This window comes from Vulpes vulpes, chromosome 16, assembly GCF_048418805.1.
Source record: "Vulpes vulpes isolate BD-2025 chromosome 16, VulVul3, whole genome shotgun sequence".
NCBI classification, from domain to species: Eukaryota; Metazoa; Chordata; class Mammalia; order Carnivora; family Canidae; genus Vulpes; species Vulpes vulpes.
The window spans coordinates 30,636,890-30,708,822 of NC_132795.1; the positions used below are offsets into that span (position 1 = coordinate 30,636,890).

At 42.1% G+C, this 71,933-nt stretch overlaps 2 protein-coding genes across 5 annotated transcripts in view; both read left to right on the forward strand.

The window, feature by feature from the left end:
- The window catches only part of SLC40A1 (solute carrier family 40 member 1), a 20,243-nt gene extending 16,654 nt beyond the window's left edge, over positions 1-3,589 (forward strand). For both annotated transcript variants that reach the window (XM_072742551.1, XM_072742553.1), the window contains exons 7-8: positions 1-517; positions 2,138-3,589. The exon at positions 1-517 is cut by the window's left edge and continues 140 nt beyond it. In XM_072742551.1, the coding sequence (XP_072598652.1) occupies positions 1-517; positions 2,138-2,451 (831 nt within the window). In that variant the 3' untranslated portion in view covers positions 2,452-3,589. The remainder of the gene's footprint in view (positions 518-2,137) is intronic.
- A 5,475-nt stretch (positions 3,590-9,064) lies between these two features.
- On the forward strand, positions 9,065-52,024 carry LOC112922837 (A-kinase anchor protein 13-like). 3 transcript variants are annotated; one of them, XM_072742555.1, is made up of 3 exons: positions 9,065-9,178; positions 45,174-45,248; positions 49,302-52,024. In XM_072742555.1, exon 3 carries the CDS (start codon positions 50,737-50,739, stop codon positions 51,700-51,702), a length of 966 nt encoding a protein of 321 aa, XP_072598656.1. In that variant the 5' UTR covers positions 9,065-9,178; positions 45,174-45,248; positions 49,302-50,736; the 3' UTR covers positions 51,703-52,024. The 3 variants fall into 3 exon arrangements, with proteins under 3 accessions (XP_072598656.1, XP_072598657.1, XP_072598655.1); XM_072742556.1 differs by lacking the exon at positions 9,065-9,178 and adding an exon at positions 42,090-42,472; XM_072742554.1 differs by lacking the exon at positions 9,065-9,178 and adding an exon at positions 42,338-42,472.
- The last annotated feature ends 19,909 nt before the right edge of the window (positions 52,025-71,933 follow it).

A 71,933-nucleotide genomic window follows, 5' to 3' on the forward strand; every position in this document is an offset into this window, starting at 1 on the left:
TCCTATTACAACCAGTCAGTGTTTCTGGCCGGCATGGGTCTTGCTTTCCTCTATATGACTGTCCTGGGCTTTGACTGTATCACCACAGGGTACGCCTACACTCAGGGGCTGAGCGGGTCCATCCTCAGTATTTTGATGGGAGCATCAGCCATAACTGGAATAATGGGAACCGTGGCTTTTACTTGGCTCCGGAGAAAATGCGGCCTGGTTCGGACTGGTATGATCTCAGGATTTGCACAGCTTTCCTGTTTGATCTTGTGCGTGATCTCCGTGTTCATGCCTGGAAGCCCCTTGGACTTGTCTGTTTCTCCTTTTGAAGATATCCGTTCTAGGTTCATTCAAGCAGAGCCACTGTCCACAATGACACCTACAAAAGTACCTGAAATCATCTTTACAACTGAAATGCACGTGTCCAACGGGTCTGACCCTGCTGGTATTTTCCCAGAGATGACTCCCAAATCTGTGCCCATAATCTCTGTCAGTCTGCTGTTCGCAGGCGTCATTGCTGCTAGAATCGGTAAGTCTTTTTTTCTCTGTGTTGATGAACTAGAGTGTCTCTTTGCAATGTAGGTTCAGAAAACTCAATGATAAATAAATGACCTGAAATATTCTCTGAGTGTGAATTTAAGCAAAATCCATTATTTATTTTTATGTACGTTCCCGTCTTTAATTATGAAATTTTTTTTTAAACATTTTTTTTAATCTTTATTTATTTATGATAGTCACAGAGAGAGACAAAGAGGCAGAGACATAGGCAGAGGGAGAAGCAGGCTCCATGCACCGGGAGCCCGATGTGGGATTCGATCCCGGGTCTCCAGGATCGCGCCCTGGGCCAAAGGCAGGCGCCAAACCGCTGCGCCACCCAGGGATCCCTGAAATTTTTATTTTATAGTTTAAAATGCAGTGTGTATATATGTACATATACTGTCTTAAAACATGATTAGGGCTTGAAATTTTTTTATAGATGAACATTTTAAGTATTACTCCCGATGTAGCTTAATTTTCAAAAAGATACGAGCTTTAATAATCATAATGCCATTTAGTAATTTAGAATCTTTATATTGGTATAACTCTACCAAAAGGACTATAATTTAAAGGATATTTGTATAGGACAAAGTAAAAAAGATAATGTTTTTGGTCTCAAAAAATTAAAAAAAAAAAGACATGTGGTAGCTGGAAAAAAAATCCTTCAAAAGTTTGTCTAGCTTTTGTGTATACTTTGCCAAACAAATGGATTTCATAACTCTGGAAGGAAACACTGTGTAAAGACTTCTTACAAGGCAAAATTTAAGTAATTATTAATAGAGTACTGGTGAATTATCTCTGCCTGAATTCGTTCTTGAAATGAAACCGTATTTATCTTGTGATAGAATGCAATTCATTAATTTATCAAAGACAATTAATATTCAAGGAAGACAGCTTTATTGTAGGGGCTTTAGAACCCAGGCAGTAAATGTAATAAACTTTAACCATAAGGATATGTTAGTACATTCACTTTGAACCTTTAAAATACTCTTACTTATAGTAAGATTTATTGTCTCTGATTTCAGAGTTTTGCTTTTGTAGTATAAATAGTCACAGAAAAATTGAATTAAGAAGTTTGTAGGGGATCCCTGGGGGGCTCAGTGGTTTAGTGCCGCCTTCAGCCCAGGGGTGATCCTGGGGTCCCGGGATTGAGTCCCACGTCGAGCTCCCTGCATGGGGCCTGCTTCTCCCTCTGCCTGTGTCTCTGCCTCTCTCTGTGTCTCTCATAAATAAATAGAATTTTTTTTTAAAGTTTGTAGGTTGGACTTATTACTGTACGGTGGCTATAAAAATCATTTCTTGAAGCCACTAGTAACCTAGTATTTTCTATTTTATTTTTCAAGTTTTTATTTAAATTCCAGTTAACATACAGTGTAATATTCCTTCCAGTTATAGAATTTAGTGATTCAACACTTCCTTAAAACACCAGTATTTTTTAATGAAAAAGAATTCTCAAAGGCAAGGGTATGATGAATATATATACTTGGTGACTTTAAGGTAAAGGGGCCAATGTGTATTTTGCACGTGTCACCATTTTTAAACTGTAAATCATTTGAAATGTAAAAGCTATAAATTAAAATTCAGTCTTTGTAACAAATACCTTTTATTATAGGTCTTTGGTCCTTTGATTTAACTGTGACACAGTTGCTGCAGGAAAATGTAATTGAATCTGAACGAGGCATTATTAATGGTGTTCAGAACTCCATGAACTATCTCCTTGATCTTCTGCATTTCATCATGGTCATCCTGGCTCCGAATCCCGAAGCTTTTGGCTTGCTTGTGTTGATTTCAGTCTCCTTTGTGGCAATGGGCCACATCATGTATTTTCGATTTGCCCAGAAAACTCTGGGCAGCAAGCTTTTTGCCTGTGGTGCCGACGATGAGGAAGTCACGAACGAAAATCAAGCGAATACGTCTGTCGTGTGAGACGAGTTAACTGCTGCTGCCCTTGCTACTAGGTTCTGTAGAGCACACGTGCTTAGCTTGGACTTCAGCATCCCCCCCAATGGCTAGGTGTTTCTCTCTGGTTTGACCCCGGTCGTACTGTGAGGGCTAAAAGCTAGTTCAGAGGCTTAGGTCAAAGGCAATGAGCTGGTTAATTTTCCTTACATTTAAGGATGGGGAAAAAATAGGAAAAGAAAAACTCAGTTTAAGCGTAGAGAATAAAATGGTAACACTGATTTTTCCTATTTCTCGTGAGCAGACCAAACTTTACAGGAAGAGCGGTTAGTCATGTGATTGAAGTCGTTCTTTGGCAGATATTTGTTATCTGTGCAAGAGTTCAGAGGTCCCCCCCCCCCCCCGACTCATTCGTATCCACGTCTAGCTAATGCACTTTCTTTTAGCATCTTAGTCACGTTATAGAAAACATGTTCTGCTTCAGGTGTGAAGATGGGAGTTTGATGAGCAGTATTGTTCTCCGTGATCCTGCTGATTGTGGCGGTTTGCATGCATGTGGGAATGCGGCCCCCGGCCTCGCTGTGCCCCTGGGCCCTTGTTACCCTGCGGGGCCGCTGTGCCGTGCGCCCCAGCCCGTGGGGCCCTAACCCGGGCTCAGGGCCTGGCCAGGTCACACGCAAGGGCATGCTCCCGGGGCTGGCACCATGTCGCTCAGGACAGCCGTCCCGCCACCTGACGGATGGAGCTTTCCAACAGCAGATGAAATGTAGAAAGCAGGCTCACGCTTGGGAAGCTTTTGTTTTAAAATCATTTGATTTACTTTAACACATGCTTGGGCAGAGCGTCTTTACTTTCACTGTTTTGTACCAAGGAGTCATTTTTACCCAGTTGTAGCTGAGACTGTTCATAAATGTGTCCCTTTCAAATGCCTGTGAGGAGAATGGAGGGAGAGAAACACGTTTCATGGAGTTCTAGAAGACTGCTTACAGAACTGCTTTGGGTCCTCGAGCCCTCGTGACCTGCGGGCCCCGGCCGCCCGCGTGCACTTTCCAGGAGGCCCCCTCCGGCCGCCAGGGCCAACCTTTTCCCTGTCGGATGATGTACTGATTCCTGTTGTAAAATCTTTGTAAACTATTTCTATATAAAAACATTTTAAAAATCTTGATTCTTCTTTCCTGAGTTGCGTTCCTCAATTATTTGACATTGTTTTCACTACAGCACATCTGCCTAGGACACAGAGCATTGTCCCCCTGCTGGGTCCGCGGCTTCACACCCTAATATTTAGGGTCGCTCTACTCTGCGTGTGGGGGGTTACGGCGGCCCCCATAAGCATGGTCACGATGAGGCCCAAGCGTTCTCCCCTGACCTGGCGGAAGTCATGAGCCCTCGGAGTTCAGGTTTTCCTTCTGCAAAGTGGGGAGGCCGCCCTGACGCCTGCCCTGCCCACACCCCAGCTCCCCTGCTCCGGTCAACCAAGCGCGGTCCCTCGAGGCCCTGCGGACCCCCGATGGGGCGGCGCTGGCACTAGGGGCCGGACCCAGCAGAGCCGCTTGCAGAGGCTGCCCGGCCTCCCTGCCTCCCTGCCTCCCGGGGCCACATCCTGAATTCAGTGGATTTTTACTGAACACTTGATCTGGCTGAGGCATCCGGGATGCAGCTTTGACTCACGCAGCGTTGATCAGAGGCCCCTTTTCTTCCCCCTCCAATTAAGAAGTTGGACACTTGGGTCATCACCCTGAGGCTCTGGATCTGCTCGAGGCCTTTGCACAGACAGTTGAGGGGTCTGAGCTTTGGCTGCTCTTCTGGAAGAGGGCCTCTGTTCCCTCCCCTGGGAGTCGAGCTGGGGTTGGGCTTTCTGGCCTGAGTGTTTGCAGCTGTAACTCAATGCCTGTGACCTTGTAAAATGGATAGAATCCTGTTAGCAAAGGAAGGTTGAAGTTCTTAATGTGGAAATTTTGCCAAATTATGGGTCTGGGGAGGGAGAGAGAGGCTGTGTAGGAGGAAGGAGCTTGGAGTTGGAGACCTGAGAGGAATTTTTACAGCTGCCTCTCTTATCTTTGCAGAGTATTCAGAGCAGGAGGGGTGGGCGGGGGGAGGAGTATCGCTGCTGGCCTGGGGCCCTGCTGTTTACCCCGTCAGGCACCGGAGTAGGCGGTGGGGTGGGGAGGTGACCTGGGCCTGTGTCCGGGCCTGTTTCTAAACCAGGGTACAACCTCAAACACCTGCAGGGTCACGTAGGTAACGATGAACCAAGTGGATCAGATACAGGAAAGTGGCCTTTCATTTAACTTGTAATTACATTTCACAGAAGAATCACTTATTTTGTTCCCAGTCAAACGCAAATTATTACGTGCTTGTCGTGCTTCATTCCATGGGGGCTTCTTGTGCTGTTTGTCCCAAAGTCCGTTCTCTCAACATAGGCATTCTCTGCCTACTGAACGCAGAAAGCCATCTTCCTTCCCATAAGGAAATAGGCCTTCTTCCATTTTTTCTTGAATCATCTGGTTTGCTTGATATTCCTTCCATTGCTCCCTGCCTCGTCCCTCACCAAAAAGAAAGAAAAGGTAGGAGAAGTTTCTTTCCTATTCCCCATAGGACAAAAAAATAACAATGCAAGAGGTGCACTGAATGGGACCCAGCCTGGGAAGTGGGGGGCAATGGTGTGGTCGGGCTCTGGCAAGCTCCAGGGGCAGGTGTGCGGGCCCTGTGTTGCATCTTTCGATCTTTCAAGAGAGGCTGGGAATCTGGAATTTTGTGCAAAATCTCCAAATTATTAAAGTACTAGCAAGTAATTTGAAAATGCTAAAACATCTTCCCAGCCAAACTATCTATGGGCTACCTCTGAGCCATTTTTGAGTTTTTCTCTACGAGGATAGCCTGTGAACGAGAGGATGATATTCTAGTAAAGCGAAAGAGAGGAGGTATATACACCAAAATTGTGGAGTATGGAGAACAAGAAAGAACAGGGCAAACATATTCATGGTGAAAAATGTTAAGCTTTTAGGCTTCCTTTAATAGAGATCATTTAAGGTCAAATGATCTATTCATTTATTACCTGCCATATTGACGTCAGTGAGCATTCTTTATTCCATGTGGTAAGTTTACACTGTTGGGTTAAAGGATAATGATGATTTTAAAAACCTTTCTCTTTTTAAAATTTTATTTATTTATTCATGAGAGAGAGAGAAAGAGAGAGAGAGAGAGGCAGAGACAAGAGGGAGAAGCAGGCTCCATGCAGGGAGCCCGATGCGGGACTTGATCCCGGGACCCCGGGGTCACGCCCTGAGCTGAGGGCAGATGCTCAACCACTGAGCCACCCGGGTGTCTCTAAAAAAACTTTTAAAGTTTTCCTGAATTAGGTAGTATGCTCCTGTTTTGAAAAAGAAAAAGTGAGAACAGAATTTTATATTGACAAAGTCTCCCTTCCCATCCCACTCCCAGAATCCGCAGGAGAGCCACTGTGAACACTTTGAGGTGTATTCTTACAGATAATTTCTTTGTAATAAGTTTTAAAAATAACTCTTTATGCCATTATTTGGTTGCTTCACCAAGATTATATTGATCTCTGTCTTTATACCTGCTCATTGATTTATAAGTGTGTATTTTCCCCCAAATTCTGAGTTCAAGTCATGTTTGCATTAAGACTGTTGATAGAGCCACTTGATGGGATGAGTGCTGGGTGTTATATGTCGGCAAATTGAACTTCAATTAAAACAAAAAAAAGGCTATTTATAGAGCAATCAAAAAATTTTAAAACAGAGTAAAAACTTTCAAAACAAAGAAGCAGTATACAAATCTCTAGTCTAACACATTTATTATGATTGAGAAATAAATTTAGTCTGAGATTCCATTCAGCCAAGACAAAAGGCCACTGAGTTTTTACCTTTTCCCCCCAAATGACACTTACTCGAAACTCTTTATTCCCTCAGTTAAACATTACCACTGCTGTAACGACTCCCTTTTTCCCCTGGGTCCACCTTTCAGAATAATCTTTGCTATCAGGACATTTTTGTTTTACAACATAGTAATTCAAGAGTAGAGTTGAAATGTTGGGAGAACCTTGTGACAACACATACACATGTATCACAAACAAGTCTGAGCTGGCTACGTTTAAGTCACACGTTAAAGGTTAAATGACTTTTTTCCTTATATGGATACTTGTTTACATTTTCCAAGTCCAAAAGGGAGCAAATATTTTATCTAAAGGATGGACAAATGAGAGATCAAAGTACAAGTAAGTGTTTTTTTTTCCACGTTCTTCACCCTGGCCTTTGTGCAAATTAGTATATATTTTTCTATTTTCACATTTCCCTTATTGTATTTAACTGGGAGAAAGGTTCGCCACAAAGTCCCTGAAATGGTTATATTCTCAACTGTCTTAGAAAGCGGTTGTCTGGGGATCCCTGGGGGGCTCAGGGGTTTGGCGCCTGCCTTTGGCCCAGGGCGTGATCCTGGAGTCCCGGGATCGGGTCCCACGTTGGGCTCCCTGCATGGCGCCTGCTCCTCTCTCTGTCTCTCTCTCTGTCTCTTTCTCTCTGTCTCTCTCTCTGTGTGTCTCTCATGAATGAATAAATAAATCTTAAAAAAAGAAAGAAAGAAAGAAAGAAAGCGGTTGTCCTTAACTAATGTAGGCAGTTGTTGTGATGCTAATACAAATGTTAATCTAATTAAATTGATTGAAGATGTAAGGGGATAAATCTGTTTTATGGCAATTAAAACACTTCAGGAGAAAAATACGTTTGAAGAGCTGATTTTCAAAGGCTTTGCGATAGATGATCCGTGATAGGCAGGACATGGTCGCACAGTGACTCATACCTCAAGGAATACTGGGACCTGCCCTGCGACCTGGCCTATTCCTGAAACACCGCCATCCGCTGCTGGGCTCCTGTTCGCTCCTGTGTATTTGACCAAGTAGAGATGCGTATCTTCTTATCTGCTAATTATAAGGTGCCTAAATAAAGGAACTTCTATTTAAACATGTGATTTGTCAGCACTTTATGTAATCCTCACCGCAACTCAGTGAAGAAGGTATTATCACCTGTGCTTTATAGACGAGGAAGCGGAGTCTGGGGGTGAGGGTCACGGGCTTGCACAGCTGCGGGTGGCGAAGAATCTAAAGCCACTTCTGTCCCCAAAGGCTCTCCTCTTTTCACACCCCCACCACAGGCTTTGTGTCATGGGACGTGTCCTAAATTCCGGAAGGTCCCTAAGGGGACCGTGTGTTTACTGACCGACTCACTGAGCCAGAGGGTTTCTGCATTTCCAGACGCTGAGGCCTTTCCATGCACAGCCGCCACACCCACTCAAAATGTCTTAGTTGGTCCTTTGCAGCATTCATGACGCTGGGGGTGCATGAGGAAGGTGTATGGGGGTGGGCTTCCCGCACCCCTGCGAGGTGGACAGGAGATGCCCAGCAGCAGCTCAGAGCCCTAGGTTCAAGTTCTGGCCTTGTCACCCAGCTTCTGTGCTCCTGGGCCAGTTGTGTGGCTTCCCTGAACCTTTGCTTGCACAGTGGGAGTATTAATCACCATCTCATAGGGCATTAACATTTTTAGCCCAATACGTGACGTGGAGCCACCAGGAAAGTGTTTCTCAAATCCACATGAGAAAGAGTTAAGGCTCTTCTCTGTTCCAATATAATTCATTTTTACCTGAATTATTCTTATGTAAGTGTGTCCTGTTGCATGAACTATTCAAATACAGCAATTAACTTTACCTGTTCATTTTTTTTCTTCAAATGTAACATATTCCCTTTGACAGTGAAGACCTATAGACGGATCTGTCTAGAAGAAAAGTACACCGAATATACATTTAGTTTTAGGTCTTTGGAAAGCAAATGGCTGAGATTTCTTTTGTGGACATTGTAAAGAACCTCTATTTTTAGAAACAGGAAAATCCTCATCACTGATTTTAATTCTAATATTTCCTAGGCTTCTAGGCACTCCTCTGTAAACGAGAAGGAGAGAGCGGCAGAAGGATAGAAGGATGAAGAGAAGACGGGTGAAAGAAGGCAGGTAAGACATTGGGGTGTGGGAGGGAAGTTCACAGCACACGTGTTTGGGCAAGGATCCCACGGAGCACCTGTGTTCATCCAGTCCCCTCCACAGGTGTCCCTGGGATGACAGATGAATACCCATAACCCTCAGCTGCTTTTTCTGGCTTGTTCTCAAGCGGGGATAGACTCCTCAGCAGATTAAGGGTACGTCCCTGGTATAGAACCAAGCAGCTGAGAAAGTACCGCCACGTCGCCCCGGTGCAGGAGCCGCAGCACAGGCTGAGCCGCCTTTCCGGGGGGCCTGGCCCAACAGGTGTGGACAGCTGGCCGGGGAGGTGGGCAGCAGGACCTGGCAGGTCCTTCCACTTGCAGAGGGCGTGTGGCAGCCCAATGACACGGGGACACGTGCAGAGTGGACACCAGCCTGGGGTGGTGCTTCTATGGGGTGCGGACCCCAGGGAGAGGCCCTCTGGCCTGACCCTGCAAGTGACCCCTGCATCCTTGTGCCCCTGCTGCATCTTACAGAAGCCTGCCCTCGCCGTGAGCTGCCCACCTACTCACAGACCTTCTTAGGGTGCTATGTGTGGAGAAAAGACAACTCCTCGCGGTGGAGGAAACCCACAGGAGCTACTGTGGTGCATCAAGCTCGCCTGCCTTCCACGTGTATGCACAGATGGCCCAGAGTGACCGCCGGACACCTCGGAGGAACCAACTGCTCCAAACAATGGGACCAAGATGAATAAGCAATGTGATGTGCGGGTGAGCACTGGGCGTTATGTGTTGGCAAATGGAATTTAAGTTAAATAATGTAAAACAAAACAATGTGATGAACCAAGAAAACTCAGAGATAATTTAGGAAAGAAAACAGATTTTTTTAAAATTCTAGTTGATAGCCTCAGATTCAAAAAGGAATGATATTTATAGAATAAGTACAAAGTTTTATGCAAAAATAGAAAAGGAGGAAATCACTAGAAATTAAAAATAGGACTCTCCTCAAAATTAAATAAAAAGATTTATTTAAAAGTAGAGCAAAGAGGGATGCCTGGGGGGGGGGGGGGCTCAGTGGTTTAGCACCTCCCTCAGCCCAGGTCAGGATCACCGGGTCCTGGGATCAAGTCCCCCATGGGGCTCCCTGCAGAGAGCCTGCTTCTCCCTCTGCCTGGGTGGGTCTCTGCCTCTCTCTGTCTCATGAATAAATAAATAAAATCTAAAAAAAAAAAAAAGAGCAAAGAGACAAAAATAAAGTATAAGAGAAAAATAAGTGACCTTAAAGATGGATGTCAAGGATGTCAAATATCTTTTTCTGTGATTGACAAATCAGGCAAAAAAAAAAAAAATGAAGAAGATGAATAGAGGGGGAGGAGGGAGAAGGATATGGATTACTTAATGATACAATGAAAGATTACTGTATTTTTTTGTCCAATAGAAAAAGAAAGGTAGGGCAGCCCGGGAGGCTCAGCGGTTTAGCGCCGCCTTCAGCCCAGGGCATGATCCTGGGGTCTCGGGATCGAGTCCCACGTCGAGCTCCTCGCATGGAGCCTGCTTCTCCCTCTGCCTGTGTCTCTCCTGCTTTCTCTTTCTCTCTCTGTGTCTCTCATGAATAAATAAATAAAATCTTAAAAAAAAAGAAGAAAAAGAAAGGTAACCAGAAACAAAAAAAAACAAACAAAAACTTGCATAAGAAAATAATTTCCATATATGACACAGTCAACTGTGGCATGATTCTGAGGAATTGTTGGAGTAAAAGAAAATTAATTTTAGGGGCACCTGGGTGGCTTAGTCAGTTAAGTAAGCATCTGCCTTGGGATCAGGCCATGATATTGGGGTCCTGGGATTGAGCCCTGCATTGGGCTCCCTGACCAGCGAGGAGCCTGCCTCTCCCTCTGCCTCTCCCCTCCCTGCCTCCTGTGCTCTCTTTCAAATAGATGAGTAAAATCTTTTTTTTTTTTTTTAAAAAGACAATTTTACTTTCTTAGGTCATTTTCTTTGAGTGGTGGCATAATGATACATCATTTGTTTTTAGTTTTAAAAATTAACTACTAAGCAAAGTTCAGAAACTTTTTAATAAAGCCATACAACAAGGACAGTGCAGCTGTAAATGTAAATGTTAGAAATATTTATAAATTAAAAGTCTTGGTGTGGTTGACAAGAGCCGGGAGTTGGTACAAAAGAGGTGAAAGTGGAGGGTTCTTATGTCCTCACTTATAGAGAAGGAGATAAAAACAGTCTAAAAATTATGACAATAAAGGGAATTTAATCATATTATATGAAAGTATATAAATTGCATCATTTGAAAACAAGCCATAATGTCACGGAATTCCTTATCTGTTATAATGCATCATTGAGAGAAATTGTCTCAGATTGCTAAATCAAGAAATAAGCATCAGTAGTAGTGAGAATTTGGTGGAGCCGGCTTACATGAGTCATTCTGGTAGATCCTAATAGTTAGGTGACTAACAGTTACTGAAGGCTTTTATCTATTTAGTGACCGCTCATTCTTCTCGAATACAATTTTTAAGGAGCCCAATCATTTAATTATCAAAGAAAAACTTATCCTGCTCATTTGGAAATTCACGTTTAGGAAGGCCTGGGCAGACTTTTTCAAAAAAGGAATCTCAATGGCCATTGATTTCATTAAACATACACCAGATTGCCTTACTTTGAAAGTGAAAACTACATTTGTGTAAAGTGGGGGGGAAATGCTGTGTGCTCTTAGAACTATATCCAAGTTAATTACAGTATTTATCAAATAATTATCAAATGTCATAATGTTTTATGTTTTACTATTTACATCACATGCAATTGACTACGGTTTAAAACTATGGTCATTTGCGTCTGGTACTTCTTTTTTTCACTCCTCTAATTTCTAATCATCCTTTAATTCTCTGTCACCCTTCTTTTTCCTAGCAGCATTTCATTCATATTCTCCAATGTTTTACATTTTTAATACTTTTGGCCCATTGATCTTTAGGTAAATAAACGCTTAGCCGTGCATACGTGCCTTAGAAACAGCCTCATGTAATATGTTCAGAATGATGACATGTGCCTAAAATAACACGTTGTAGAAATTCTAAGCTTAATTGACAAGAGCTAAAGTAAATAAACACTCAGGAAGACACCGACTGACCTGGCAGTGTCAATATTTATAGAATAAGAGTTACAGATTTCACGTGATCATTAGCAGCTGGTGCTGTCATTGGCTGGAGGGGCCTGTGAGGATCACACCCGCCCAACCTGGAGGCCATCAGCTGAGCCTCAGGGGTAAGGAGAGGAGGCCACCAGCTGAGCCTCAGGGGTAAGGAGAGGAGGCCACCAGCTGAGCCTCAGGGACAAGGAGATGAAGCCACCAGTGCCTCAGGGATAAGGAGAGGAGGCCAGCACCTGAACCAGGGGTTAGGAGAGGAGGCCAGCAGCTGAGCCTCAGGGCTGCAGGAGCAGAGGGCATCCCCTCTGGTCGGGGGACGGTGGGTAGAGCTGGGACTTTGCATTCACTGCCCGTCGCCTTGCGTGCATCCAGCAGTAGCGGCACCAGGGAGCTGACGGTCCTCTCGGGAAGCACGGGGACAGTCGGGGCGGGAGGCAGGCCCTGGGGTCCCACCCGCTGAGCCGGGGCTCTGGGTCCCCGTTCTCGTGCAGCTGCCCCGACCCTGGGCAACATGCGGCCTTGGTGAACGGGAACCTCACCTGATGAACCAACAAACAGGGAGGAGGACTTCACCGTGGGACACCTCGGAGGGTCCTCCAGGGCTGACAGCAGAGCCCTGGGCCCTGGGGCTGCTCCTTGGGCGCTCACAGGCCTGGGAGGCCTCGCACCCCACTTGGCAGGTGCGGAAAGGGAGAGCCCAGGAGGTGGACAGGTCCCAGTGACTGATCAGCACCAGCCACTGCCGAGGCTCAGACCAGGATACCCAAAAGATCCTGAAGAACATGGATCTACTGAGATCCTATATCTTGCCTGAAGGGACACAGATCCATAAAAAGAAGAAAGGAAAGAAGAAAGAAAGAAAGAAAGAAGAAAGAAAGAAAGAAGAAAGAAAGAAGAAAGAAAGAAAGAAGAAAGAAAGAAAGAAGAAAGAAAGAAAGAAAGAAGAAAGAAAGAAAGAAAGAAAGAAAGAAAGAAAGAAAGAACTTGGCATTTCCCCACAATTTATTTATCTCATTAAAACTGTTGAAAAAAATTACATCTTAGGCAGCCCGGGTGGCTCAGTGGTTTAGCGCCGCCTTCGGCCCAGGGCATGACCCTGGAGACCCGCAATGGAGTCCGGCGTCAGGCTCCCTGCATGGAGCCTGCCTCTCCCTCTACCTGTGTCTCTGCCTCTCGCTCTATCACTGTCTCTCATGAATAAATAAAAATCTTAAAAAAAAATACATCTTAATCTCATAAAACTGACACTACTATCTCTTACGATATATCACTTTATAGGATTTTTTTGTTTCTGGATAGTTTGAGTCATGCGGTGCCTGCTGTGTGCCCGTCTCTGATCTTTGTACAATAGGATCAAAACAAATAGGCTATCAGGGATATCCAAGGTATTTCACGAGATACCTTTACATCGTCATATGGTTTTGCTATGGTTGAGATGTGCGTAGGGCGCTGTACGACATCAGAGAGCAGCGCTGGAGTTAGGCCTGCTGGAGTGGAGGGAAGGCAATGCTTCAGTTCTCTCTCTTCTGTTTCTTTGTCTAGTGGTATTTATTTGCTTATTTAAAAATCCCAAATAATACATTAAAATATAAACAAGAGAGTAAAATTCACCCAGAGATGATCACAGTTTGATGTTTTGGTGAACACCCTTCCAGGCAAATGTGTGTATGTGCATATATAGACACAATTTTATATAAATGTGGCTACCCTCCACATGTTATTCCATTTCTTGATTTTTTTTTTCACTCAACAATATATCCTGGATTATTCCTTATCAATGAATTAGAAATTATATCACTTTTCACGGTTATAGAGTATTCCCCCTATATTTTCTACCTTTAGCTAGTAGTCTCTTTTCAAAGTACAGTTAGGTTGTTTCCCGTTTTCTTGCAGTTTTAAATAATCCTGTGTTTAATATGATTGTATATATACCTTTGGATTCTCGGGCAATGACTACTACAGAGAAGTCTCTACGAGAATTGCTAGACCATAAGTGACACACAACTGAAATTTTGATTCCCAAGTGCCAGACGGCTCTCCAGAAAAGTCGCGCCCGTTCATGCTCCCGTATTTTCCTGTGCCTCTGCCAACACTGAATTTTATCTGTCATGTCTTTGCCAGTCTGACACATGAAAATTTTTTCATTCCAGTGTGTGTTCCTTAAACATATTTTCACATGTTTTTGTCTATTTTTAAGACTTTTATGAATTATTTATATTTTCATTGCCATGTTTATCACCATCTGGTTGATTTATAAAAGATCTTTTGATACTAGGAATATTTGCTTGTCAATTATTATTTCACTTCTTTGTTTGACTTTATGTTTTTAAGATCTTGGAGTCAGGTCTAGCAGTCTTTTCTATTTTGATTTTGACTTTTGTGTGGGTTGTAAAAAGTCCTCTCCACATTAAATTTTTAAAATTATTTTATTTTTTTATTTAAATTCCCTTAGCCAACATAAAGTTCATACTTAGTTTCAGATGTAGCATGTAATGATTTATCAGTTGCATATAACACCCAGCGGTCAAGATTTCTAAAAGCTCATATTTTCTTTAGTTACTTTTATTTTTATATTTAAATATTTAAGCCATCTAGAATGAGCTGTGATATAAAGTAGGGTTTGAATTAGCTTCCTATCTTGAATGATATTTTTTCCGTGTGATTTAAAATACTATGTAGAGTAGTGATTAAGGGAATGGGTCTTGGAGGTAGGCTATTGGGGTCCAACTTCTGGTCCCAGGGCTTACAAACTGGGTCTGATTTCTCATATATAAAATGGGGTCAAATATCTATCTCTTGGAGTTGTCAGGACTACATACATTAATATATAGAGAAGGATTAGGGGAACGCATGGCACATTATCAGAGCCCACAAAGTAGTAACTATCATTGGGTGCCCAATTCATATTTCATGTGGGATTATTTCTAGACCCTATTCTGCTACGCTCAAGTCTAGAAGTTCATGGGTCAGTATCAATTCTAACTATAACATGTGTGGACAAGTTCTCTCATTCTTTTTCAGAATTTTCCTGATTCTTCTAGCAATTTTATTATTCTAGATAAGCTTTAGAGTTATTTTTTTTAAGCTTTAGAGTTATTTTGTCAATTCCTAACAAGCTTATTGAGATTTTGATAGTCATAATAGAGAATATATATTATTAGGAAAAACTGATTTCTTTATAATTTTGAATTTTTCTTTCTGTTAAATAAGTATGTCTTTCCATTTATTTGAGTTTTCTTTCTGTTATTTAATAAATCTTTATAGTTTTATTCTTTAGGTCCTTCTCATTTCTTGATACTGAATATTCTGAGCTAAGTCTTGAAGGATGAATAGGAGTACGCCAGACAGAGAAAGAAAAAAATTAGGCGTGTCTCTTTAGCTAGTTCTAGAAATAATATTCTTTAGTCAATCCACCTAAGATATAAGTAGTAAATTGAACTGCCAAGAAAAAAAATCTTTCTGCAAAGGTCTTTCCTACAAAGAAGTGGAGTAAGGCAGGCAGCCAATGCAAGAAATATTTATGCAGCTGTTGCCTGACCTAATCCAGGAAGCTTCTGGGCACTGGAAGCGATATACATGTTCAGCTTTTTCTGAGCCTACTGACTTGTTTAAAAAAATAAATCAGAAGCCCATTATGTTTTCGATCTGCGTGTATGAACCAAGGGATTTGAATACAGATTGGTGGTGGTGGTGGGGTGTTTTGAACTGAGCTGACCCGGACCTAGGCAAGTTTGTGAGGCAGTTCCAATTTTTTTTCATTTGCCATTTGACCTCATTTCGGCTCATGCTGCCTCAACTTCAGAACCATGACTTTGGAACACCATCGCTAGGGTTTAATTTCCTGCCCAGGTACTCACATTCTGTGCCCTAGTCCAGCTAACACAAAACAGAGCCCTGTCCCTCAGAGGTCTGGCCATGAATAGCTGGTCCTAGTCCACCGGGGCTTAGCCGAGGGGTGAAGTAAACACTCCCTGCTCCCCCTCAGAATGTAGCACCAGATCCTGACTTGTCCTTCAGATCTCAGAATTTTAAAGAGATTTATGGTACCCCCCCCCATGTGACATCTTATTACTATTCTTTATGCCACTTAGAAACATAGGGTTGCATTTCCCTTCCCTAAGTCCTTTAAAAACACCATGTATACTTGGGTGAGGGAGTTCGTGTCATCCTCAGGGCAGGAGTCCAACCTATAATCCAAGTGTTGAAGAGAACAATTAGGCCAATGCTTTGCTCTGCTCTACCCTAATCTTAGGATCTTAGACCTTTTGTGAGTCAACCAGGAAGACAGAATTCATCCAGTACTGTCCGCGTGTTAATTAAAACGTGTACCTCCCGACTTAAAAAAATACTGGCTGTTCCATTAGTAAAGCAGTTTCTTCTATTAGTCAACATAACCTTTACAGGAACTGTAGGAAGAATTCCAAAAAAGCAATTAGAATACAATAAGTGAAAAAAAAAAGAGTTGGTAATTTATTATGCAAAAACCATAGATCAAAAAGGGCCTACAATTAGGTTGTGGTGATGGTTGCACAGTTTTGTGACTACACTAAAAACCATTTTATCGTACACTTTATTTTTAAAAATTTTTTTAAAGATTTTATATATTCATGAGAGACACACAGAGAGAGGCAGAGACCCAGGCAGAGGGAGAAACAGGCTCCATGCAGGAAGCCCAATGCGGGACTTGATCCCGGGACCTGGGGTCACGCCCTGGGCTGAAGGCAGGCGCTCAGTCACGGAGCCCCCCAGGCGTCCCCTATCATACACTTTAAATGGGTGAAATGTATGGTATGTGGATTATGTCTCAAAAAAAAAACATTTTTAAAAAGCCACTGATATTCAAAGAGCCAAGGAAGAAAGGAAGGAGGGAAAGAAAGAAAGAAAGAAAGAAAGAAAGAAAGAAAGAAAGAAAGAAAGAAAAGAAAGAAAAGAAAGAAGGAAGGAAGGGAGGAAGGAAGGAGGGAGGGAGGAAGGAAGGAATGAGGAAGGAAGGAAGGAAGGAAGGAAGGAAGGAAGGAAGGGTAGTACTCAGTGTAATTCGATACAGTAACTGAAGGCTCCAGATAATGGCAGTGGTGAGAGTAGCAAGAGTGGCTTCTTTGCAGTGGGTAGTTTGTGTGAACTCTCATTCAACGTAATGAAGGAAACACGATTATCATCTATTCCACAAGGAGATCATGCTGCTTACAGAGGTCACGTCCACGGGCTACGGCCAGGCAGGGGGGTGCAGTCTGCAGGAGGGGACGAGGCATCTGTCCCCAGAGCTCAGGCTCTGAGACACTGAACCAACTCAAGCTCCCAGGATTGGCTTGTGTTTCGCTTTCACTGCAAACAGCCATGAACCCTGACTGGCAGTGTCCTCTCCAGAAGACTTAGACAAGCCCTTTCCTCTAAGTGGTCCCAGTGACTTGATGTCATGCCACAGACTGTAAAACCGTTACTTACATATAGTACATTCTCTGTAATCTTTAATTTAGTAGACAATTTCTGAAAAAAAAAACTATTATATTTTGCAATTTAAACTATGTTTTAAACCACAGGGCTAGAGCAGCCTTCTGTGGAGAGATCTATGTTCCTCCTATATAAATAAACAAAAATGGCAAATATTTTCCATCTCTGTAAACCCGTATTTTTAGACTGCATTTGTTTCATTGTGGTGTCAAATTTCTCTGCATTTTCAGAAATTCCAGCATCATTATCACTCCGTATGTATCCACTAGCTCAGGAGAAGCCAAGGTTATCCTGTCGGAAGAGAAGGGAGTCTCCCATTCTACGTAGGAGAACTCAGCATCTAAGATGAATCTAAAATACATGTGGAGGGTTTACTGTTAGCTTGTGAGAAAGTACAAGGAGGAGTGACTTTTATTATTATTGAATGTTCAATTTAAGTAATTAGGAGGCAAAACCAAACCTTTGTCTTTTGTGGGAAATCTTGTGGTAAAGATGAATGGGGGCGGGGCACTTGGATGGCTCAGTTGGTTAAGCGTCTGCCTCGGGCTCAGGTCATGATCCGGGGGTCCTGGGAATGAGCCCCATGTCGGGCTCTCTGCCCAGCGGGGAGCCTGCTTCTCCCTCTGCCTCTGCCTGCTGCTCTCCCTGCTTGTGCTTTCTCGCTCTGCTCTCTTTCTCTCTCAAATAAATAAATAAGATTAAAATAAAAGAATAGGAACAGCTACATATGAAAATGTTGTCATGGGGACATTCTTGAGATTGAGATTTGGGATCATTTCTTCCCCATCACTCTCAGTAGGGCTCATGGGTACATGAAGTTTCCTTGGGCTGTTTTTTATCGCTTTTCTCCAAGTATCCAACCATTAGCAGCACGTGGTTCATAAGAGGGTTGCTATTGTGTTTCAAAAAAAAGGCACATAATTTAGTAATTGAGGTATATTTAACAAAATATTTAGATTAAATAATAATTTTGACCTTCTCATCTACTGGCTATGAAGTTCATAACAATTTTTTGATGTGTCATGTTGATTTTCCAGTATCATTTTTAGTAAATCAATAGTCTTTAATTAGTGGTCTACTGAAGGCCCTCCAAAGAAAATCACTGGAAGAGCATATAGGGGTATAAAGAGATGAATAAGATAGAACCCTTACTCTTGAGGAGTTTGCTCTAAGAGGGTAAGCCACGCCTGCTAGTAACTCTAAAACAGGCCATTCTGGGAAAGGCAATCAGTTAAGACGTTTGATGAGCACATACCATGAGCCTATCCCTGGGTCTTGTGTTAAGTGGAATGATGCACAAACAATGCTAAGCATCAGGGATACTGTTTGCTTATCAGAAATGACTTCATGGAGAACATGGAGTAAATAAGTCTTCAGCCTTAAAGAATACACTGTTTGAAAGATGGTCTACATGTATGGAACTGGCAGGAGATAGGGAAACTAAAGACTACCTCTATATCGCAGAGGTCACAAATGCTGGTTTAATTAATTTTTTGGTGATGTATTTATTTATTTGAGAGAGAGTGAGTGGGGGTGGGGGAGCAGAAGAAGAGGGATAAGCAGACTCCACTCTGAGCATAGAGCCCAGCATGGGGCTCAACCCCAGGACCCTGAGATCATGACCTGAGCCGAAATCAAGTCGGATGCTGAACCAACTGCGCCACCCAGGTGCCCCACAAATGCCACTTTAAAACTGACGTCTCAGTTTAAAATTTGCAGAAAATGAGGAATCAGTCATTGTTTCCAGGTTAACTCTTGGAAGAGGAAGAAGCAGCATCTAGTTTAGAATGGAGCGGAGAGAGGTTGAGGTAACAGGAAGCAATTTAAACTCTGATGAGAAATAATAAGCGCTTTGGACCAAGACAACTTAGGGAAAGATCAACACATCGCAGAGATAGAGCCAGCAGGATTTCTAGAATGCTTGTGTCAATGGGAACACGGAGAACGACGTGTGATGACTGCAAGGGTCTGAGCCTGGTTGGGCGGAAGAATAATAAATGAACAGAAACAGTACAATAGAGAGGAGAAAATACCTCAGGGAATTGGAGGATACAATGCTCTCCATTTTAGTTTTATTAAGTTGTAGGTGCAACAACTGGAAATGGGAGTCTGTAGTCAGAGAAGCCAAGGCAAGAAATAACAACTTAGGAATCAGGGCCCGAAAGGGATCGCTGGATCCAAGGAGCAAGTACAGCCACAGAGAGCAGGGAGAGAGGGCAGGCTTGGAGTGTGATCTGGGGGGAATTCTACGTTTCGCAGCGGGAGAGAGAAGTGTGATACCCTGAAGATGGCAAAGAGTAAGAATAAGGTGGGAAAAGAATGAAGCGTGGAGAGCTAGGCCTGGGTGCCGAGGAGGCTTAAGGACGGAGGCCGGCGATGGCAGCGCTTGCACAGGGATGGGGGGACGGTCTCCCGGGTTGTCGTAAAAAAACCTACCCTTGCCTTGAGCCAAGTTACCTCCATTTTAAGAAATAAATTTAGGTGTCATGCTTGAAATGCTCTCATTCTTTTCTTTAAAATAAAGCCTAACAATATTACTTACCCATTTCCAGTTTTGGAAGTTAGTCTCTGGTAAAATTTAGTTTGCTGATCAAAACTTTCCCTTTACTGTGACAAAGGCCTTGCATGCATAGATCCGCATTCTTCCTCCAAATGCCAAGAACAGAGAGGATGGTGCACAAGGGAAGAGTGAGAGGAAAGGCCAGCTTACCACTGCTCTCTTTTTGTTTTAGCATAATTTTTTAAGAGTTTGGTCTAATTGATCCAGAACATGGATTCCGGGGGTGGCTGGGTGGTGCAGTCGGTTAAACATCCGACTTTTGGTTTGGGCTCAGGTCATGACCTCGGGGTCCTGGGACCGAGCCCTACATTGGGTTTGGCATTCAGCATGGAATCTGCTTGAGGATTCGTTCTCCCTCTGCCCCTCCTGTTTGTGTTCTCAATCTCTCTCTCTCTCTCTCTCTCTCTCTCTCTCTCAAATGAATAAATAAATCTTCTTTTAAAAAAGCAAGAAAAAAATAAAAAAGCAAGGAACAGGATTTGGTCCTGTTAAGAACGGAATTGTGTCCCCTCAAAATTCATATGTTGAAGTCTTAGCACCAGTAGCTCCGAATGTGGACTTATTTGGAAATAGGGTGGTTGCAGTTGTAATTAGTTAAGATGTGGCCTCATTGGAGTAGAGTGGGGTCCTAATCTCTTGTGAAAAGGGGAGGTTGGGACACAGATACACACAGGAAGGAAACCATGTGAAGTTGAAGGCAGAGATCGGGGTGATGTAGCCAAACCCACTGAACGACAACTCTTGCCAGCAAACTAAGCTAAGAGAGAGGCATGGAATGGATCCTCTCTCATGGCCTCCAGATGGAACCAACCATGCCAACAACTTGCTCTGGAACTTCTTGCTTCTAGATCTGTGAGACAATACGTTTCTGCTGCTTGAGCCACCCAGTTTTTGGTACTTTGTTGCCCAAGGCCTAGTAATCGGCAGGCCCGTACACTAGTGACTCACGATGTGGCGCACACTGCAGCCTCTTGTGCCACGGAAAGAACAAGCGCCTGTGAGAGTTGTTTTCACTCTGAAAAAAACATATTCGCATAAGCAGTTTGAAGCTGCCTTCCTTTCCAAATCCACTTCATTTCCCGGAGACAGCGGTTCTTTGACTAGAGTTTACATTGGGAGGGAACAGCCAGTTTTGGAGAATAAATCTCTTCCACTCTTTGAGGCCAAGGCTCTTCTAAACCAGTCTAATAATAGAACTGGCCTGTTGACAATGGCCATGGCACAGCTGAGCCATCGGAGGTGCTACAAAAATAAAGCCAGATGGAGTTGCCATTACCAGTGAAGGCTCGGAATCGGTGTTTTTAATGGAGGAAGTGATTATGATTTCTGGAAATGTACTGTTGGTGCTGCCTTTTGAAATCCAGTGTTATTGGAAAAATAGACCCACCGCTATTTTATAAAGTCACCTTTTGTATAACTTTAGACATTTACGGTTGGTCATGGTTGCACCTGGCTTGGCACGAGGTTCTCTCTATACAGTGGAAATAGTTTTTGACAGTCCAGCTGCTGAGCGGGAGGCTTCCACGGCGGCGCTGCTGTACGTGGGCCCCTTTAGGAACACAGAGCGCTATCCATTTCTATTTACAAGAACTTCAGAAGTTGTTCTGTGGCCAAAGGTTTTCTTCCTAGACAAAACAACCCAGATTCTGGCTAACACTTATTGGATTTAAAACATGATTTTTTAAAAAAGACTTTATTTATTCATGAGAGACACACGGAGAGAGAGGCAGAGACCCAGGCAGAGGGAGAAGCAGGCTCCATGCGGGGAGCCCGATTCGGGACTCGATCCCAGGACCCCGGGGTCACACCCTGGGCCAAAGGCAGGTGCTACACTGCTGAGACCCCCAGGGATCCTCTTAAAACATGATTTTATAAAATATGATATAAATCCATCACTGGCCAAATATTTGCTATAATCTCTCAACCCAAAGAAAGCCAAAGCTTCCAAGTGATCATAATCTGAGGAATTTATGTGTGTACATAATTATTACAAATTGCCAGGAAATAAAATGATCAAAACAAGAGGATGTGACCGCAAGAGGATGTGGTGCACCATTGGTGACACCACGGTGACCCGGTCCTGCTGTTCAGCTTGCCTGTGGACACGTTATCTCCTTTCCTTGGGTCACTCCAATTCTCTGTCCAGTGCTTTTCCAAGAGGAGTAGCTTTCCACTGGAAGTTTTAAAACTCTGAATGGGGATCCCTGGGTGGCGCAGTGGTTTAGCGCCTGCCTTTGGCCCAGGGCGCGATCCTGGAGACCCGGGATCGAATCCCACATCGGGCTCCCAGTGCACGGAGCCTGCTTCTCCCTCTGCCTATGTCTCTGCCTCTCTCTCTCCCTCTCTCTGTGACTATCATATAAAAAAAAAATAAAAAAAAATTTAAAAAATAAAAAATAAAACTCTGAATGGCTGTTGAGTAGGCCGATGCCCCAGTAGGTGAAAGGGTAGGGGCACAATGGTCTGACCACTGCGCTGCGGGAGCATTGATCAAAGACTCCAGCATAAATCATAATAGCCAACCTGATAACAGTAATCCACACGCTTCGCCTCAGCATTTGGGAGCACGGGGCAGGGAGAGACGATAAAAACCCTACATTCTCCTTTGAAGGAGGCAGCCATTACACAGCTGATTTCTGCCATGGCAGGTGGGCCAAAAGCGGACAGATTTCCTGATTTTCCAAAAGAGGCCAAAAAGATATATTTTCTTTTTAATGTCAAATCTTATGGTTTTTAAATGTTAGAAACTGTACCAGCTTCCCACTGCAGCTATAACAAATTACTACAAACTTAGTGGCTTAAACAGTATGAATTTATGATCTTATAGTTCTGAATGTCCAAAGTTTAAGATGGGTTTCATTGGGTCAAAATCAGGGTGTTAGCAAGGCTCTGCTCCCTCCAGAAGCTCTAGAGAAGAATCCGTTCCCTTACCTTTTCTAGTTTCTAGAGGCTTCCTGCATTTCTTGACTTGTGGCCTCTTCCTCCATATTCCAAGCCAGCTTCACGGCATCTCCTGATTTCTCTGATCTGACCCTCTACTTCCTTCATCACATCTCCTGTCCTGACTCTGACTCTCGGGGTGTGCTCTTTCTTTTGTAAAGACCGTCGTGAATCTGCTGGGCCCACCCGAGTAATCCAAGGTGCCCTTTCCATCTCAAGATCCAGATCTTTAATCGCATCTGCAGAGCCCTTTTTACCTGGATGGCAAAGTATTGATAGCTCCTGGAGATTAGCACATGGACATCTTTGGAGGGAGGCATTTTTCTGTCCATCTCAGAAATAGATTCATTTCTTCTTTTACAGTAAAGGCCCAAAGAAAACATGCCGTGGCTACTCTTCTGTGATCCTGGTTAAACTGTGGCTATACTATCTCTTAGAGTAAATGTTTGTCCTGTAGAGATCTGTGTATCCAAGTCAACAGTTATACCCTGGATAGGTGAAGAAAGGAATATTTGCAGCTCACACTGACAGGAAGTTCTCCGAGGGGACCTGGACGTGATCATCCACAGCCACCCTGGATTGCTTACTGTTGGGAAAGAATTTCACAAACCACTATTGAGCAGATCCAGCTGGAACACCTCAGGGATTTATTCTAGATGGAATCACTCGGGGGTGATAAACAACAAGGGAAGAGCAACCAGTGCTGTTAAGAATGGGGTTTCTCAAAGGTCAAGATTTGGGTGGCTGAGGTCCCATGAAATGCGGACATTACACAAGAAAGGTACACACAGGGCAAAGGGGTGAGGTTTGGGGAAGGCCTAGGTAGGAACTGCCACAGGAGCTTAAATTTGCTGGCTGTTTTGCCCCTGGACTATTTCTACTGAACTAAATTATTCCTTTCTTGGCTCTGTTCTTTGGCTGCGTTACCTCGGCAATTTGGTAAAGACTCTTACATCATACAGGGTTGTGGAATGATCCTGTGGGAAACAAATGGGTTGAGCAGAAGAGAAGAATGGCCTCTCTTGTCTGCTGGTCCCATGTGAATTAGTGGCACCCTCCCCAAAAGGGGATTAGGATTGCAAGTCCTAGAAGATTCCTAGCTGCAAAACGGGCCTTGCCACATGCCAGATGGCAAAGGACTAGGGAGGAGCAACTCCTGGGCGGATAGTGCAGGAAAGATAGAAAGGACAAGGCCTGTACTGAATATACCAGAGGAAATGCTCTCGGTGCAGAGAGAAGAGGGGGGGTGCAGGAGGTGGAGGGGTGAAGCCCACACAGTTATGGCCATTTGTAACACTTGCCGCCCCTGAAGGGATAACTCTCCAATAATCAGACCACTAATTTTTGCCTTTGGCTGACGGTTTGACAGTTTTATATATTGATTTTCTGACAATATTTCAGTGTGCTTTAGGGGACATTGGAGTGAATACTAATTCATGCCACTGTATTTCATTTCAGATATGAGCAGAATAATTTGCTATTCACTTCTAGCTGCGCTCATATGCAAGCTTTCCCGTGTCATGGTTTCTTCTTAGTCATTACAATTTTGAGAGCTGCGCCTGCTTTTTCTAGGGAGTAACTTGGGCACAGATGCAACCTGGTACGAGGAATATGACATTAACTGTCCTCATAACAATGATCTCATAAATCAGGTTGCTTTTTTAAAAAAATTTTTATTTATGATAGTCACACACACACACACACACACACACAGAGGCAGAGACACAGGCAGAGGGAGAAGCAGGGTCCATGCACCGGGAGCCCGACATGGGATTCGATCCCGGGTCTCCAGGATCGCGCCCTGGGCCAAAGGCAGGCGCCAAACCACTGCGCCACCCAGAGATCCCAGGTTGCTTTTTTTTAATAAAGATTTTATTTATTTATTCATGAGAGATACAGAGCGAGAGGCAGAGACACAGGCAGAGGGAGAAGCAGGCTCCACGCAGGGAGCCTGATGTGGGTCTTGATCCTGGGACCCCGGGGTCACGCCCTGGGCTGAAGGCAGGTGCCAAACCGCTGAGCAACCCGGGCGTCCCTCAGGTTGCTTTTCAGCTTTGTGGGCTTGTATGGATCTAAGAAAAGATAGAATTGGTACGGTGACCAAGCAATCTTTTCACATGATTTATGATCTATCCAAGTCAAAGCTGAAACAGGGCAGGTAGGCTCAGTTGGAATTGTGCCTGGCTTGGGTGCGCTTGTCTGCTGGTGAAAAGATGTCTTCTAGCTCACTCCAGGAAGCATTAGACATTTTGCTGAGAATAGCTGCACACTCTGCAGCCACATTGTAAAGAAGGACACTGTCTTCCTCTCCTGGTATGGACACCAGGGTTGCCCGCAATGAAGGAGTAGTATATAGAGTTGGCTTTGATCACATAGCATCTGTGTCACCTCAGGCAAGTTACTCAACTTGTTAAATAAAAGAATAACATCTATGTCACAAAAACCTTATAAGGCCTAAATGGAGTAATGAATGTGAAGATACTCTGTAGTTCTAAAGTGTCACACAAAGTATTGAGTTATTGTTGTGCAATTTGAATTAGATTTTACCTTTTCTGCATACTGTGTTTTTTGGGAGAAAACATCAAGAATCTTGTTGATGATCTGGCCTAGGTACCTTCTAGATGTTTATAATACTTATCTAAGGGCATCTTAGCTAACTAACCTGCCTGAGGCCCAGATGATATTAGTTCAAAAAAATTGTTTTTGAACTTTTCTTCATGGGGGAAAAAAAGCCAGAATTAACCCAGAACACCCGTATCAAATACCGTATGCCAAAGAAAGTAGGGAAAACTCATAAATAGCCTCTGGAGTCTCAATCAGAGGGTGGGGATTTGGGATCCTTCTATACATTGATAATTGTATGGAAGGATGGGTTTTATTAATCTCTGATTTGGCAAACTTACTAAAACAGAGTTAATTGGTTTGAAGGAAACATGTTGACGGCATATTTTGGAAGGAGAAGCAGATTTGGTCACTGACAAAACATTTCCCATACACAAAGGCACTGGTTTACTGGTTGCTGAAAACACCCGGAAGACTTCGTGTTTCACCTTATTATGAACTAGAACAATAGGGTTGTAAAAAAAATTCCAGCTGATTATGAAGCTGGTAAACCATGGGCTACATGCTGTGGCTCTCTCTGAGTTTGGCAAAACTTAGACCATTGTTTCTTTTTTTTTTAAACATTTTTTTTTTTTAATTTTTATTTATTTATGATAGTCACAGAGAGAGAGAGAGGCAGAGACACAGCTGGAGGGAGAAGCAGGCTCCATGCACCGGGAGCCCGACGTGGGATTCGATCCCGGGTCTCCAGGATCGCGCCCTGGGCCGAAGGCAGGCGCCAAACCGCTGCGCCACCCAGGGATCCCGACCATTGTTTCTTGACTCGATGCTGGTTTCTTTGTCAATCTTTCACAATTAATTCGTATTCTCTTCAGGTCATACATCTCTACCTGCTCATTTGACTGATTCAGTTGAATGGTTTGTGTTCGCTCATCTTATTCCGTGGGTTGTTAGGAGGGAGTTAGTTTTGTATCTTCCCATAGACAAAGAGATAAGCCTCCTTGTTGATAGGATGCCCTTCACGGGATCCTTAAATTGCCTAAAGCACAGTCTGAGGCTGGGAGAGTGCACCCTTCCTCACGGGGCCTCCTATTTGGTGGAGATGAAAGTCATTCCTGCACTTCTGTCCTCAGCACTAGAAAGAAGCTCAGTGGGTAAGCTAAGAAAAACACAAATTTTGGAGTCTAGAAAGATGGTTTTGAATCCCAGTTTGCCTTTTTTTCCCCATGGGTAAGCATTGCTACACTATTTTATGTCTTGATTATAATAGACCCTCAAGGGAATCACTCAAGGGATACTCTTGAGACACGGAATCCTTAAATACAAGAATACTAATGGAGCCACTGAAGACGGGAGAGGAAGGTCAGAAAATCTTGTTGAAATGGAGATGCTTGCCCGTAGATCCCACGTCATCCATGGGTTAGCCTCTTACTCCTCTACTTCAGCCTCCAAGTGGGCATCAGTTTCAACTGAATACGTCAGAAAACAGATAAGTCCTTTACTTTTGGGGTTACTGACCAATAGCCAAGCCCTCCAATGTTAAATCTTTAAGTCACAAGAGTCTAATATAGTACCCACTTCTTTGATTTCTTGTGACCATGAAAAAAAAAAGAGTTAGAACATGACATATAATCAATAAATGTTAGAAATTTTCCTTCCAAACTTTGAAAAAAGGAAACTTTCCTTCCAAATGTTTGCTTGATCAGTGAACGAATTTGGTAAGATAATTGTTTCTCTGTAGGTAAAGGTATAATAAATGTAGGTGATCTTTGAACATTTTTTCCTAGAGTTCTTCCAGGTTCATTGAATTTGGGAAAATACTGGCTGGTTTAATACATTGGCTCTGTGGCCGTACAACAGGGAAGTCGGATCCCAGTTGCTCATTCACCGCTCCTCGGCCTTTCCTCAACTCCATTGTCTGGGAGGTAGAACTTGGCTCATGCACAGTATGTGTGTGGGAGGCATGCGGGTTGTTTCTCAAATATATTTTCTTATTTTTAGCTGAATTTTGTTTAAAAAGAGATTTTTTTAAAACAGATTTTATCTATTCATGAGAGACACAGAGAGAGAGACAGAGACACAGGCAGAGGGAGAAGCAGGCTCCATGCAGGGAGCCTGATGTGGGACTCGATCCCGGGACCCCGGGATCGGCACAACCCGAGCCGAAGGCAGATGCTCAACTGCTGAGCCACCCAGGCATCCCTAAAAAAGAGATTTTAATGTGGCTTAAAAGATGCATCAGAGAATTAGCATGAATCTCACAGATAAATGAAAAAAAAATAATAAAAAGCTAAGAGAATTAATGATCACATATTGACTATGTTATGGTTCATGTAGGAAGTCAAACTCAGTAGGAAAAGCAAAAAGTTGTCTATAACAAATCATATGTGTCTCTTAATTCCTTTACATACACACAAATTACGTAAAATATTAAAAATATTACTTTTAACGCTTGTGGTTTAAGGTGGCAAATGTAGCTACAGAGAGCAGGGAAAGGGGGCCTAAGTTTTATAGATGATAGGAGCTACAGGGAGACCAGAGCTGACCTGCTTGATAGAATGAATCCAGAAAGATTCTGGCCTCAGAGTCAACAGCAAGTAAGTGGGAACTGGGGTTGAAATCAGGGTATTTCTGGGCATTGATTTTGTCTCCTGTCACACTGCCAAATTGCTGTGACCTGGTGCAGTCACTCTGGAAAACTGTGTGGAGGGTCCTCAAAGGGTTAAAAATAGACCTGCCCTACGACCCAGCAATTGCACTGCCGGGGGTTTACCCCAAAGACACAGATGCAATGAAATGCCGGAACACCTGCACCCTGATGTTTCTAGCAGCAATGTCCACAACAGCCACACTGTGGAAGGAGCCTCGGTGTCCATTGACAGATGATGGATAGAGAAGATGTGGTCTGTGTATACAGCGGAATATTCCTCAGCCATTAGAAACGACAAATACCCACCATTTGCTTCGATGCGGATGGAACTGGAGGGTATTATGCTGAGTGAAATAAGTCAATCAGAGAAGGACAAACATTATATGGTCTCATTTATTTGCAGAATATAAAAAATAGTGAAAGGGAATAAAGGGGAAAGGAGAGAAACTGAGTGGGAAATATCAGGGAGGGAGACAGAACATGAGAGACTCCTCACTCTGGGAAATGAACAAGGGGTAGTGGAAGGGGAGGTGGGTGGGGGGTGGGGGTGACTGGGTGACGGGCACTGAGGGGGGCACTTGGTGGGATGAGCACTGGGTGTTATGCTATATGTTGGCAAATTGAACTCCAATAAAAAAAATACAAAAAAAAATTGGGGGATTTGCTTGAGGTCTGGAATAAAGCCGCTGCCCCCAGTGGGCGCATCAAGCCCTCTCCCCCAAACCGACATGGAGGCAGATGGATGTAGGGCTCATCTCTAAATAAACTGAACAACCCTTGGGGAAAGCAAAGACAACTAACCGCAAGTGCCCTATGGACAAAACATAGGCACTTTGCTGTGCTTAGAGGACAATAGGTAGATATTAATAACTTAATGTGAAAAAGCAAAAATGTAGCTGATTGGAGAAGGAAAAGCACACATAGAAGGAAAGATAAGAATGCTAATACACTGATAACATCACTGTGGTCATTCATTCATTCACTTGACAAATACCCACGGGGTGCAGGTGTTGTTTTAGGCACTTGGGATACAGGGAAAGTAAAACATCAAATGAAACTCCTTTAGTCTTGGAACTTACATTACGTTATGACATTAATGAGGCTGCTAGAAATACTGCAAAAGCTGTTGGAATAAGAAATAGTCATTTAAATCTATTATTTAAAGGGGGCCTGGGTGGCTTAGTTGGTTAAGACTCTGCCTTCTGCTCAGGTCATGATCACAGGGTCCTGGGATCCAGCCCCGCCTCAGGCTCCCTTCCAAGGTTAGAGCCTGCTTCTCTAGCTCCCTCTGCCACTCCCCTTGCTTGTACTCTCTTGCTCTCTCTCTCTCTGTCAAGTAAACAAATAAAATCTTTAAAAAAATAAATATATTATTTAAAGACATAAAGGTAATAGAAAAACTAAATAATACCATGCATTGAGAAAAGTAGAGTTGACTAAGTGACTGGAATTTCAAGTGCTTGTAAATGGGATTCATTAGATACTATCTAAAGTGGACAAATCAAAACAGATAAAATAATGATATCTTAAAAAAAAAATCATGATATCTAGAATTAGGGAGGGACTCACCAAAACTGACACCAGAAACAACTGAATGGTTTGCCTGTGGGGTGTGGTGTTGAGGATGAGAATAGAAGGATGGGAAGGGTTTTTTTGTGTGTCCGTCATGTCCTATTTGCTTAGTTACCATGTGCGTGTATTACATTGATTAGTATATAATTTTAAATTAAGTGACTTCTAAGAACAATTTTAGGCAAAGAATGAGACTCATTTTTCATCCACCAAGTGTTATGGGATTAAGCACAAAGTCATTAGAAATGGATTTTCCTTTTCTTTTAATAAGTGTTTAAAAATAAATACCATTTCATTGTTTTCTCTTGACTGTAATAAATGGTGGGGTTCAAAGAATAAGTTTGCGAAGGTAAGTGCTAGGAATGAAAGATAGCTTGGGCACAGTTCATTTGAGCAAAATTATGCTTTCATTTCCCCATTGTTTACCTGTACTTAGCTAGCAGTATTTAGGAAAGTGGAGCTAACGTTTACTGAGTGCTTATTTTGTATAAAGCTCTTTGCATATGATAAATCAGTTAACACACTCAACAACCTCATGGTATTGACATTAATGTTCACATCTCATGGTTGAAGAAATTGAAGGGTAGACAAACAGTGAAGCTTGCTGACGGCAATCCAAGAGGTAGGTGGAGAGCTAGATTTCCCACCTAGGGCAAAGCTGCACTCTTTCTTCCCCAACCCTTGGTTTTTCAAGTGCTTACTTTCTTAGAAAAAGGCAAGATTTTGGTAAAATTCCATTGTAAGTTGTACTTCCCATTATAAGTCAATATTTTCTATGATGTAAATTTCTGTAAGTGACCAGTTTTTCTAGGTACCTATTGATAATATAAGTACCTATCAGCTGCCTCACATCTGAACGTGGAGAAAACTTGTCGAGTTTTATTTTCACCCTCAACCAATAATATCCTTCCTAATATCTTGCTGTATTTTAAAATATTCTTCAATGGTAGTTTGTCCTTGGACAAGTCTTTTGCTCCTTTTTTTTTTTTATGATAGTCACAGAGAGAGAGAGAGAGGCAGAGACACAGGCAGAGGGAGAAGCAGGCTCCATGCACCGGGAGCCTGACGTGGGATTCGATCCTCGGTCTCCAGGATCACGCCCTGGGCCAAAGGCAGGCGCCAAACCGCTGCGCCACCCAGGGATCCCTCTTTTGCTCCATTTGATGACCAACTTTGCACACATAATTTCTTATGTTGCTCTTATTTGCTGAAATTAAGCCATTGTCCTTCCTTGAGCCTACTAAGTTATCAAAAAGAGCAAGTAACAAGTTAGAGGCGCACAAAAATGGGGGACGTAGTAGTAATACTAGTAATCATTCAAAAATAAGCTATCTCCTGTTTGTATACATATTAGATGCCAGATGCTTTGCACGGATCACCTCATTTAATCCTCTCTAGGGATCTGTGGGGCAGATATTGTGATCCATACTCTACAAACGAAAACTATAACCCATAGAGTTTAAGCAACATGTTCACACTGTCATAAACAGAGGACCTGGTAGAACTAGGACTTGAATTGTAGGTTTAGAAGTATGCTTGTCACCTTTCTGAAGTTGCCTGACATAAATAATTTTACAGGTTCTGACATGTTATCTTTGGGAGGCAAGATAGCTGTTGAACAGTAAAGTTGGAATCTGTGACTTATCTGAAGTAATTTGCCTCTGCCAATGCCAATGAAGGGAAGTCCTAAGTGGGATACATTCTCTAACTTGTTTGGTTCCATGATGTTATTAATGGGTTAGAGATGTTCCTGCCATGCTGTTGCTGCTGCTAATTATTATTGTTGTTGTTATTATTATTATTATTATTATTATTATGGAATATGCAAAACTGGAAAGAGGAGAAGGAAAGTAAGTGAGAATGAGAGTCTTAAAAAAATCTAACAGTTTACAGCAAGGATCTGATTCTCGAATAAGAGGAAATTAAATAAGTGCAAAATTATAATCACGCTTTTGTCTGAAATGTTATCTATTCAAGTACAGGAAAGATGCAGCTTTGTAAGACCTCATACAAAATTCTGGCCATCTTATCCGTTTTGAGGCTGCATTACCATGTTCACAATGATAGCTCCCAAATACCTGTCTCCAGCCCAGGCCTCCACCTGGCTCCCTCCAGGCCGTATGTGCAGGAGCCCCGCGAATTCCTCTTCTGGGTGTCACATGTCCAGAAGTCTCCTTATACTCAGTATGTCCAAGATTGAACCCTTAAGCCATTCCCTCCAAGCCAGGTCTTCTTCCACTAAACTGAAATCAGTGAATATTACCACCATCTGTTCTGTTAATAAATTTAGGCATGTTGTTGATCCCTCTTTCTCCCTTATCCTCTTGTCTCCATCTTTAATTGCTCTCCAGACCCTGTCCATTTTAACTCCTAAGGATCTCAGAATTTGTCATTATTTTGTCTCCACCACTACTTATTTTCCACGGGACCATCATTTCTTTCCTGTACTATTGCTGTGGTCCATCTGGTCTCAATGTTTCTAGCCCTCTTCGCCCCATTTAACATGCGTCAGTGATATTTTCATATCACAAATGGGATTGGGTCATACATACATTTGCCCTGAGATTAAGTTCCTCCAATGCCTTTTATTTCTCTCCGAAATGATGTCTGTTAGACAGACATCATGCCCATGTATACCTTCTCAACCTCATTTCAGCAATCTCCTCCCTGTTCTCTGTACTCCAGTCATATGGGTTTTCTTTCAGTTTCTTGATCACACTATAGATCTTCCTGCCATAAAGCCTTTGCAGAAGTTCTTCCTTCTGTCTGAAATATTCTTTCCCCTCCTCATTTGGTTAAAGCCTACTCATGCGTCAGGTCTCCCTATTCAGATGGTATTTCCATAGGAAATTCTCCCCAACTCTTTAGGTTGAGATTCTTTAGTCACATATTCTGTTCCAGCCGTTTGGAGCTCTTATCTGAATTTATAATTCATTCATTGGTTTACATAGCACATATTTATCAAATACTTACTATGTACCAGGCTCTGTTCTAAGTGCTGGGGATACAGTGATCAATAAAACAGCTCTCTCCTAAGGATCTTCATGTGGCGGTAGAAGAGGTATACAATAGTCAAGTCAACAATAAAACATAAAGTGTGTCCTTTGGTGAAAGTGCTACAGAGAAAACTACCCCAGACGAAGAGGACAGGAAGTGCCTATGTGTGCGCATAAGTGCATGCTATTTTAAATAGGGAAAAAAAATAAATAGGGAAATGACGAGCTAACATCTGAACTAGACAAGAGGATGAACCTTGCATATACCTGAAAGAAGACTGCTCCAGGTAGAGGGAGGAGTAAGGGAAAAACCTCTGAGATAGAAGTATGTTCTCCAGGTCTAAAGAGCAACAGGAGAGCCAGACTGTTTGGAGCAGGTTGATAGGCATGAAAATAGCAGGAGATGATGATGGAGAGGTGAGGTAGGAGCTTGGAGGTCGGTGTAAGAACTTTGGCTTTCAGTCAAGTATGTGGGAAATAATTATGCAACATAAGCAAAGGTTGTGCTCTGACATATGTTCTTAAAGGATTGCACTGGCTGCTGTGTGGAGAATTAACTCTGTGTGGATAAGGCTGATGAAGGGTGGAAGCAGTGATATCAGTTAGGAACTTGTGGGCACTGATTCATGCAAGATATGATGGTGGGTTGGTCAGGATGGTGACAGTAGGCATAGGGAAATGGTGAGATTCTGGATGTTTTTGAAGGAAAGCCAACAGAAAATGTTGAGAGATTGGATGTGTGTTACAGAAGAAAGAAAAAAAAAATCATGAGTTACATTAAGATTTACGGCCAAAGTAACTAGAAGGATGGAGTCATGATTTACTGAGATGGACATGTCCATGGGAGCAGCAGAATTGAGGATAAAGATCAGGAGTCCATCTGGACATATTAAGCTTAAGATGCCAAGTGGAGTTAGAGAGTAAATAGGTAGTCAGATTTATGAATCTAGAGGTTGGAAGAGAAATCTGGGAAGTGTGACCAACCATCGTGGTTTTTTCTGGGACTGAGGAGGTTCACAGAATACAGAACTTCTGGTTCTAAAGCCAAGAAAGTCCTGGGCAAACTGGGGTGGGTTTTTATCCTAGGTCTGGGGTAGAGATATGAATGTGTGGGGCTTTGGCATTTGGTTGATTCCGCTTGCATGAAGTATCTAAAATAGTCAAATTTACAGAATCACCGATTGACATGGTGGTTGCCAGTGGGCTGGAAGAGAGGAAATGGGCAGCTGCTAATCAACAGGCATAAAATTGCAGTTAAACAAGATGAATAAGCTCTAGAGATCTACTCCACAACATTGTACCTATAACTAACATACTATCCCTATTTTACACTTAATTTTGTTTAGAGATAGAGATAGATCTCACTTTTACTGATCTTACCACAATATAAATAAATAGATAAATAAATAAATGAATAAATAAAAACCTAAAAAGAAGTTTAAACTAATATTCTCCTTAACATCTTTCCAAGTTTCTACTTCAGCTAATTTTGCCACTACCTACCCAGGAACTAAGGCCCCCGATCTGGTTCTCGCCTTCCCTTACTTCTACCCTGCCCTCACTCCACACGTTTAATTAGGTGACTGATCTTAACTATTTCTCAGGTTTATGTCCTCTACTCCCTCCCTATTGCCATTCTTCAGTTCGTGTTCCTGCCGTCACTCACCTGAACCAGTATAGTCACTTTCTCGCTAGAAATCCTGCCTTGACTCTCTTACCGCCCCCCCCCCCCTCACCAGCTGTCTCCACACTGCTGACAACCACCTTTCTAAAGTTTAAATCTAGTTATTTGCTTCCTGGACTAATACGTATCAGAAGCTATCTTGTTACCTTCAGAATAAAGTTAAAACCTCTTCTGGCGCAGAAAGTCCTTCGTCACTTAGCCCTCCCCCTTCTCTGGCCTCAGCTCCCGGCCCCACTCCCTTGTTACCCTCATCCATCAGTGACCAGCCATTAACGATGCCCAGCTTTGCAGTCCCCTTCATTCCACCCTGTGTCTGTCAGGGTGTCACAGCTGCCGTTACGTTATTCTCTGTGGTGAAGCTCTGTTCCTCCATCTTGACAACTGAAAATCCTTCTCCTTCATGGATGTTTTCTTGATGTACCCGTCAGTAGAATGAGCCCTTTTAAGCCATGCTTGCTGCTTCCAGCACTTGCTGCACCGCAGTACAGTGACTAGTTGCACCGTCTACTCTCGACCAGACCGGGAGTATCTGGGGGCAGCACCTGTGTCTTTTTTTTTTCACCTGTGTCTTCTCAGCGTTGTGTCTCATGTACCTTCTGAGCACCTGGCCCATTACAGGTGTTCAGGGAACCGTTGCAAAGTGAATGAAATTCATCTGTATTTCCTAATTTCTTCTCATCAGAATTTCTTAAACAGAAAATAGGGGACAGAATCATAGAGAATTTTTGTCCTCACCTGGCCAAGGATATGAGGGCTTAGAAGAGAGTAGAATGGGAAAGGGGGAGAGAGACACTGTGTGGTACGCTTTTGGCAAACAAAAATATTTGTGAGGCTCAAGTGGAAGAGCACGCAGGGAGCTTGGCCTGCCTTTAGTTTTTGCCTCGCTGCTTCCACAGGAGGGGAGTTGCCAAATGCCCAAGAGAGCAAGTTACAGAGAAGGAAAGAAGAGGCAATGAAACAGGGTTCAAGATCCTTGTGTGCACCCGGCTTCTGGCCTGTTCTGTCAGGATCCCCGCTTTCTTCATCAGGTAGTTGGAGTGCTGAGTCATGTGAGGATTGCACAACTAGCTGCGAGGCCACTTCATGCAAACCTTAGGCTTTCTTCCTTAAAGTGCGTGCAGCTGAAGAAAAGTGCTTACACTCTCTGTCTTACTATTCACATTGGAATGAACCCAACATAATTTTCAGGCAACAGCTGTTAATAATTACAGAGAAAGCATTTTATGGCTATGCAGCTGGAGCACGTTTTGTGTCTGAGACAATGACGCATTAGCTAACAGCTTCTTTCCCTACTTCACCCGTTTTAATTTTCTTAACTTCAATTGCATTTTTTTTCTACGACAGACACCACACCTAGCACCTGTCCCTTTCTTGTTAGCTCCAGGCTCCACCAAGTCCAGCTCAGACTCTGATCTTTGGTCTCTGAGCTGTTGACTCGTCTGTCGTTAGCTGTCCGGGACTTAGCAGGTCAGTCTTAAATTCAAAGATAGACAATGGTCTGTGAAACCACCTACTGCCTGCTGCCAGGTTCTCTGCAGCGTCTTGAGAACAAGTGACCTGGGCATTTGTGGGAAATATACTCAGATGGTGGCTGTGGTGTCTCCCCCGTATTCTTGTCAGGAGGGGTGTAGAAGACAGATATTCAGTTGCCTCCTTTGAGCCAGGCAATATGTTACTCATGTCCATATATACTAACTTACTCAAGCTTCATTTAAAAAAAATGCATTATTATCAGATTTTACAGATACAGAAAACAGTACGGATACACAAGCACAACTAGACAGAAAGACAACCAATGGCTTTTGAACCTAGCCTGGCTTCCGTCAAAACCCATGCCTCTTACAACACGTGCAACAAGCTGTAGGTTTATGGTGATTTGCCCGGAGGGAAGAAAAGTCCGGAGGTGTGATTACCTCATCCTACCCCTTGTCCCCTGTCTTAATTCTCAGCCTTCAGTGTGTGGCCCTCCACCAGACAGCGGCATCTCTATTGACACTTTGGTAGCCTCTGCTTGCTCTTTCACTCTTCGCTAGCTTCAGCCTTTAACTCCTGGAAGATAAGAACGTTCCGTAGTGTCATAGTATCAGAAAACAGAACGTAGGTTTGCTCTAGGCTCTGCTCCTTCTTCGAGGGACTTGGTTAAGTTCCCAGGCTCTTTGGGACCCAGTTTACTCATATGTAGAATGAACAGATTGAATGAGGTTGTTTAAGGCTGCTCTGGTAATAATTTCGAACCCTAATTGAGAGTTCATGAAGTTTTCCTATTAGAATATAGGAATTATTTGAGCTTTAACTCAAGGAAGTTAAAATTAAAAACTTCTGTTGAGGAAACTGAGGCTATACAAGAGCAGGTGTACACAGAGTTTTATCTGTGTTTCAGCAACCTGGGCCTCTGTTCATGTTCGTTAGTTCCTTCTGCGCCTCTTTACTTCCTTCTACCACCCTGGCGAGTTCCTATTGTTTCTTCAGTTTGTGTCTCCTCTTCCAAAAACTGTTTCAAATATCCCTGTTGGGGTAAATTGCCCCCTTCCTTGCTCCCATAGCACATTGTACATAATTTCAACCTCAAATTTACGGCATTTTCTTAAATGCGTGTGTTTTATTCCATCTTCTCTATTAAATCATAAGCTACTGGCAGGAATGCACCCTGTTCTATTCATCTTTGTGTCGCAGGCTGTATCATGTGCTCAATAAATATTATTGGAACCAAACCAAATGGACTGATGCCAAACACCGGACTTTACCCTTGTATTTGTCAAGATATTTTCCAAGTATGTTTATATTCACACCGTCATTTCACAAATAGAGAAACGCAGGCCATATAACCGAGGATAGAACTTCCGAATTTTGCTCATTGCTAGACTTCTGGGAAGAGTTATCTATGCCCATTTTCCTAATGCCTTACTCACCTTCCACAGCTAAGTTCTCTTCAATCCACCACGCCACTCAATCTCTTCTGGTCATATTACAGAATCCAGCATCAGCCTCCGGTCTTCCACTTACTTGCATTTCCTGAGTCATCACTTTCTCCATTTGAAACTCTCTCTTTCCTTGGTTCCTTTTTTTTTTTTTTTTAATAAATCAATGTTTATTGGTGTTCAATTTACCAACAAACAGAATAACACCCAGTGCTCATCCCATCAAGCGCCCCCCTTAGTGCCCATCACCCATTCACCGCCCCCCTCCTCCCCTTCCAGCACCCCTAGTTCGTTTCCCAGAGTTAGGAGTCTTTATGTTCTGTCTCCCTTCCTTTTTTTTTTTTAAACATTTTTTAAATTTTTATTTATTTATGATAGTCACACAGAGAGAGAGAGAGGCAGAGACACAGGCAGAGGGAGAAGCAGGCTCCATGCACCGGGAGCCCGACGTGGGACTCGATCCTGGGTCTCCAGGATTGCGCCCTGGGCCAAAGGCAGGCGCCAAACCGCTGCGCCACCCAGGGATCCCTCTGTCTCCCTTCCTGATATTTCCCACACATTTCTTCTCCCTTCCTTTATATTCCCTTTCACTATTATCTATATTCCCCAAATGAATGAGAACATACACTGTTTGTCCTTCGCCGATTGACTTACTTCACTCAGCATAATACCCTCCAGTTCCATCCACGTTGAAGCAAATGGTGGGTATTTGTCGTTTCTAATTGCTGAGTAATATTCCATTGTATACATAAACCACATCTTCTTTGTCCATTCATCTTTCGATGGACACCGAGGCTCCTTCCACAGTTTGGCTATTGTGGACATTGCTGCTAGAAACATCGGGGTGCAGGTGTCCCGGCGTTTCATTGCATCTGAATCTTTGGGGTAAATCCCCAGCAGTGCAATTGCTGGGTCGTAGGGCAGGTCTATTTTTAACTCTTTGAGGAACCTCCACACAGTTTTCCAGAGTGGCTGCACCAGTTCACATTCCCACCAACAGTGCAGGAGGGTTCCCCTTTCTCCACATCCTCTCCAACTTTCGTGGTTTCCTGCCTTGTTAATTTTCCCCATTCTCACTGGTGTGAGGTGGGATCTCATTGTGGTTTTGATTTGTATTTCCCTGATGGCAAGTGATATGGAGCGTTTTCTCATGTGCTTGTTGGCTATGTCTATGTCTTCCTCTGTGAGATTTCTCTTCATGTCTTTTGCCCATTTCATGATTGGATTGTTTGTTTCTTTGGTGTTGAGCTTACTAAGTTCTTTATAGATCTTGGAAACTAGCCCTTTATCTGATAGGTCATTTGCAAATATCTTCTCCCATTCTGTAGGTTGTCTTGTAGTTTTGTTGACTGTTTCCTTTGCTGTGCAAAAGTTTCTTATCCTGATGAAGTCCCAATAGTTCATTTTTGCTTTTGTTTCTTTTGCCTTCGTGCATGTATCTTGCAAGAAGTTACTGTGGCCAAGTTCAAAAAGGGTGTTGCCTGTGTTCTCCTCTAGGATTTTGATGGAATCTTGTCTCACATTTAGATCTTTCATCCATTTTGAGTTTATCTTTGTGTATGGTGCAAGAGAGTGGTCTAATTTCATTCTTCTGCATGTGGATGTCCAATTTTCCCAGCACCAGTTATTGAAGAGACTGTCTTTCTTCCAGTGGATAGTCTTTCCTCCTTTATCGAATATTAGTTGACCATAATGTTCAGGGTCCACTGCTGGTTTCTCTATTCTGTTCCATTGATCTCTGTGTCTGTTTTTGTGCCAGTACCACACTGTCTTGATGACCACAGCTTTGTAGTACAACCTGAAATCTGGCATTGTGATGCCCCCAGCTATGGTTTTCTTTTTTAAAATTCCCCTGGCTATTCGGGGTCTTTTCTGATTCCACACAAATCTTAAAATAATTTGTTCTAACTCTCTGAAGAAAGTCCATGGTATTTTGTTTGTTTGTTTGTTTTTTTTTTTTTTTTTTTTTTTTTTTTTTTTTTTTTTTTTTTTTTAGTCCATGGTATTTTGATAGGGATTGCATTAAACGTGTAAATTGTCCTGGGTAACATTGACATTTTCACAATATTAATTCTGCCAATCCATGAGCATGGAATATTTTTCCATCTCTTTGTGTCTTCCTCAATTTCTTTCAGAAGTGTTCTATAGTTTTTAGGGTATAGATCCTTTACCTCTTTGGTTAGGTTTATTCCTAGATATCTTATGCTTTTGGGTGCAATTGTAAATGGGATTGACTCCTTAATTTCTCTTTCTTCAGTCTCATTGTTAGTGTATAGAAATGCCACTGACTTCTGGGCATTGATTTTGTATCCTGCCACACTACCAAATTGCTGTATGAGCTCTAGAAATCTTGGGGTGGAGGCTTTTGGGTTTTCTATGTAGAGTATCATGTCATCGGCGAAGAGGGAGAGTTTGACTTCTTCTTTGCAAATTTGAATGCCTTGAATGTCTTTTTGTTGTCTGATTGCTGAGGCTAGGACTTCCAGTACTATGTTGAATAGCAGTGGTGAGAGTGGACATCCCTGTCTTGTTCCTGATCTTAGGGGAAAGGCTCCCAGTGCTTCCCCATTGAGAATGATATTTGCTCTGGGCTTTTCGTAGATGACTTTTAAGATGTCGAGGAAAGTTCCCTCTATCCCTACACTCTGAAGAGTTTTGATCAGGAATGGATGCTGTATTTTGTCAAATGCTTTCTCTGCATCTAATGAGAGGATCATATGGTTCTTGGTTTTTCTCTTGCTGATATGATGAATCACACTGATTGTTTTACGAGTGTTGAACCAGCCTTGTGTCCCGGGGATAAATCCTACTTGGTCATGGTGAATAATTTTCTTAATGTGTTGTTGGATCCTATTGGCTAGTATCTTGTTGAGAATTTTTGCATCCATGTTCATCAGGGAAATTGGTCTGTAATTCTCCTTTTTGGTGGGGTCTTTGTCTGGTTTTGGAATTAAGGTGATGCTGGCCTCATAGAATGAATTTGGAAGTACTCCATCTCTTTCTATATTTCCAAACAGCTTTAGTAGAATAGGTATGATTTCTTCTTTAAACGTTTGATAGAATTGCCCTGGGAAGCCATCTGGCCCTGGACTCTTGTGTCTTGGGAGGTGTTTGATGACTGCTTCAATTTCCTCCCTGGTTATTGGCCTGTTCAGGTTTTCTATTTCCTCCTGTTCCAGTTTTGGTAGTTTGTGGCTTTCCAGGAATGCGTCCATTTCTTCTAGATTTCCTAATTTATTGGCGTAGAGCTGTTCATAATCTGTTTTTTAAAATCGTTTGTATTTCCTTGGTGTTGGTAGTGATCTCTCCTTTCTCATTCATGATTTTATTAATTTGAGTCTTCTCTCTCTTCTTTTTAATAAGGTTGGCTAATGGTTTATCTATCTTATTAATTCTTTCAAAGAACCAACTCCTGGTTCTGTTGATCTGTTCCACAGTTCTTCTGTTCTCGATTTCGTTGAGTTCTGCTAGAATTTTAATTAACTCTCTTCTGCTGGGTGTGGGATCTATCTGCTGTTTTTTCTCTAGCTCCTTTATGTGTAAGGTGAGCTTTTGTATTTGAGTTCTTTCCAGTTTTTGAATGGATGCTTGTATTGTGATGTATTTCCCCCTTAGGGCTGCTTTTGCTGAATCTCAAAGATTTTGAACGGTTGTGTCTTCATTCTCATTAGTTTCCATGAATCTTTTTAATTCTTCCTTAATTTCCTGGTTGACCCTTTCATCTTTTAGCAGGATGGTCCTTAACCTCCACGTGTTTGAGGTTCTTCCAGACTTCTTGTCGTGATTTAGTTCTAATTTCAAGGCATTATAGTCTGAGAATATGCAAGGGATGATCCCAATCTTTTGGTATTGGTTCAGACCCGATTTGTGACCCAGTATGTGGTCTATTCTGGAGAAAGTTCCATGTGCACTTGAGAAGAATGTGTATTCCGTTGAGTTTGGATGTAAAATTCTGTAGATACCTGTGAAATCCATCTGGTCCAGTGTATCATTTAAAGCTCTCGTTTCTTTGGATATGTTGTGCTTAGAAGACCTATCTAGTATAGAAAGAGCTAGATTGAAGTCACCAAGTATAAGTGTATTATTATCTAAGTATTTCTTCAGTTTGGTTATTAATTGGTTTAAATATTTGGCAGCTCCCACATTCGGGGCATATATATTGAGGATTGTTAAGTCCTCTTGTTGGATAGATCCTTTAAGTATGATATAGTGTCCCTCTTCATCTCTCACTACATTCTTCGGGGTAAATTTTAGTTTATCTGATATATGGATGGCTACCCCTGCTTTCTTTTGAGGACCATTTGAATGGTAAATGGTTCTCCAACCTTTTATTTTCAGGCTGTAGGTGTCCTTCTGTCTCAAATGAGTCTCTTGTAGACAGCAAATAGATGGGTCCTGCTTTTTTATCCAGTCTGAAACCCTGCGCCTTTTGATGGGGTCATTCATTTCTTTTAGGATAAAGGAGAAAATCCTCATATGGCTGTTAAAGGCCCTGTATGATCAGCTCTTACTTTTCCATTTCTCCAAACTTTTCCTATTTGGACCATAATCACAATCATAACTGTATCATTATTTGTTTACTCCTTTTTCACTTTTCTTTTAAAAATATCTTCCCCCTTAAAATGTAAATTCTTTGAGACTAGTGTCCAAGTCTGTTCTGTTGATCCCTGAATCATAGAAATCTAGGACAATATCTGGTGTGCAAAAAATTGTCAATAAGTATGTGTTGAATGAATGAATCAGTTAATTAATAACTTCTTTCGGCACATAAAAATAGGTCATCCTTCAGGGCTCCACCTCTGGGCAATTCTCCCAAGTCAAGCATTCTTAAGAATCCTTATTATAAGGATTAGACTCAGCTATATTATATTTCATATTATTCCTTTTCTATCATTTATTTACTCGTGAATAAAATTCAACTATATGCCAAACACAAAGTTAATAGAAGTAAAAGTACAGCAAGATACAGAGAGTGAAAAAGATCCAAAAGGGAGTAGGAAACTATTCTTTAATGTTTTGGAACAAGTATTTACTAGTTTGAGTATCGGTTGTGCTGGGATATCTTTCTGAGATTCGGAAGATGACGGCCGTGTCTACTGCTGGAAAGGAGGTGGGTCTGCCCAGTTTTTTGCTGTGTGTCATGACATTTGGACTATGATGCTTTTTCAGTCTGCACCCGCCCTGTAGCATTGGAGAGGCTGCTGAGAGCCCATTTTTGTTGTGAGGACACCAACCCTTTTAGGAAAGCATCGTCACTCTGGTTACTGTCTTGGCCTTGGCTGTCGTCTCTTGCAGATTTTTGGTTCTGCTCAAGCCCTAGTCTAATAATGTCAGGAATGTGAGTGTATTTCTGTGAAGCCAATTATTTCCTCATGCCAGAGGCGGTGTAAGTTTGTAATTCAAGAAAGAGTAGAAGATGGCCAGTACTAGTGGTGGATTCAACTCCACATTGGCCTTACTCCGTAGCTGCTACCGCGTTCCTTCATTAGGTAATCCCGAGCAGGAGATGGCATGGACATGTCACATGACTGTGATTCAGCGTCTTCACGGAGCGTGCACCACTGCACTATTGAAAGTAAGTGAACGGCCAGGGTGGCCACGATGGGTGGGAGAGTTCAGGGCATACGTACTTCACTAAAAATGACCATATGCCCATAATGTGAGCACTGCCGGGAATTCCAGGATTTGGTTGTTATTTGTACACTGTTCTCTCCTTCCCAGAGATATACCAGAACCCCAGTGCTAACCTGGTACTAGGGAGCTAGCAGATGGCAGATGTGAGAAATATCTAGAGTCACACATTGAGCCAAGATTTTATTTATTTTAATTACTAAATCTTCTGCACACAGGAAATCAGCACAGTTTGCTTCTGATATATGCAGCCTCGTGCTTTCAGCACAGTGCTAATGTCTTGTTATATTAAGAATATTTACTGAGAAGAAGTGGGCTCTCTTGGGCTTCCATAAACATTGTGGGTTTTTGTAGGTCGAACAAAATCCGCAGCAGCAAAGTCCTGCAAATTCCTGGGCAGAAATCTAAGGCACCGCTCGAACTGCTTACTTTTTTTTTCTTGGCAGACGGTGTTTCCGTTCAACCACACGCTGATCCTGCCCAGGCCTCTGCTTTAAATGCTGCTTTATTAAAAATCTTGATTTAAACCTGCTTTAAACTGTTAGAAGGTTTTCTGGGAGGCAAGTGAAGGGACTATCATGTGAAAACTTTTTAAAAGCATTTTCCAGAATCACCAGTTAATACTCGGCAACCCAGGAAAGGCCAGGATCCCTAAAGTCCGCAGCGGTGGAGCCAGTCCCCATGCCCACTGTGCCCTCCAGATAACGCTCCGGGCCTGGAGCCTGTGGCCCAGCCCCTGTGAGTGGGGGCGAGCCGGACACTTGCCCCGGCCTGGGGTGCAGCCACCTCAGGCTGCTGGTGGCACCTGCTGGGGCCTGGCTGACAGCGCGGCCTGCAGGGCGCACCCCACTGGCCCAGGCCCAGGGCGCACCCCCCTCACTCCCCAGGACAAGCCACGGCCTGCTTGTGGTCCTTGCTGTCCTTGCTTCTGTACGTGGCCCAGTGTCTGTTGTGGTGACATCTCCAGGGGGAGAACCCTGCTCGCAGTTTGGCCCTGGAGCCACTGCCACAAATCTTCTCTTTCTTTCTTCTGGGGCACTCGTGCCAGAAAGGCTCAGGATAAAAGGTGTTTTTAGGATTGAGTGTGGGTTATTGTCCCTCTTTGCTCAAGGAATGGGAATGTGGAAGAGAGGAAGCGCTGAGGGAGGCCCTAAGTGCTGTAGGCCCCGAGTTGCTCACAGTGGCAGGAAGCTCCGAGGGGGTGCTCCAGGGTGAGGGTTCTCCAGGGTAGGGGTGCTCCACGGTAGGGCCGCTCCAGGGTGGGGGCGCTCAGGGTAGGGGTGCTCCAGGGTAGGGGCGCTCCAGGGTGGGGGCGCTCCAGGGTGGGGCGCTCCAGGGTGGGGGCGCCCAGGCTAGGGGTGCTCCAGGGTAGGGACCCTCCAGGGTAGGGGTGCTCCAGGGCAGGGGCGCCCCAGGGTTGAGGGGAAAGAGGAAGACTAGTCCAGGGGCAGAACATGGAGAGAGAAGGAAGACCTGCAAGCTCACCCAAGCCTCTGGGTGTCCTGGAGAAGACCTTCCCTGTGAGGACACGGCACCTGCACGGGGGGCAGCTATGAGGGGGCAGGGCCAGCTGCGGCTCAAAGGCTGGGTGTCGGGGGGAAGGAGGGTTGAGGGGCAACCGGGAAGGCCATCAGCGGCCTTGCAGTGGTTGCAGGACACGGGGACTCAGCACAGTGCTCAGGCGGGAGGGGACCCATATCCCGGGCTACAAAGGAGGCCCTGACCCAACCAGGGTCTGCACCAAGGTCAGTATTTAGAATGAAATGGGAATCACAACCAGCGACCGTGATTTATGTTCGCTGTGACACAAACACAGGAGGAAAGCTTCAGGCTTCAGGTCCCATCAGCCTCATGGCAAATCCGGCTCTGGGCACAAGGATGTAAGTGCCCTGAAGCAAGTGCGGATTGTATGGCCGGGGGTGTCCCAGGGGAGCTACGGGGGACACAACGCATCCTCCACATGACAGCTTCGAGACGTTCACATGTGCTCGGGGCAGCTCCAACTGCAGATTTTTTAAAAATAAAATTTAAAGAAGACCATGCATATGGAGGTGTTTTAAAAACTTGTAAAGTTCTCCTGCAATGCTAGGTATTTATTTTCTTTACTTTCTGAAAAATCCATTATATCTTAGCCATTCATCAAATTGATCTAGGACTTCAATGAGTCTGTTTATTTTCACCCCACACAAGCTCCTTAGAATTTTGTTTTACAGTTACTGTGAAGTATTATCTCTCATTTTTCCTAAAACGTTGTTCTCTCAGCTACCATGATTCCTTTTTGAGAAAACAATATTATTTCAGTCCCCATTTAAGAATGGTTTATGAGGGCAGCCCGGGGGTGCTGAGTGGCTTAGCGTGGCCTTCGGCCCAGGGCGTGACCCCGGGGTCCCAGGTTTGAGTCCTGCGTCGGGCTCCTGCATGGAGCCTGCTTCTCCCTCCACCTGGCTCTCTGCCTCTCTCTCTGGGTCTCTCATGAATAAATAAATAAAATCTTTATAAAAAAATGGTTTACGCTTTCATCATCTCTCCAGACTAAAGTTCTAATCTTTGCTTTCATCTTCTTTCATTAAGTCCTTAATTCCTTTGTTAATTTACCATTCTCAATTTTGTGCTTTCTCAAGACTAATTGTTGTATTTTTTTCAAGGTTTCTGGCCAGAACGGGAATGAATATGGAATGGAAAGAAGAGTTTATAAGTCACTTGTGTGTGTGTATGCGCAGGTGGGTGTGTACTTTCTGATCCTTTTGCTACTTAAGTGTCTCATTTGGCTAATTGTTGGCAATGATGGGCTGACTTGTTTTCAGTTTGGTTTCTCCTATAGGGTTCCCTTCGGTAGTAGTTAGTTGTGATCTGGGAGAAATTTGATCAGGGTAACCCAGGATGCAGATGAAGTCTGGGGCAGTGAGCGAGGGCACTCCAAGCACCAGGGACAGTGGATGGAGAAAACAGATGGAAATTAAGAAGCGGGGTGCGACCGACGGAGGCACCTGAGAGACCACGGGTCACGGACTGGGGAGCACCAGGTGCCTGAGAAGATAAGAGGTTCTGATCCTGGACGACAAGCAGGAAGTTAGGGCACCCGGCTGGTACAATGGAGGCGGAGCTGGACCTTGTAATTAGACCAAAGGTTTTCATTTCATGAGTGGCCAGTGTGGGACGGAGGCAGAGATCAAATAGACCAAATAATCAAATAGAACTTGTGTGGGAGAGATTAGAGAAGTAGTTCCCAGCCCTGTCTTCTTACGACGATCACCTCAACACTTAAAAAAAAAAAAAAAAAGATTTTATTTTGTCTTTGAGAGAGGGAGTGTGAGCTGGGGGGAGAGGGAGAAGTGGAGAGGATATGAAGCCGGCTCCACGCTGAGCGCGGAGTCCCAGCTGGGGCACGAGGGCCCGTCGTGTGACCACGACCTGAGCTGAAGCCCAAAGTAGGCTGCTTACTGGGCTGAGGCACCCGGGCGCCCCGACTTTGACAGTTTTACATGCCAATGCCCTGGGGACATAAGCCAATTGAATTAAAATCTGCAAGTAGACCTAGGCATTGGCAGGTTTTGAAAAATTATCAAATGGTTCAGGCATGCATTCAGAATTGAGAACTATGCCCTAGAGCCCTGGTTCTAAACTGGAGAAGTTTTTATAATCCTGCTGGTGCAGGTGGTCTTACTCCTTACCAATTAAGTTAGACATTTGGGAGTAAGATCCAGGCATCAAAATGATCATCAAAATGATCCAGGCATCAAAATCCCCTGGGTGGTTCCAATGCACAACTAAATTTAGGAACTGTTGGGTTAGAGGGATCATATCCTGTGACCTGCTGTGCATTAGGGATACAGTGAAATTTTGTTGTGTGGTAGGCCCAGTATATTAAAATCACACTTGCAGCCTTGAAGTTGCAGGCAAAGAAAAGAATCCAGATGCTGCAGTTTGTCTTTGTTCTGAAGCTTCAGTACACCCTTCTACTTTATTGTTTTTTTTTAAGATTTTATTTATTTATTCATGAGAGACACACACAGAGAGAGAGAGAGAGAGAGGCAGAGACACAGGCAGAAGGAGAAGCAGGCTCCATGCAGGGAGCCCGACACGGGACTTGATCCCGGGACCCCAGGATCACGCCCTGGGCTGAAGGCAGGTGCTCAACCGCTGAGCCACCCAGGGATCCCCCACCCTTCTACTTTAATGGAATTAGAATAGCAAAATTTTGAAAACTAGAAGAGACCTCCGGGAAGGAGTAATGCAGCACTTCCTCTTTTATATGAGAAATAAGAGACCCAGAAAGGAAAGTAAAATTGTTTGTGATCACTTGGGCGATCACTTAATGACAGAGAGGTGTCCTCTGACTTAAATATTTTTCAATCTTCTTCTTCCACAATGCTGGCCACTTAGCTCCGAAGTGCTAAATGCTGGAAGGGATAGGATTTAATTTATAAAATCTAGAAAGTAGAGGAACAGGATTGATGTGAACCTGTCCACAAAACTCTAGAACATGAGGAGTAAAAGCTATTCTTGAAGCATAAAAAAAATATTTTTAAACAAGTTAGATTTAAAAAACCTAATCCCCAATATGGCATTTATAACGTTACTGGCTATGAGACTGCTTCAAGCCATAGAGACAGTCACAGGATAGCCATCCGTTTGTTTAGGGAGACTAGAACCTGGGGGGGCTTTAAACCTGGAAGCCCAAATACTTGGGTTTCCTAAGGTCATCTGCTAACTGTAAAAGGAAGTTGTGCAGTCAGTACCTAGACCCTCAATCATGAGGCTTTCATGTGTTTTCGTATCTTCTGAGTTGGGTAGTCCAATTCCTGAACTAATCCAACTTTGCAGAAATCAGAGCAAAAGCAGATCTCTGGGGGATAAAGATAACTGCATCTGATTATATTCTGTTTGCTAAATGTGCACCCTCCCTTGTGCATATGTGGACTTAAATCCCAGTATACAATCTTTGCAAAAAACATAGCGGCCATCCCCACCCTCCCCTCAAGCGATATCTTTTGGTTGGTGCTACGTGTACAGCTTTCCTGGCCAGGATCTTTGCCAGTGGCCATGGCTGGAACATGCTGATCAAGCCTAAAAGGGACTTGAAGAAGGGAAAATGAGTACATTAGGTCACAGAATTGGGATTCAGAAAGGTCTCTGTGCACGGCAGTGAATGGCCAGAATCTAAGATACGATTCGGTGGGAAGAGAAGACCGCAAGCACCTGTACTTGGACCCAGAACTCGGTACAGGAGGGGGGAGTACTCTCCCTTACAGCACATGAAGGGTCGTTATTGAGGAGGGTGCCTAAGCTTAAAGCCCATAGATCATCATGCTCTTTAGGGGCTTGGTCATGCCCCAGAAATTGCCTGTTGCCTTCATTAAATGCTCGAAATAGGAAAACCCAGATTAGACCTAAAGGTTTTAATGGGAAAAAAAAAATAAAAGGAAACTACAAATAGATTTTATCTCCACATGAGAAAGAAATTTCTCAGTTAAAGCCATCCAAAGATGGGATGAGCTATCCTGGGAGGCTTCAACTTTCTGAAACATTTGGCAAGGATAGCATGGAGGGGATTGAAGCAACAGATGGATGGTTGAAATGGGTCATTATGTCTCTTCAAAACAAACAACCGTGTGCATGGGGAGAATCCCTGAATGCAAGTCACCTGGAGGCTGGTGGGGCAGGAGACCTCGGTGCCTGGGGGGCTCAGGGGTTGAGCATCTGCCTTCGGCTCCAGGAGTGACTTTAAAGAAAAAGTCTTTGGGCTTTCTTTAGAGAAAGAAAATAAAATGTGAGGGTATAGTAGCTCTGAGCATGGACTGTGAAGTTAGGCTGATCAAATCTCACTTCTGCCTCCATATTTACTAGTCATTTACTATGACTTTGGAGAAGTTATATAGCCACTCTGTGTTTCTTTCTTTTTAAAAAAGATTTTATTTATTTATTCATGAGAGACACAGAGTGTGAGAGGCGGAGACCCAGGCAGAGGGAGAAGCAGGCCCCATGCAGGGAGCCTGACACGGGACTCAAACCCAGGACCCCGGGGTCACACCCTGGGCCGAAGGCAGATGCTTAATCACTGAGCGCCCCCTGCATCCCCACTCTGTTTCTTTTCCTATCTAAAAATGAAAATAACAACAGTACCTCCGTGTAGGTTGGAGAATCAAATAAATACAAAAGTCCTGTAAAGAATTTAAAATGGTGATAAAAAATGTTAGCTACATTATTATTGTTATTTCTAGTTACTGAAGATACTTGAATTTTTTATAAACTGTCATTTATTTACTTATTTATTTATTTTTTAAACTGTCATTTATTCGCCGTGTGATGTAGGGGAAATTCCTACCTCTCTGGCTTCAGGTTTTGTGCCTGTAAAATAGTGACCACATTTCTATTATAGACAAAGACAGGATCTCATGTTATATTGTCCTTAAGAGTTGAAGGAGTCAAAGTACCTGAAAGGCCTACTAAGGTAGCAGAGCACAACAATAATTTTACAAATTTGTGTTTGTCTCAGAACATTAATTCTTGATTTGGAAGCAATGCTTTAGATTAGGTTTTGAAATCACCAGCAAAGTGTACTCGTAGTCGGTCATCAACCCTTGTTAGAGCCTCACCTGTGTGTCGAGCCGGCGTCTCCAGAGCTCAACCCAGAACTTTAAATAAGGAATGTCTGACAGATTTTTTTTTTTGGTGGGGGGGAGGATCTGTACATTTTTTATATATATAAATTTATTTTTTATTGGTGTTCAATTTGTCAACATATAGAATAACACCTTTTAAACACTTCACAGCACTTCCTGACCCGGCTCCCATCCGCAGCTGGCGTTCCCAGGCGCGGGGAGGAACTCGGCCTCCACAGCAGTCGGAATCCTCGAGGCTCCCTAACACCACTGACTCTTCACGTCTGGAATGTTTTTGCAAAGGGAGTGCCTGTTGCAGAATTGGCCAGGGAGGTTCATCAAGCTTTATAGTCTATTTATAAAGCGGTTGTTTTTGTCTTAAAGTGAGGCCTGGTATATATGTATTTATGTGTAAGAATGCCTAATCTTTAATTAATAATTGATGAAGCCTCATATGAAAGGTAATGGGGTTTTGCTTTTAAATTTAGCTTCAAATGCTAAATTAGCAGTGGAGGAAACATGCATCAGGATAGTCTCATTATTTTAGATTCTACTACTCTGAGGTTTGTGTTAATTGACTGGACCAATGTGTACCTCCACTCAGTCATCTTCTTTATAGCAGAAATTAATAGCATTCCCAAACATTTGAGGTTTTAAAAGAACAGCTCTTAAGCTCTGTAAGTACTTTATAAGCAACTACTGAAATGCTCATTATAAATTACTCTTATCTGTTCATCACATCTTTTCTTGAGAGGAATTAGAGTCTCAAGAAGCTGACAAAACCAACTTTCACCTCTGAGTTCTTGGCATTCTTTGAAAAAATGATTTTATCAGGTTTTTATCTTCAGCCCAGTCTTCTGGTTTTTGCCTTTTTTTTTTTTTTTTTAATCTCCTTCCTCACTAGCCATGTTCTGCTTGGCTGCTCTTTTAATTTATTGCCCATGCAGAGTATATGACAGCTAGTTTACACTGATTTGCAGATGTCAGATTTTCCTCAGGCAGTTTAGGTTCTTTTGGAGTGTCACAGAGATCTGCTTTCTATTTCTTGGGTTAAAAGTAAAATCATCAAGAAGGAAATAGCCCCTCTTATGACTTTCCTTCATTACTAGGAAACCTCTCTGGGACCCCTCCCGGTCACACCAGGGGCTATATAAGGAAGAACTTCATCATCCTGAACCCCATCCCCTCTCTCTCCGCCCACAAGCTCCCTGAACCTCTGCTTCCTCCAGTGTCTATACCATTCCTCCTCAGAAGGGCTCCACAGTTTTAAATTTTGCTCTTTGAACTTTTTCTTTCCCAAAGGGAACAAACTGTTTTGAGACTATTCCTCATCTTGTATTCAAGAACAAGGAGCTATGACTTCAGTCAAACTCTTAGATACAAACTTTTCTCAATGGCGAAGCAATTTGAATTTGGGATTAAAGTCCAGTCTTTGGAAAACTATAAATTCAGAAAGAATGAGTCCCTCCCCTTCTCTTGCTCCCCTGGAGTCCCATATGGACTCTAGTGTTCCCCGAGAGCTGTCGGCCACAGCAGATCACATCCCCAGCCTTCCTGTGTGCTGGGGGGCTGCCCTGGCCTCCCCCACCTCCCATCCCAGCTCCACATGTGGGAGATCTTCAAGGCCTTTTCCTTTATGACTCAGCCCAGCCTGTCTTCCCCTGGAACAGTCCTGTATGTGGACTTCACCATGCTGTCTAGGTGCTCCACTCACCACCACCTCCTTCATATTCTTACAGGTGAGATGGAGGAGGAGGAGATGGACAGCATCACCAAGTTGCCTGCGAACTGCTCTGTGCTGAGGAGCTCCATGCGCTCGCTGTCCCCTTTCCGGAGGCACAGCTGGGGTCCTGGGAAGAACGCGGCCGGTGATGCTGAAATGAACCAGCGCAGTTCATTGCGAGTTCTTGGGGATGTTGTCAGGAGACCCCCCATTCATAGGAGAAGTATGAGCTGGTGTCCCTCTGGTGTGCAATACTCTGCTGCCCTGAGTGTTGACTTTAATTACAGAAGTTTCAGCCTAGAAGGCTTGACAGGAGGAGCTGGTGTCAGAAACAAGCCATCTTCATCCCTAGATGTAAACTCCATAAACACCAAAGAACTCAGACACCCTTTCAATGGTGAAGAAAGGGGTGACTCTTTGGTGTCACTTTCAGAAGAGGATCTGGAATCAGGCCAGAGAGAACATAGGATGCTTGATCAGCAGGCATGTCACAGATCTAAACAACAGGGATTCAATTACTGTACATCAGCCATTTCTTCCCCATTAACAAAATCCATCTCATTAATGACAATCAGCCATCCAGGGTTGGACCATTCTCGGCCTTTCCACAGCACCAGTGCCAATCTGACTGAGAGCATAACAGAAGAGACCTATAGTTTCCTGCCACAAAGCCCCTTTAAGAAAGATTTTGAAGGGAAGAGTGGAACAAAAGTCAGTCGTACATTCAGCTATATCAAGAATAAAATGTCCAGCAGTAAGAAGAGCAGAGAAAAGGAAAAACAGAAAGAGAAATGTTGCTTCATGCAGGGGCACTTGGCTGGCTCAGTTGGTGGAGCACTTGACTCTTGATCTTGAGGTTGTTGAATTTAGGCCCCTGTTCGGTGTAGAGATATCCTATAAATAAAATATTTTTTTTAATTTTATTTATTTTATTTGAGAGAGAAAGAGAGAGGGTGGCCAACTCCTTGCTGAGTGCAGAGCCCAACTTGGAGCTCAGTCTCAAGACCCTCAGATGGTGACCTGAGCCCAAACCAAGAGTTGGACACTTAACTGACTGAGCCATCCCAGTGCCCCACAAAAAAAAAAAAAAAAAAAAAAAAAAAAAAAAAAAACTTAAAATACATAAAAATAAATAAATAAATAAATAAATAAAGCCATCTTGCTTCCTGCAGAATCTGTTTACCTGATTGATTTATCCTTCACCCCCATGTGAGCTCCTCTGGAGCAGAGAGCATTTCTGGAGTACTGCATCTAGTATAGTGCATGCCTAGACATAACATGTCCTCAATATAAATCTGTAGCATAAGTAAGTTTGTGGCATAACTGAATTATAAGCATCGACCATTCTATAAAAAATAAACAGAATTAGTGAATTTCTAGAAATTATAAATTTAGAGAGGTCATTGTTAGGCAATGGCATTGAAATAAAAGGGAAAGTTAAGATTATTTCAAGTAAGGGCAACATACAGTAAAATTCTATTTAACAATTATATATGTCAATAAATAGACATTTAGAAATTTTTTTTAAGATTTTATTTATTTATTTGTGAGAGACACAGAGAGAAAGAGAGAGAGGCAGAGACACAGGCAGAGGGGGAAGCAGGCTCCATGCTGGAGCCCGATGCAGAACTCGATCCCGGGACCCCAGGTCATGCCCTGGGCCAAGGGCAGGTGCCAAACTGCTGAGTGACCCAGGGATCCCCCACGTTTAGAATTAATACAAAACACAAATAGTAAAAAAATTGTTTAAGCAGTTGTGGGTTTTTTTTGTTTTGTCTTAAATAGACAAAATATCTCATAGTAGGCTTTAAAAATGCTGCCTAGTAGAGATTTTTCTTCCTTCTCACTTAGCTGTGTGACAGGAACTGTCATGGCTTTTGAAAACAGTTCCGTTTGAAAGATTACCTCTGGTTTGAAGCAAAAGAAAGGATTCTGACACTGGTGAACTAAATTTTTATTTTCAGAAAAGTCATAGGAATAAAATTAATTAAACTTTAAAGATAAAGGTAAAATAAATATGAAATTACAGTTGACCCTTGAACATTGTGGGGGTGAGGGGTCCTGACACCTGCACAGTCAAAAATATGCATATAACTTTTGTTGTATAACTGTATAAAACTTAACTACTCATACCCTACTGCTGACCAGAAGCCTTACCAACTACAGAGCCAATTAACACACATTTTGATTGTCATATGTATGGTATACACTCTATATTTTTACTGTATTTCTACAATAAAGTAAGCTACAGAAAAGAAAATTATAAGAGAAAAAGCATTTACAGTAGTATACTGTATTTACTGAAAAAAATTCACATGTAAGTGGACCCATGCAATTCAAACCTGTGTTGTTTCAAGAGTCAGTTATATAGTAAAACACTAAGTAATTAGGACCAAGACTGATTAGAATTACTGAACTTCTTGAATCAATACAATATTTAATCATTATGTTGCATACCTGAAACTAATATAAAATTTTTACTTTGATAATAAAAATTTGAAAATAAAAATTTTTAAATATTTAAATAGGAATATGATTGTATTGCTTTCAAAGAGAGACAGGACCTGGATCTAGGTTAATGTGTGTCCTGTGTTAAGGAATATAGAAGGGTGATCGGCAACTCTGTGAGTTAGGCAATGTTGCACTAAATCACCTCACTGTAGAAATGTTTCCATTGGCATATTCACTCCAATCTTTAATTCAGCTTACACATTGAAGTAGAAAATGCCCTTGAAATTGTGTTTAGTCCATTAATTTACTTCAAAAATAGGAAAACAAAAAAATTAAATTTAGCACATTTCTGAATTACCCAAATTGCCAGAGAAAAGATCAAATGAATGAGAAATTGTTCGTTTTAAAAGTTAAACGTGTATGAGCGGAGGTGGGGAGAGAATACTTGGCAACATAACTTTCATTTCATTCACAAATGTAAGTTTATTTAAAATGATTTTTAAGCCATATAAAGAGAGAGAAATGCTAGAATATGGAATTTTCATTCCAGAAGAAAAATTTCAAAATTATAAGTTCTGATTAGTAACTGAGTCAAGTCACAAAGTACTTCCTCGTCATCAGCATTTCTGTCACAGGATTCCGTGCTTTGCAATCCTCCAGCATGAATGCAGACTTGTGACTGGCTTAAGAACCTGGCACATTGACCTCAGACAAAGTGGAATAAAAAGAAAATACTCTCCAATCATGTGATGTTTGGATTTGAAGATGACACATAAGTCTTTTTGAGCTGTGATTTTTATAAATGGCATAACATGGGTAGGGTTTGGGGAAAATTGGTGAGGAGAAAGAAAAGGAAAATGAAGGATGTACATCCTCTGGAAAGAAGGAGGAGTAGATGTAGTGTGGAAAGGGTAATGATACAGGGAGGGCTTCACTCTTTTTTTAAGATTTATTTATTTATTTGAGAGAGAGAAAGAGTGAGAGAAGGGAGAGAGGGAGAGGCACAAGCAAACTCCCCACTGAATGTGGAGCCCTGATGCAGGGTTTGCGCTAAAGACCCTGAGATCAGGACCCTGAGATGGTTACCCTGAGGTCATGACCTGACCCTGAGATCACAAGCTGAGTGGAAATCAAGAGGTGGAAGCTTGACCAGCTGAGCCACCCAGGTGTCCCAGGGAGGGCTTCACCTGTTCCCAAAACTTGAACACTGCACCTGGTTGTGAAACTGCTGCTGTGTGCTGTGCGCAGCTGATGCCCTAGAGTGCCACCTCCCAATCTGGCCAGTCCGGGCTTCTCATCTTTAACTTCTCTTGCAAGAAAGAGTGTTTGATTCCAAGAGCCATGGTAGAGAGGGACCTGCTGATCCTACATTCCGTTAGGAAACTTGAGGAATTTATGGCGGTTCCCACCCTCCCTCTGGGCACTTCATGCTTCCAGACAACCTTTGCTTTTAGTTTCCTTTCTTTTTCTCCAGGCAGATGGCCCTAAATATGGTCAGATTTTTTTGTGGCTCTCTGTCCTATATACATCTTCTCCTTATAAGTGTGTGACTGTATCTCTTAAATCATGGTTAAAATTAGTCTCTTTTGTTTCCCTTCCCTGTCCTTCCAGCACTAGTAATTTCACCCACCACCCTCTCTTCTCATTCTGTCTCCCTAAGAGAATCCTTCCCTTCCCCCTTTAGGACTTTGTTTGATCAGTTACTCGTGGTTTCACATTCTGCACTTTGTCTCTTCCCTCAAGCTAAAAGAGACTAAAAGAATCTTAATTCTGCTTCCACCTCAAACTTCTGTTTAATCTCTCTTTTTTTGGACAATAAATCATATAAGACATATATTGTCTATATTTGCTCTAACTTCCTGACCTCTTTTGGCAAATTGACTTCTATCTCTAGAACTCCTTAGCAAATGCATTGGTTAGGATTACTAGTAACTTTATAATTAGCAAATCCAGAACCTCTTTTCCAGTTTTCACCTTCCTTGGCTTCTTTACAACTATACCATTGACTATTTCTTTTCTTAGTTCTCTTACCTTTTTACCTATTCTTTCTTAGTTTCTCTCATTCTTTCTGCTTCTTCATTAACATTTTTTAATCACCCAGGATTCACTCAGGATTGCCTTGTCATTCTTTCTTCTCTATGTCGTCTCCCTGGGGCAGTTACTGCATGCATCCCCCCAGGGTCAACAATTAGCAATCCTTCCTCAGCTACCAATATCAGATATATTTCTTCTGCATCACCCCTTCTTTTGAGCTCCATTTATGTATTAGTGATGGCAACTTTGACATTTATATGACTGTGGGCAATTTATGTAAGTTTCTGTTTTTTTCATGTGTGGAGTTAGCTGGAAGATTCCATAATTTAACGTTTCTTGTCATGTTTTAAGAATAATGAAGGCCAATGGAAATGTCTTATTCCTAATAAATGAACAGCAAAGGTGAAAAGCAACTTCAGTGGATGCGGTGTGGGCAGCAGGAATAAATGTCAAACAGGGGAAGCACCACATTTTGCTTTGAGATGAACTAATGCTGTGGAATAAATATAGAGTACGACTACGCCAGTGACAAACATGAAGATTAGCAAACATGAGTAAACAGACCTAGTCCTAAACTAAACAATTTAAAATGCTGAGTTTTATTCCATTTAAATATCAGCATACTCCAAATATGAAGACTGTGTTGCATTTTCTGTTGGTGAATTAATGTTTTCTTTAAATATATGCATTTATAAGTATTAATTAAGTAATAGATTGCATATTATCTATCATCTAAACAACAATGATGAAACTTTTGAACTTATGCTTTTCTCAGTGATTTGTTACCTTGAAAAAGTATCATAAAAATGGATTTTTTTCATCAATTTAACTTTTTTTTTTTTTTTTTTTTTGGAAATTGGTCTGTGCCAGGCACAGTTGCATGGTGGTGCAGATTATTATAAGACAAGGGTACTTGCTTCAAGAAACTTAAAAAGAAAGCTATGTAACTAGATAATATACCTGACAGACATGTGCAACAGGTAAGAAGGATCATTTTGCTCAAAGTAATCAGCAGAATAATCCATGACTGGGGTGTGTCCCCCCCCTTGGTCAAGTGGCTCCAACAACTCAAGAATGTTGATGAGTTACCTGCCCCAGACATCTTTCCCTGAGTCAGTGTCCTAAAATAATCTATGGCTCGTCCAAGACTAGAGTCTGCTCTATTTTCTTCCTCCTCACTATCAACACTTCTCCTTTCTATATCTTGTTCCCATGGGACTCATCCTGCTACTTCACCCAACCATCTCTTCTCATACCCCATTTCATTATTCTGGTTCTTGAGCTGCGTATATTCTAAAATCTCAACCGATTGGACACTTTTAAGATCTGCAGTTTGAATATACTAATCTCAGGTTTCAGGACAATCTTCAATGATTTGAAGATGTTGAAGAAAATTAAAGTATTTGCTTGGGTAGTTGCCTTGATTAATAATAAAACCATGTGAAAGGTAATCTGGATTTTTTATTTAAGGCTAAAAATGATTAATATTTCTTTCATTCCTAAAAGGTTTAAGAATGAAATGGTATATCTTCAAATGCATGATTAACTGGCTCTATTAATTAGATACGATAGAATCAAGATAAAACTTTGAGAAAAAATTAGTAGTTTACTCTTTGACAGGTTTTGAACCTTCTGGAGTAGTTGAAACCCATTTGATATAGAAATCTGATAAAAATGTAAATCAATGCTCCTTAAATTTGGGCAAGACTCACTGCTGGTACTTGTTCCCATGAACAAACATCCTCTTGTGAAGGAAAGGCCAATGTTTCCTTCCTTTCCAAGAGAACTGATTACAGTGACAGTTTCTATTTTGGTAAGATATATAAACATGTTTCAATGAGAGCAAAAAAGCAAAACATAGCATGGTTGGTGATTCAGCAAAAATGAGGATGGCTTTGGTCAGTGAAAACAATTGAGATTTTTCTCATAAATGAGTGCCATTTCCACTAACTCTCAAAAACATTGTTTTTAAAGTTGCCTTAAGAAAAAAAAATAGACTGTTTATTGAAAGCCCCTTTAATTTCAAGCTTATGGTAGAATCATAACAAACGTGACTCACCGGGAGAACATTTCCTGGGAATGAGATAATAATTCAGTATTTGGTCAGTCATCGCCTTCCAGATACCATTCTCTGCCAACTTTGAGGTTTCTGTGTATTGGACTATAAACTGCCAAAGTCAATGTTTTCATATATAAGAATAAAGAATGGAATGGCTTTTCAAGTACTTTCATTTGAAGCCTGCACACTTGATTTTTGAATATGCCAATGTATTTCTTGTCTGAATTTTTTTTAATTTCAGAAAATTAATTTAATAGAAACTAAGGCAACTTCATTTTACCTCTTACTCTCAAAATAGGTAAAACCCAGCTGGACCACTGATACAGGGAGACTGGCAATGCTGGCAGGAGAGGCTTTTCATGGTCACAAGAGTAAATATACCCACAGGGTAACCAACCTAAGTAGAAGTGAGACACTTCACTGGAAGAATTTATTGGAAAATCATAGTTTGATTATTCATTCATTCAAGAAATATGTATTGACCCTTTACCATGTTGACACAGCCTCTGACATCACTAAGCTTTCAGGGCAGTGGCAGAGATCATCAAGTAAACAGGTGTAATCAGGATAACATTTTGAAAATGCTGAGCAGATGTAATTTTAATTCCCATTAAGTCATGATACTCTGCAGCACCTCATGATGTATGCATACAGATGGATCATACAATCCAAACTTGGGCTAAGGAAGTATTGTTATAAGGATGAATAAGAGCTGGAGCCTAAATAATATTAGGCAAAAACACAAACAAGTGTGAAATCCTGGATCCCAGTGAGAGCATTCAAAGAACTAAAAGAATGGCTGGAGAGAGGAAGAAAGTGGTAAAAGACCGGGGTGGTGAGCAGAAGCTAGATCATACAATGCCTAATAATCCCTGTTACCACATATTTGGTGTATTTGAAGAATTGAAAGAAAGCTATCGTGACTGTACCATCCAAGTGGAATGTTTGAAATCATGAGTCTAAGTCGTGTGCAATTGGAACATTAGAGTTTAATGAATTAATCCAGCTTGGGGAGCTATAAAATAGCCAAGGATGTTCATTCTTATGATCCAGTTTGAATGAGTGCTTTGTGTGAGCAGGAAAAATGAAAAGGATTTGGGTGTTTGGTAAAGTTGCCTGTAAATCTGAATTGGATACAGGGAAGTGATGGACTCTGCGCAGCATCCCCTGGGTGGACAGTCTCAAATATTCTAAGGGCTCATTTGTGGCAAAAGTAGGTCTAGGTTCTGGCTCAGGAAAGAGCAGGAGAAAGTCTATGAGGCAGTTCTGAATACTCTCCTCCCTGCCCTCATGAGGGGCAGCTTCCTTCGAGGACTAGAAGTTAGCATTCATAAGAGACTTTGAATATGGCCCCTGAAAAAGCTGTAGAGCCCTACAATGGGGTTGATGAGAGAATGAGACAGGCCTGTGGGACACTGCACAAGGTAGTTCCTATTTAACTATAGGAATCAGAGGCATCCAGAAAGCTAGTCTAGAGAATATGTCTAAGAAAGCGTGTTAGGTTAGGTTATCAGTTATGGTTCCAAACATCAAGCAGGAATCCAGAAACAAAATGAAGAGGAACAACGAGCTCATGAGGAAAGGAGTCTAGGTCTGGAATTTTTGCAATGAGTAGAGTAATGATGCCTGGATTCTCCTTTGCTGGGCACCAGCTATATTTGTATGAATGAGTCAGCCTCAGTTAAGACACAGGCTTATGGTAGACATGTACAGAAATGAGGACTGTTAACTAAATGGTCTCCATTGATTGGAACTATCACCTGCAAGAGCACTCATTAAGGCAGGTCATGGTAAACCAAAGGAGTAACCAAGATCCACTACCTGCAATTGTTGACATTGGGAGCTACTATCAAAAGAAACCAAGGAAAACCACAGCAGAGAGTCCCAAGACGGAAAGGTAAACTAGAGGATCACCCTGGGAGGCCACCACATAGCTCTGGCTTTCTCTGAAATTCCAATGGAAGATACTTTTTGCTATAAAAGAAGGGAATAGAGATGGGGAACTGGGAAATAGAAAACACCTGGCTGGAGTTTTGGACCATCTAGTATATAATTATAACCTATCGTTGGACTCCTCGTAGAAGGCAAGAGAAAAGATGGCTATATAAAGCCAGAAATGTGGTTATGATGGATGCCCCTTGTCACTGGTTTTTGGTTCGCAAACTGGTGGGTCAGAAATAAGATTTCTTTCATGATGACCTGATGAACTTTTGCATCCTCATCAGTTCTTTTTTTTATCAATACATCACCTTTTAGTGAACTTAGCTTATGACACCTGAGCATAAAATATATTTATACATGAATCATTTCTTTTATTTAGTGCCAGAAACTGTCGGGGGGGGGGGGGGGAGGGATCTCTAGCAAGATGACTTTTTATTTTTATATTTTTATTTTATTTTTTTTTGCAAGATGTCTTTTTAAAGGTCTATTATAGGAGTTACAAATGGTGATTTGAATTTAGATCCAAACAACCAATTTCTTAAAAAAAAAAAAAAAAGATTTATTTATTTATTTATTTATTTGAGGGAGAGAGAGGGAGAGCACGAGTAGGAATGGGGAGGAGGGAGAGGGAGAAGCAGACGCCCCGCTGAGCAGAGAGTAGATGATGTGATGATCCCTGGGATCATGACCTGAGCCCAAGGTGGACCTGACTGAGCCAACCCAGGTGCCCCTAAACAACCAATTTCTTTTAAATCAAGAGACATCTATGAGTAGTTAAAATAAGGAACTAAAAGCTTCCCTGAGTCTTAAGTTTTGAGTAAATGGAAACACAAACATATTAGGTAATCTTGCACATGTCCTTTTGCTATGACTATTTCCTTCAAGTATACTGTTCATCCTCCTGAAAAAAGAATTAAACTAAATGATACTTAAAGTAGTATAAAAATGCTTTTATTATTAAACGGTTGGAATTAAGTGAATATAAGTTGGCTAAAATGTTCAATAAAATTTTAAAACATACAACTTTTAAGACAGACTATATAGAAATAGAGTACAGGGAAGGAGAAAACATCTGTGGTTAGTCTCATAGTAGTTCATGAGGAGAAAACTTAGACAACCCAACATGAGTTACTTTTGCCCTTCCTACCAAGAAACTCGGATCTAAGTTTTCAGTGATAGTTCATTGTACTTTTAATATGCATTTATCTGATGGCTAATGATGTTCAATACCTTTTCATGTGCTTATTTATCATCAGAATGCCTTCTTTGGGGAACTATCTATTCATGCCTTCTTCCCTGTTTTGTATTTTATTTTATTTTTTATTTTTTTCTGTTTTGTATTTTAATATGTACAACTTTCTAACCTCAGTTGTGCATTTTTTAATTTAAACATACATTGATGTATGATCATAGGTTAGCCTTGCCCACCTTAAATGTGCTCAGAACACTTACATTAGCCTACAGTTGGGCCATATCACCTAACACAAAGCCTATTTTATAATAAACTATTGAATATCTCACCTAATGTATTGGATACTAAACTGAAAGTGATAAACAGAATGGTTGCCTGGGTACAGAATGGTTCTAAGCGTATCCATTGTTACCCTTGTGATTGCATGGCTGACTGGGAGCTGTGTCTCATGCGCTGCCTAGCATCACAAGAGGGTATTATACTGCACGTCACCAGACTGGCAAACTATCAAATTCAAGATTCAAAGTATGGTTTCCATTGAATATATACCACTTTTGCACCCTTGTAAAGTAGAAAAATCTTAGGTTGAACCCTACTGGAGAATGTTCACATCTTTTTCATAGTTTCATTTCAAACAGAGAAGCCAACACATTTCCCACAGATCTAACTTCATATTTGTACTCAAGATTCACTTGAGGGGCACTTGGTTGCCCCTCGGTTGGTTAAGCATCTGCCTTTGGCTCAGGTCATGATTCCTGGGTCCTGGGATGGAGCCCCATGTAGGGCTTCCTGCTCATTAGGGAATCTACTTCTCCCTCTCCCTCTCGCTGCTCCTCCCCTGCCCCCACGTGTATGTGTGCTCTCTCTCAAATAAATAAATAAAATCTTTAAAAAAAAAGATTCCCTTGAGAGTTAGCAACCAAGAATCTGAGAAATGGCTTCTAGAAGACTCTCAAATTTTTTTTTAATTTCATAAAATATTTCTGACCCTTAGGGATTCCAATTGATCCAGTAAATTAGCTAATAAATTAGGTCAAGTAGTGGAAAATACATTTACAGCCTTAAAAATACAGTTGTAGGACATCCTACACTCCCCATCAGCTAGAAGGAAACCTCCAAGAGACATCAGGATCTCTAAGGTGTTGAATCTGCATTGGGGAGCTGGGTTCAGCAGGTCAGTAAGACAAGCATGCACACCTGCCAGCCCTTGACATGTGGTTTATTTATTATTATTATTATTATTTAACGGTACCTGATTTAATAAACACACTGCCTTCTAAAAGACAACACCCCATCCTCTCATAGTATTCCTTCAACCTCGCAATTAAGGTGCCTGTAGGAGGCCTTTCCAGCATTCTAAAGGTCAGCTGCCTCCAGATGTTGTGCTATGTGCTCATGTGGTTTAATATCAGTGAAGGTCAGGCAGTCCTGGTGGTGCAGCAGTTTAGCGCTGCCTGCAGCCCAGGGCTTGATCCTGGAGACCCTGGATTGAGTCCCACGTCAGGCTCTCGGTATGATGCCTGCTTCTCCCTCTGCCTGTGTCTCTGCCTCTCTCTCTCTCTCTCTCCGTCTCTATGATTAAATAAACAAAATCTTAAAAAAAAAATAAAAATAATAAAGTTTTAAAAAAATATCAGTAAAGGTCAGCAGAGAACTGACAGGGTGGCGCAAGGGGCTTTGGCCTCATCTTGGTCAGCCACCGTACACACCAACACGACACGAACAGCTGGGTGCTTGTTGGAAGTCTCTACGGTGAGAGGAGGGTGAGTAATGGTGACTGGGATAGAGCAGGCAACGGTGCCCCCCAGGGCCTTTGCCTGTCAGGGCCCCGTAGAGAAGAGGAAGTTTCCGAGCCAGAAGGGAGAGAGAGGCGAGACGGACTGACTAGAGATGTTAGGGGCCAACAGGACATGGCTTTGCATAGTTGTTTGGGGAAAAAAGTCTTTGAATGAGAGGGAAGCCCCAGACTTAAAGGAAGAGATAGGATGTCTTGTTTTTCCTTTCCTTCCAGGATCATACATCTGAGAATGGCTTTTAGAAACTCTAAACCCTAGTGTGGGGCTTTATTGGTAGTGGATAGTGAGCGACTGAAAAACCTGCTTATTATTTTGTTTTTTTGATTTTGGAGTCTACTGGTGTTAGTCCAATCCCCATCCTCCTCAAATACTTTCTAAGGCTATAGTCTGGATAGGACCAAAAACATCCTAAATTAAAGAAAGAAATTCTAGACCAAGACTAAAGGATTGACTCATGATTTGAAGGGTGAATAAAATATCCCCCAATAATTCGCTATCTATTCTCCCCCTCAATTACCATGATCTTTTACTGATAATTTCCACAGCCAAATTTCTTAAACTGGTTGATCCCATTTCCTTATTCCCTCTCACTCTTTGACCTGACTTTCTCCAATATAGTTCTTGCTAATGACCTCCCTGTCATTAAATCAATAAGCATTTTTAGGGGTGTTTTTTGTTTTTTTTAGTTTCATTTACTTGACCACAAGGCAGAATTTTTTTTCCCTGTGACTTCTAATGTCCCTCTGACCTTCCTGCTCTCTCTTTTAGACCTCCTGTAACGAGACGATAGAAGTTGGAGCCCCTCAAGACTTAGTTCCAAACCTTTCCTCTTAATCTACCTACACCCATGGACATATGAGGCCACCTATACCTGTTTTGAAGCTACCAGAATCTCTCCATTGAATTAAACTTACAGTTATTCACTCTTGGCCTCTGCCCCCCAATTCACTCTCTACAGTGTTATTTTTTTTCTACAGTGTTATTTTTAAAAAGTAATCTCGTCACTTCTCTGCTTTTAAAGACTGGCTCCTGCTTGCTGCTCCTACTGCCGCCAGGCTCAGCTCTGTCAACACATCCTCCTTTCAGTTCTTTCTGTCTCAGGGTCTTTGCTAAGGCAATTTCCTCTGCCTGAAATATTTCTGCCTCCCCTCCTCTCCAGCTTCATCTAGTTGTTGACTAATCATCCTTCATGTTTTAGCCAGAATGTTACTTCCTCAGAAAAGCTTCCTGATAGCCCCAAAATAGATCAAATCCACCCCTCACATGCTTCAGAGACCCCTGCACTCTACTTTCAAAGGCTTTTCGCTGTTTCTCTGTATTCAAATGATTATTTGATTAATTTGTGTTTGTCTTATGAGACTCTAAGCTCTGGAAGAGGAGGCGCCTTGGCTATTGGCCCTCCCCATAGCTTTAGACCCCAGTATAGAGAATGAAGAGACCATCTAGTCATAATCGTTCGAGAGCCTGAAAAGTGGCTGAAAAGTGGCCCCCTGGCCCTCAGGTCTCCAAGGAGTAGGTCCTCCGCAGCCAGTGGGTGTTGGGTCCTGGAGTGGGTACCCTGGACCCAAGAAGTAAGCACAGGTTGTGACTGCCTCTGCTTAATTGTACCAAGTTCAATTTCTGGTGATCTTCTTTTCTGATTATTTGAATAATTCCCAAAAGCCTTGCTCATCCAGAAATTGTCTCAGTGTTTATTTTTAAAATGTTTTAAAATAACATTTGTAGGGCATTTTAGAGTTATAAAGTATATGCATTTTCATTATGTCATTTCAATCTCCAAACACCTTCTGAAAGAACATGTATCATTCTTAATTGACAGATGTGGGAAATGAGGCTTAGAGGGATTAAGCGACTAACCCAAATTCTCTCAGCTAATAAGGGACCAAGCAGGGACTTCATTCCAGATTTTGCAATGCCAAAGTCTGTCTTTTCCCACTGCTAGATAACTGCTCATGGCTTCTCTTTACTTGGTCGAGTCTGAATTTGGACTTTCAGGGTTAACAATAACCCAAGAATGATAGAGCTTGCCTGAGCAGAGCAGACATGTCTGCCAATGATCTGCATCTGTGTCAGTTTTTCTTTTCTTTTTTTTCTTTTCTTTTCTTTTCTTTTCTTTTCTTTTCTTTCTTTTTCTTTTTCTTTTCTCTTCTCTTCTTTTTTTCTTTTCTTCTTTTCTTTTCTTTTCTTTTCTTTTCTTTTCTTTTCTTTTCTTTGATGTTATTTATTTATTCATGAGAGACCCAGAGAGAGAGGCAGAGACACAGGCAGAGGGAGAAGCAGGCTCCATGCAGGGAGCCCGACGCAGAACTCGATCCCAGGACCCCAGGGTCACACCCTGGGCCCAAGGCAGGTGCCAAACTGCTGAGCCACCAGGTGCCCCATCTGTGTCAGTTGTCCTTATACTAGAAGGGACACATGATACTTACATAGTTGTCTTTGTCAGATGACCGTGTTTTCCTTTCTTCCTCCTTCTTTCTTTCTTTCTTTCTTTCTTTCTTTCTTTCTTTCTTTCTTCTTTCTTTCTTTCTTTCTTTCTTTCTCTTTCTTTCTTTCTTTCTTTCTCCTTTTTAATTTGAATTATAGTATTCAGGAAATTGTTTACTGGGTTTACAAAATAATAGGACAAATCCTCAAAACTATAGGGAGTCCTTTATTGCTGGGCATTTAGTTGCACAAGAATCTGGCTGCCCATTTCTGAATTCAAGGTTTGTTAGTCCTGACTAGCAGGTTAGTTGCTACTGGAAAACAGAAAAATAATTGCAGTGTGAAAAACCTGACTCTTTACTTTGAGCTAATTTAGATTTCTATCGACTGTCTTCTCCTTGAGGCAAGCTTTATGGTGGCAGTTAACGTCTAGTTCTTGGCTCCACAAATATTTACTTGAAGACGACCTGCAAATTTAGGTCATGGCTCTAGTGTCACTGTTGTTAATGTGCTTACCTCGTTGGCTGTCGGGGCTCAGTGAAAAAAAACGAGGTTAAAAGGAGCTGTTCCGTATACCTGGAAAGTGCAGGCTCATGTGCAGACACCACAGACTGCCAGATTCATCATGATCTTGAGAACAACCTCCTTCGTTTTTCGCGAAAGAAGAGAAAGGCAGCAGGAGGCCAGGATCCTGAGGACTCACGGTGCCAGGCCAGCTCTCTCTGAAAGCAGAGGGGGGCAATAAAAACAAATGAGCAATCAGGCAAAAGCCTCTAAGCTGGTGGAAAAGAACATATTTTAAAAACAAGCACATTAGTATAAAAACATTTTGATTCTAGAAAAGTGAAACTGGAAAAAAAAAAAAAAGCGCATATTAGGCTTCGGGAAGCCTGGTAGCTGGTTCTGAGAGGCCGACTGTGTTCCGTCTACACCAGACACAGCCTGGGTCGCTGGAGGCGCTGGCAAAGCAGCTCCTATCAGGGACTTCAGGCCTGTGAGCGCCAGACTGCCCAATATCCCCCCAGTGCAACTAAGAGTATCTTAAAGGATGGAGGTTTTACATGGTTGGTCATTACTGGCATTTCTTCCTTTAAAAATCCTCAAACATTTTAGATTTTTTAGATGCTTTCTGTAGGAATAGAAAAAAATACAAAGCAAATCTTGTATTTTGTGTATGAATTTTTGAAACTTTGAAACGTTCACTTCAAGCGACTAAAATAAACAACAAATTTCTTAAACATCTGTGTTAAAGAGTGTGATTTCGGGGGTGCCTGGGAGGTCAGCCCGTGAACGTCGGCCTTTTGCCCGGGTCCTGACCCAGGTTGCGCCTGGGCCTGGCGGCTCCTGTGCGCAGAGTTCGCCTCTTCCTCCTGCCTGTGCTCCCTTTCTTTCAAGTGAATACAGTGAAGAGATAAATTCTTTTTTAAAAATGTGATTTCAGACAGATGACTTAAAAATATACTCATGAAATATAGAAGAAAGACTAATTCACTTCTGCTGAAACGGCATCTATGAAATCTATAACATCCAAGTTAGAGGAAAGTTTTAACAAATTATGCCGGTGTTATTTGCAAAGGCTGAAGAAAATTATTTCCTACTTAAATCCCGACTAGTGGGAGCCTTGTAAACTCACACTCCTTGAGGTGCTGGTGGAGCGTCTAGTGCAAATTATATGACAGACAAGGCGTCATAAAAAAGTTTAAATGCTTTGGAATTACTATGATGAAAGTTCTCCTCTAGTCTAAGTATAGGATGAAGTGTTCTATTACTAAGAAAAGTCAGTGGTCTAAAATTTAGAAAGTTCTTGTGAATGGCTGCTGTTGATAAAAATGATAAGAAAGTGTGATGATTTTCATTCAGAACCATTCTAGAAAAAGCATTGGTCTTTTTTCCTGTAAATTCCTTCTACATTACTTCTTGCCTAAAATCACCTTGTTCTAGTTTAGACAAATCATTCCTTTTTATGGGGCCCCTAAAAATATACTCTGCTCTATGCATGGGAGAGTCTGTAAAGATAATTTACATTATAAGGAGTCATTTCTTTTAAAGTTCCAATATATCATTGGTAGTGTGTGTACCTGAATGATGAAAATGAAAAGTCAGATTCCTTTTTGCTACTGATAAATTATTAAAAAGTCAGACTTATTCAAACAAATGTTTTATTATTTTTCTGTTTTTATGATTTTCCTCCTAATGGAAAATGGTCAAATATTAAATACATAGCTTCAACTGGGTCAAATATATTTGAACTTTTTTTTAACCGACTGTACAATTGGTCCAGCTTGTCATTATTGGATCCATTTTTAGATGCCCAGAAATAGACTCTTACCATGAGGGAAATCACACGGTTGGACTGGAGTTTCCTGTTACACCTCCAGAGGAGATGCCAGTGTGTGGCTGTACATGAGGCCCTGGGTGCGAAAAATAGAGCTGACTCTGTTTGATGGTAATCCGAGTTCTTCCCTGGCAGACAGAGGCACGGAAGCGTGTGTAACATGTGTGAAGGTTATGGTGCTCTCGGTCTCGGAATCAGCCTGTGGGATTTCAGCAGGAGGCTACTGGGAGGAGAATGAAGAGTAACTACCTTTCAAAATCTCAGCCCATCTTGTGCCTTTGATGTTTTCTCCATCAGAGGACGCCAACTTGGTCCTTCTACGGATGCCTACTTGTTAGCGGCCTGTTGTGATGCAACGTGTCCTGAAATTGAACTAAGCAAAGGTCCTTCCGTTCTACCATGTTAATACTCTTTTCCCTTTTTCACAGCATTTACCACCTGTTATGACACCTCCACAGGGTTGGCGTATTTTGTAGGAACGTTTTCTGTCTTAGATGAGCACAGTTGATGATGGATTAGTCCATGCACATGGTCTGCACTGGTGTTTGATGGGGATGGTGCACAATCTGACGGTAAGTAATCAGGAAGGCCCTTTGGCTTCCATCGAATATCAGGTGGAGACCTGGCCTCTTGGACTGAGAAACTTTTTAGTGAGTCAGAGGAACAGGTAATTGCATTTAATCTTATGTAAACCAGCCACCAGGAAACATTTGCTACTTATTCCATAATCCAGTCTCCTGACTTCCCTATCAGCCTCCAGATTCCAACCATACAGAGAAGCTCTTCTGAGAAGACAACACCGCCAGCAGTATTTACTTACGAGAACATTTGTCTTTGTCCAGGGAATTTCTCCACTTGTAAGCTAGCACTCCGAAAAAAAATTGTATGTTAATAAGCCATTGTCCACATGATAAATACTATTGTCTTTTCCTTACAAATAGGATGTGATTGAGTCATTGACACTGACCAGGAATTTATTTTCCTTTTTTAAGAAAAAAAATTATTCATGAGAGAGAGAGAGGTAGAGACACAGGCAGAGGGAGAAGCAGGCTCCATGCAGGGAGCCTGACATGGGACTTGATCCCGGGACCCCAGGATCATGCCCTGGGCTGAAGGCAAACACTCAACCGCTGAGCCACCCAGACGTCCCAGGAATTTGCTTTCCATTAGTGGTGGTGGATTTTCACAGATCTATCCACACCTTGCCTTACTTGCCTCATGGCTGGTGATCTTAGAAGCAACGTGAGAGGCAGTTGCCAGGAGGCTAGGAATGTAAGTCAGACTGGAGTCTTCAATTTGTCCAGATATGTTCCTATTTATGAGGTGATGTATACTGGTAAAACCACAGCTACATCATTGTTGCTTTTAGGAAATATAATCATGTACAATGATCCAGAACAAACCACACTTAACAAGGCTTCAGGAAGTGACCACACTCCCCACCAAGTACTTGTAGTTAACCCTTGCTATTTTCTCCATCTTGAATTTATCCTGACTCTTACTGCCACCTTGAGAATTCTCATTTTCTTCTTTTCATTGCCCTAAGGCTCCCTGAACACCTGCTTAGCTTATCCCTTAAACAAAGGATACAGTTGGGTTGGCTGTGCTCTGGAGGCTAACTTGCTTTGTTTCAGCTCCTTTCATTACTGAACTAAATGCTATGGACTAACCGCTCCCACTTCAATGTTGCCATTCTTTCATTAACTTGAGATCCACAGCACACTCTTTTTCAGAATAATAAATGTCTATTGAACCTAAAACAAAAGTACATTTGAAGACCAGGGTTATTTCAAATACAGTGTATGCACACTGAGAGCAATGACTAGCCATCCTTTTTGACTCTATGGCACTGGTCATGCTTCCTACTGAAGTTAAGAGAACTTTCTGTTGCTGCTGCCCACATCAGGACCATATGGGAATTTTCCAATGCATGCTTATTCAATGAATTGGATGTATAATTGAAAAAGGACCACCAGCATCATGGTTCAGGTAAAATATAGATTAAAAAGATTTTGGTGGGGGGCACCTGGATGGCTCAGTTGGCTAAGCATCCAACTTGGTTTTGGCTCAGGTCATGATCTCAGGGTCTTGGGATCCAACCTTGCATCAGGCTTCATGCTCAGAGGGGAGTCTGCTGGAAAGTCTCTCTGTCTCCCTCTGCCCCTCCCCCTACTGAGGTACTCTGTCTCTCAAATAAATAAATCTAAAAAAAAAAAAAAAAAAAAAAGGATTTTGGTGGTCTGAAATGGAAGCCCAACCATCATTTTCTAACCTGACAAGAATACACTTTCCTATTGAAACAGTTTAATATTCGTGCTTTTAAGTCAGAAACAGTAACACATATGTACAATGGAGAGACCGAGACAGAACCCAATATGTGAACAGTTTGTACTGTGTATAAGGGTACATGTATTTTAGGAATGAGGAGTGAGGAAATGGATTTATGGGTTAGCAGAGTTGACCAAGATACAGTGATTCCAAATATACTTTGGGGAGAATAATGAGTGTCTTTTGAGAGAAGGTGACGGAGTAGTACTTCAGACAAGCTGGACAAACTAATAAAGGAAGGATCACTTTCCAGCGTCACAGCGTCCAAAGGCTTGGGTTCAAACTTGAAAAAAACATTCATTTCATTGTCCTTGAATGATTAGCCAAAATGCCCCAGGGGACTTGGTATGGTTCCCCTGTGAGGAACCATGAATGTAGATGATTTTATAAGGTCTCTTCTAGTTCTGTAATCTGAATCTTCTTGGAAGGAGAGTATAAATATACAGCTAAGAAGATTTAGTAACTGCCTCTTGCTTTTCTAGAGAAAAGCTGCTTCCGGAAGTGAAGTCATGCATAGTCCTTTGTTGGTGCAAAACTAGTCTAGGTGATTTAATTCCTAATCTTGGCTATAGGAAGCAAGTTAGGATTGGGCCACGGCGCCCTCTAGCCTGCATGCCTGCGTAGCCAGAGGCGGGGCTTCCTGGGATTCTGTAGAAAACAACTGAGTAAGTAGATTTTCTTCATACAATACATTCTCTTATCATTTGTTTATGTAATTTATAGTCTTCAAAAGTGTTGCTCCCTCTTCAAGCTAAAGGACACTTACTCATTTTAGGGAAAATGAATGACACCATACCCAAGACGTCCTCTACTCCACTTATCTAACATTCCTTGGAGTTTAAATTTTTAAAACCTGACTTTGAAATATTTTGTTCTTATGAAGGCAGGAAGTTTATAGCAAAACATCTTCATATAGATGGTAAAGTCCTTGAGTATTTTAAGGTCTTATATTTGGAAAAGTAAATGGATATGTATATAATTTTAGGTGGAACCAAATTGCATTTCTCTAAACCACATTTGCTCTACAAAAATGGTAGTTTTGTATTGTTTACCCTAATATTTAAAAGGATAAATAAACAATGGAGAGAATTGAGATCTGGGAGACATATGAGAGGCAGAATTATTTTTTTATGTATATTACTTGAAATACAAGGATCTTTTCACCATATTTGAAAAATTAATAAAAAACATTTTAAGAGGAGAAAAAAATTTGTGGTCACAAATTTCCTAAACTGACTTACTTCACACTTTTCTCCCTTCTTTGCCAGAGTTGTTTATTAAACTATCTGATGAACTATTGTTTTCAAACCTCTGACAAATAATCTTTAGAAATATGATCTAAGGGGGCAGCCCAGGTGGCTCAGTGGTTTAGCGCCTGCCTTCAGCCTGGGCCTGATCCTGGAGCCCTGGGATCGAGTCCCACGTCGGGGTCCCTGCATGGAGCCTGCTTCTCTCTCTCCCTCTGCCAGTGTCTCTGCCTAATAAATAAATAAAACCTTAAAAAAAAAAGAAATATAATCTAAGGAAATGTATCATCTAATTTCATAAATATATATGCATAAGGGTTTTTATTGTTTTAAGATAGTGGAAATTTTAAACAACATAGATGGGAGATTGTATAAATAGAGTACGATGTACACATTTATTAGAATACTATGTAGCTACTGTTTTTAGATTTACTTTTAGCATGCTTTTTTAAAAAAAAGGATTTTATTAATTTGTTTGAGAGAGAGAGATAGAACAGAGGGAGAGGGAGAGGGGGAAGCAGGCTCCCCACTGAGCAGGGAGCCCAATACCGGACTCAATCCCAGGACCCTGAGATCATGACCTGAGCCGAAGGCAGACACTTAACTGACAGCCACCCAGGCACTCCATTTTTAAGTATGTTTTATAACTTTTTCTTTCTCTCTTTGTTTCTTTGTTTCTTTTCTTTCTCTTTTTCTCTCTTTTTTCCTTTTTTTATGATTGGATTTGATGTACTGGATAAAAGGAACTGCCTTTCATAAATAGACCTTTAGTAATAAGGTGCGTGAGGGGAAGCAGTCTATTGTTCTATGATCGTGTCTCAGTCTTTTAGTGAGCCTATGCTTCTGCACTGTAAATGTCACAAGTGTTCCTTAGTTTTCTTCTCCCCCTTTAGTTGGACAGGATGGCCAGAGTGGGCTGGCCCTGGCTGTTCCCTTCCCCCACATGAAAGACCAGAGTTGATAGAAGCAGCTGGTTCCCTTCCCCAGGAGAGTTAGGCTCTAGTAATAACCCAGCAGGCCAGGCTCTGGCTCACTAGTTTCTCCGGAGGGCAGGCCTTCTTTGGAGGAACAGACTCCTCCACCTCTTTCAAAAAGGAAACTTCTTCCTTCCCAGCCAGAAGCTAGATAGAATGTTTCTCCTCACTGGGGGAACTTGCTCAAGCTCCTTGAGGTACATTTTACAAAATTGTGGAGGTCCACCATGATTGAGTGCCCTGGAGTTCTTAACCTTCAGATTTGGGGACCCTGAGCCTCCAGCAATTCATCAACTACA

Bases quoted from the DNA above. Each gene is read 5' to 3' on its own strand.
- LOC112922837 (XM_072742555.1), top strand. From the start codon at position 50,737: ATGTGGGAGATCTTCAAGGCCTTTTCCTTTATGACTCAGCCCAGCCTG.